Raw genomic sequence first — 71403 nt, 5'->3', positions numbered from 1 at the left:
CTAGCAACACAAGAACTAGCAAGCATACCTTAACAAATAATCTAAGGCCGGCAAGCAACAACAAGGGATTTTGGATAAATCTTCAATGATGAAGATGTGTGCTCAAATTTGAGTCTTTGTTCTTCAATAATGTTCAAAATCTAATGACAAAAACCCTAGACATAGGTATTTATACAAGAGGATAAAAATGATTAAGAAAAAAAGACAAAAAGAGTTCAAAAACGCAAGTAGTACAAAACGCCCGGGTCATGCGTTTTTCCTCCTTAGATCAGGCAAATTCTCTAGAATCGGGCGTTTTGCTTGTGAACTGCGCAACTTATGTAAAACGATCATAACTTCCTCATCCGGGCTCCAATTGAAGCGTGCAAGGTACTCACGCGGAGCTCTTTCGACGATGAAGACAATGGTGGTCTGAGAAGAGAATTTGGACTTTATCTTCATAGGAATATTCTGGTTTGAATTAGACCTCCAAATTCGGCTTAGTTCCTTGTCATGTCTCCACCTTCTTCTCGGACCCCAATGAACCCATGGCCATCGATGTCGTTGTATCCTATGATTGTGAATACTCGGATTCACATGAACTACAATTTATTTTATTAGGTTATTTTACAAATTTTGGTTCATTAAATCCTTGTACTAATTCATTTTTATTTTGGAGTTTCATTGAATGAATTTTATTCCAACAGACTTAAGAATTTAATTAACTTTTCTTATGTTAGTTAAGTTATTTAGTTATTTATTAATATTTATTTAAAAAATGAATTCAGTTGCAATATCGACTCAAGAATAATTGAAAAAATGAAAAAATTATAAGTTAATAATGAGCAATATCAATAATATTTTTTCATTTTTCAATAAATTATTACGATATAGCAAATGAATTAATTTCAAGATAAATAAGAGAAATAAATATATTTAACTAACAACAAGAAAAGTTAGTTCATTCTGAAATCTGTAAAATAAAGAACCAACCAAATTAAAATTAAAACTACATAAACCCCTTAGTGTATATTGAAATGCATTCGTATAAAGATCTAATGAATTGAATACCCCCTTGTTCCTCAGATAATTTGATGTACTTTTTTGACCATAGAATTTAAAATAGGAGTGAGAATGAAATATGAGAGAAAAAAGAGAGCAAAGTATAAAAGAAAACAAAAATTGACAACTTAAAAAATAATATACGATTCAACTACTTTAGTAAAGAAGGATTATTACTAAGAATCTAATGAAATAAAATATAGAAACAAAATATTGAACTCTCAAAGTTTTATCAGGTAAACACATGAAGCTGTATCGGAAATGAATCCAAAGAAGCATGCATATTTTGTATGCATATATAGTTCTCTCTAAAACCCTTTATTGTCTGTTTGTTTTCAAACCCTCCCGTGAAGCCAGTTCCAGCATTCTCTAGATGCCCTCGCTAAATTGAGAGCCAATTCCAATTGTCTATGGAAGGAGAGGGCTTTCTCGCGCACGCACTTATCCGATTCCTTTAGTTGGATCATCAGCTGAGTGATTCAGTTCCCGGCAGATCTGGTTTTTCAGTGGCTATTTTTTCAATTTGATTGGTTTTGAGTTAATTTGGCTGCGTTTAATGGAAGACGGTAATCAGCCGAGCCTCGATCGCTTCGCTCCTATTCAATCTACTGGTTCGTTCTTACCTTTTTATCGACTCTGCTCGTTTTTTTTACTTGCAATTTTTTTGGTTGCCCTCGAATTCATACCGTACACTCACTATGGAGCATTTAATCCTTAACAATGGCTGGTTTGGTATTGGAATGTTGGAATCCCTTTTGATTTGCATTTCTCAGATTTGGATTTTAGGGTTTACGTTTAGGGTATTGGAGCGATTTGTATATCATGCTCTACTGATTTATGTTTTGTTAGAATGGTTTAGGTGAAGTCTTGACTGAGCTGTCAGCCTCTCTAAAATGTGCTCTATTTTGAATCGAAGACAAATCACGATATGCCATACAATCTCTCAGTTGTCTTGGAACTGAATATATGGTTAATTGGGCAAGGATGTAGTTTACTGTTGTTGGCTCATTCCTTTACTTTCTGAATTTTTAAGACTCCTTAACGCTGCAGAATTTTACTCTTGAAATCGGACCTTGATCACAACCTCCGTTAATTATTGATGCACTCATCAAATTGATTTGGGTTGACAAATGCACACTTTTTAGTTTTCCATTCCTTTCTATTACCCCCGCCACCATCTTGTAGGATTTGTTTTCACTTTAACCATGTTATGATATATAATTGCGCATAAGGATTTTTTTTACTGCTGTAGTTTGTTACCTGAGTAAGCTCCATATTGTTGATATTAATTGTAAGTTTTTGTTTTTCTATGTAAATTATTGTTGGATCCAGGTGACCAAGCTGTTGAGAAACATAATTTGCCTGAACAGGTCTCTTCAGTAATATGATCCTTTACTGTGCTTGTAAATCCTTATGTGTTTTTAGCATATCTGATGTGCTCCATTTCTACTTCTCTTTCAACTTGTTACCAGCGTCCCTCGCCAAAAGGTGAAAGAATTGTTTCTACAAATCCTTCTCCAGATACTGCAATTTCAGGTGCCTCAAGAACCACAAAAGATCAGCCAGCAACTTCAGAACCAAGTGGAACTCTTACCGCAGTGCATCCATTCAATGCGTATACCCCTCAAGAACAAGGTTACTATTTTGGAGGTAGTTAATTGACAAAACTAAGGATGGATTTTTTTCCCTGTAGCACAACAGACTTGATTAATTGTATCCATGACAATTGGTCTCATTTTTGGTTGTTCATGCATAGAAATTTATGTCCTGATGTGGGAATACATTTTCTTTAGTGCTCCGATAGTGATAATGATGGCATATTTGCATGATTATTGCAGGATAATCATAGAAGCTTCTGCCGTGCAGGGAAAATATGAACCCATAGGAATTGAATTTTGAGTTACCTGACCAAGTCTGCATTTTTTTTTTCAAATGTGAACTTCTAGGTTGGCAACTCCTACTTCAAGTGTATCAAACATATTGACCTTAGGCTTTGATGATGGTCATGCCAACTGTGCTGATTTCTCTAGCACAGCTTCTGCACGCACATCTATACCTTATACAGAGAAAACTAGAAAAGTGTTTACGAATGTTGTTATTGTTGGAATTGGTCATCATTTCCTTTTAGGCGCTCTGTTTCTTCTCTCATCCCTTAGCAAAAAGAAAAATGTAAGGGAATTATACTGTCGCCTGGTGCTACCAATAAATGACGACTATGTCCTGTTCATGCATGTCTATGTTATACCTTGCATTATTTGTAATTTCCTCTAACATTGCTTTCCTGTAGGTTATGATAATGGCAGTGGTAACTGGGATGACCATTCTAACTATGTTAATGCCAACAACTTGCATGTCATACCTCCAGTGAGTGTAAATATTTTTGTCATACATATATTTTCTTATGATTGAAGACATAGACACTAATATATGTTTTAACAATGTGAAAGGGAATGTACAATGATAACTCTTCACTCTTCTTCCCACCAAGCTATGGCTTCGACTCCCAGATGGCATATGGACAGTTTTCCCCACTTGCTAGCCCAATGTCTTCAATAATGATTGATGGTCAGCTGTTTTCTCCACACCAAATGCCTGTGACTCCCCCTTACTATCCGCCAGCAGTTTCACCTGGCCCACATCATGTTACTTCGGGACTTCCAGCTTCACAGTTTGAATTGATGCCATCAGGAAATGGAAGCCAAGAAAACCTTATTGACAATGCATTTTTTGGGCCAGGGTCAGGTTATTATCTACCATTTGGTTCTTTTGGTGGTGGAGATCTTTCTGGGAATAGTGGTCATGGTCTTTACAATTTCCCTGGCGAGTTTGCTTCTAACGAACCAATGCCAAGCCGTTCGAGTTCCTTAGATACTAGCAGGTTCATGTCTCCATTAACTTCTGGAAATGTGTATCCTCAACCTATTGGCATACTTGGATCGTATGAGCAAAATGTTGCACAGGTTTGTCAAACGTAATGACAAAATGTACACTGCAGAAAAAGGATATATTCTTGTATAGCCAATTAACCATCCATTTAGTAGAGAAAACTTGTTTTCCTTTATTTCACATCATGTTTAAATCTGCTTGAGCAATCAAAGATCATATCTGCCTAGAAACTTTAGAAAGTTTTGTAAGTCTGTTAATAAGATGGATGGTGCGTCACTTTAAAGGAGAAAAACAGAGTCATAGTCAACTAGTCAAGCAGGTGATCAATTAAAGCTGATAGACACTTTATTTCTATTGTTTTGCCCATATGCTTTCAGTTCCTGTTTAGCTCATTCTCCCACCTGCAATCCACATAATACTAAAAACCCATTTATGTTCCACTGTGTTCCCTTCTGTTGAGTTCTGTATATGGAGGCATGTGTAATTAATTTTCTTCTTATATCTTGTTTCTTGAATATCTAATGCAGGTATCTCTTGTGTAAATTGTAAACATTGTAGTGATGATTGATCAATGGAAAATCTTCCATAAAACACTTTAAAATATCCACGTATTAAATTCTCACTTTTTTTCTGGATTGCTGATATTGTAATGGCAGGCATCATATCAGGGTTTCGGTTTAACAGTAAACTCCTCGGCTAGGCATTTTCCCCATAGTGGTTCTTACCAGAGCACTCTTGGGCCTAATTCCAACCGGACTCGATTTACGAGTGACAGAGGTGGAAGACGTGAAAGGGATAGAGATACTGTCAATATCTCTACAGACACACTTGGTATTTCTGGTGATCGGAACCGAGGACCTAGGGCTTTGAAGCCCACAAGCAAGATTTCCCCAGAAGAAGGATCTACTGATAGCAGTAAAGATGTTGAATCTACTTCTAGATTTCATGTCCAACATTTTAACTCCCCAGATTTCATAACCGATTATGAACATGCAAAATTCTTTGTCATCAAGTCATTCAGCGAAGACAATATCCATAAAAGTATTAAATACAATGTTTGGGCCAGCACACCACTTGGAAACAGAAAATTGGATGCTGCGTATAATGAAGCAAAAGAAATGGAGGGCATTTGTCCAATCTTTCTCTTTTTTTCTGTAAGATTCTTGAACTTTTACTCTGTTAATTTATGTCATGTAGGAGTCTGATCTGCTTGTTATTAGTTTCTAAGACTCTTGATTGATAAATTTGTATGGGAGATTTGATGTCTGCAATCTCCTGAAAAAGAAACTTGAACAATAAAAAGAACTATAAGCCACATATTTTAGTAAAATAATTGTATGGCACTGATAATAAACATACTTGCATTACCATGGCACCACCCTTTTTGGTTATGGGGACATTCATGGTATCAATAGACCCAAGTCGATGTTCATTCCGGCCCACACGTGTGGGGGCGTGTTGAAATCCCCCATTCTTGTCCCACATCGACTTGATGATGGTTCTGTCTCATATAACCCCCCCCCCCCCCCCCCCCCCCCCTCATGAAGCCTTTTAAGTGGTGAGTGACCCATTTCTATAAATAATGATACTGTAAGTACACTGGTTTTTTATTCCACATCACTTAACCACAATGTTCTGCAATTATATTGGTTGTTATTCCATATCACATAACCAATAATAATTGCATCAAATTCCATCACAAGTGAAACATGCATTTGGTGGATCTTTTATGGTGATTGCTATATCCGTTTCTTCATGTTTGCTATTGTAATAAGTGTGATTACTTGCAGGTCAATGCCAGTGGACAGTTTTGTGGGGTAGCTGAGATGGTTGGATCTGTTGACTTTGAGACCAGTGCTGATTACTGGCAGCAGGATCGGTGGAGTGGTCAGTTTCCTGTTAAATGGCATATTATCAAAGATGTACCCAACAGTCGCTTCCGTCACATACTTCTTGAGAATAATGACAACAAGCCTGTTACTCACAGTCGAGATTCACAAGAGGTTCTGCTATCTTCTGAAGTATTTTGTTCCATTTGAAAGTGTTTAACTGTTATCACTCAGCATTGCTATTTGAAAGTGTTCTAGCCAAAGTTATAATCTACTCCAATTTATTAGAAAACATTAGAGATCAGAGCTTACTTGTATCAAGTGAATTAGTGACTTTCACCTTGCAAAATTTCCCTTAACTTGCTAATCACATGACTGATTATATTCTACTTCTCTTGAAGGTTACATCTATAATATATAGCTAAAGGTCTTGGATTTCTTTGGCCATTGGTTTCTGGGCTCTTTGGTATCCTACACTGACTCCATATCAGAGGAGGAACTTTTTTCTGTCCAAAGTGTGCAGTTAATGGCTCTTTTTTATCGTCTTCCTTGTTCTTTTTTTGTTCTCCTTTTGGATTGTCTCCTCTTTTAATATCCAATTGTTTTCCACCAAAATTAAAAACCCGAGTGCCCAACCATGTAGGAAGTCAGTTCTGGGTCAAATGCTGTCAAGACTTTAGTTTTCTGTACCATACATGTATAGATCATCCACTCTTCTTGGAGGTTCATTACTGTGTGTGTGTGCTAACCTTTAATCATCTTGTTTTAATGGGTTGATGCATATGACTAACTTGATGGTATTTCTGTATTTTAGGTGAAGCTAGAACAAGGAATTGAAATGTTAATGATCTTCAAGAACCATGATGCTGACACCTCTCTTCTTGATGATTTTAACTTCTATGATGAGCGAGAGAAAGCCTTGCTGGACAGGAAGGCAAAACAGCGAGCTACTCCTACTGGAAATACGATGGCTACTCTTGCTACTGATTCGATAAATAAATTTTCAGATAACTTGGCTGATGCTCTCCAGTTAGATGGCGTTAAAAGCCTCTCAAACAAAGATGTGGAGTAACTCTAATGTTGGAACGCCAGCAGGCCGCAACTGCTTGTATTAGTTCAGAATTGGCATTGGAGTTGCTGACTGGGATCGTCGAGGTGACATTTAATTCATTCCATGCTTGCCGTAATCGGTTGCACTGCATAATCACTGCCCCTTTAGCATTGTCTCATTTTCTGTGTGTGTGAGAGTACCTGGCTGTTATTTATTTTTCTTAGGTAAGAAAGGAGGCTGAAATCCGTGATAGACCTCGTACTTCTTCGTCTCCCGCTCTTTAGGTTTTGTTCATTTGTTGCGTAATTGTTTCTTGTTAAGATTGTAGTTTTAGGCATGGGAGGATTAGAGGCCTCAAATGCCTGGTATTTTCTGCCCTTTTTTCCCTTCTCTTTTACCTTTTCTGGTTCAAGTGGGGCAGTTATTTAAGCTGCTATTAATTAAAGGAATGCAGCTAAAATTATTGCATCAATTGAATGAATAATTGCCCTTTGTTAAATAACCAAGATTTCAAATGACAGCTTCAAATTTATATTGTCAAATTGGTCGATGCTCTCATTTCTGTGTTGCTTTTCCTTGACATGTTTTTCGTAGTTATCTAAATTGTGTGTTTAAATGAATGAACTTGCTTCGAATTTTTTTTGTTTTGGAAATGGACTGATTATTTTGTTATAACTATATCAATTTTAAATTGTTCTGGTTTTTGAGATGATGGTCAGTTGTCGTCAAAGTAATGCTGAGATTGTTGCTTTAAATGTCTATATGACTAAAATGATGTCTTCAAATTAATACCGAGATCGGTGTGAAATCTCTGCAAGCCTCAAATGATTACTGTATTAAATAAAATGTAAATGTCTATATGACCAAAATGATGTCTTCAAATTAATACTGAGATCGGTATGAAATTTCTGTAGGCCTCAAGTGATTACTGTATTAAATAAAATGTACTTCCTCCTCTGTTCTATGTTACTCGAGTCTTTTTTTTTCACATTCGGTTTGAGAAAATGATACTCTCTTCCTTTCAAGATAGTTGAGTCATTTCTTTTGGGTACGACATTTAAAAAAATGATGCGTTAAAGGTTAAAGTGGAAAGAATAAGGTAAAAGAGAGGAAGAGAGTAAAATATAAGAGGATAATGCTTTTGCAAAAAGTGAAATGACTCAACTATTTGGTACAACCTAAAAAGGAATAAAACTTAATTACCTTGGGACGAAGGAAGTAATAAATAGTAAAAGTAGATGGTAAAGTGAGAGAGAATAATGAAAAAAAGTGTTCTTATACGTATGCTCTCTCTTATTTTATTCTATATTCACTTTAACTACTCTCTCCGTCCCATAAAAATTTTCCATTTTCTTCTGTCCTACTAAAATATGTGCACCTCTATTTTTAGAAAGTTATCCCAATTTATTACACTATACATCAACTTATTTGCAACTTATATCACCATTAAACACTATTAATAATGTGAGTTTCACTATCTACTAATACTATTTTAACTACATTTCTTCTAATCTCTCTTACTTTACCAATTTTGTCTTAATTCACGTGCCATATCAATTGGCTATATTTTTACGGGGTGGAGGGAGTATTTATTAGTAGGGAAATTGATCCCTAAAACCATAAACTTTGCCTAAAATTTGGTATTTCCCAATAACTTTATAATATCACAAACTTTGCACTTTGTTTGGTATTTCATACGACATGTCTATTACTATATTTGACTAATTTACGAGGCTCTTTTTATCCTACATATTATGAACTTAAAAGTGGTTTAAAATATTATAAAACGTATCAAGGTTGCCTACGTAAAATAAGATTTTGATAGATATACTATGTAAAATAAGATTTTGATGAATATATCTTATTTGTGTGAGTTTGGGAAATACCAAACAAAATGCAAAGTTTGTGATATTATAGACCGATTTCAAAGTTCGTGGGAAATACCAAATTTTAGGTAAAGTTCATGGTTTTAGATACCAATATCCCTTATTAGTACTCCATCGGTCCAAAGGAAGATGATTCCTTCATTGGACGGTACGAGATTTTATGCAGTTTTATTTTGTGTGTTAAGTGGAGAGAGTAAAGTAAGAGAGATGAAATAAAGTAGAGATTAAAGTGTTTCCAACTTTAGTAATGAGTAATCTTGGTTGGAATAAATAAAAAAGGAAAGTTAGTCATCTTCTATTGGACGGATAAAGTATATTTTTTCTAAAATAAGTGTAAAAAAAGTGACTCAAGTATTGTGGGACAGAAGAAAGGAGTACACCACTCTAGCTAATCAGAAAGCCTCAAGATGTGTAGACGGAGGGAGTATGATTTTTCTAAAATAAGAGTAAAAAGAAGTGACTCAAATAATGTGGGACAAAAGAAAGGAGTATACCACTCTAGCTAGTCACAAAGCTTTTGGATGCGTAGATGGAGGGAGTATAATTTTTTATAAAATAAATAAAAAGAAGTGACTCAAGTAACGCGTTGGATGACACTCTAGCTACTAATAAAGTCATATGGCATGTAGAACTTCAAATAAATATGACGTTTATGACATAAAACATTCATGGACTTAGACATTTTCAATGATGTCACACTTCACAGATATAAATGTACTTCAATGCTACATTGTTCCATCTACATAACATTGATCGCAGTTACACAACCACTCGTTAGGCGTTGCATCAAAAGTTACCATAGGCCTTCTTTGGAAGCTAGATTGAGATTAGTATAGTTAATTATTATAGTTTTAAATTATTATATTGTAGAGGGTTAAATTGACATTGCTAAGTATTTGTTTTGTTAAATCAGTAGCGGACGCAGAAAAAAGTTGTGGTAGGGGCTGCACTATATATACATACTTCCTTCGTCTGCGAAAAATTACATCTTATATCCTTTTCCCTTCGTGCGAAAATAATGATCTTTATTTTAATAAGTGAACTTTACGTTCCACTAACTTGTCTCAATCATAATTTATTACTACTATAAAAGTGTAATTCAAATTCCACTAACTTTTTTAATTCACTTTTTATCATACATTCTTAAAATCTGGATTGAGTCAAAATAAGACTATTAATTATGGATAAAGAATATATTTTTAGTAATATATATGAAAAAATATTACTATTAAACAAAATACTAATCCAATTGAATAACTCAAAATTGTTGTCCTAAGTAGTTATAGAAGACTAAAAGAGAGTAATTATTACATGAGACAACTCCAAATTTCAATATAAATACCTCAAACTCTAATTCTAAAATAAAAACTCTAAACCAACATCTTAAACTTAAAACAAATAAATGCCAATTATTTATACCGTATAATTTAAACTACACGTCCAGACATGTTTTTCATATTTCATTCTTAATATTCAAAATAAAGTAATTATAAAAAAATATAAAAAATAAATATTTGCATAGCTGAATTGTAAAGAAAAAGAATTAAAAAGAGTGAAAATTTGAATTTATAATATTAAACGCATAGAAACCTTCTATCAACTTATTAAATTATAATAAATTCAATTTTAAGATGTAATCGCCATTTTGTAAGGGTGTCCATTATGGATAGCGGCGGCTATAGCCGCGGGTTGGGGCGGGCGTGGGGCGAATCATAGTGTAGGCGACGTCCGCCCCGGGGCGGACGAGAATTTTGGGGCAGACCGGCATTCGGCAAAACCGGGGCGAGAACGCGCCGAGCGGCTTTTCGCCGCGCCTATAGGCGCGCCGGCCATAGTGCGCCGGCGATAGGCGCGCCGACGGTCCTCGAATTTTTCTTTTTCTTTTTCAAAATTCACTCTATAAATACCACTGCTCCACCTCCCATTTTTCACCATTTTCACACACTCTCCCTTCATTCACTATCTACACTTTCACTCTCTAAAAATGCATAGTGGAGACGATGAATCACTCGACTCGCAGGAATCGGGCTATGGCGGCAATCCTTCACAGGGATATGGCGGCTATCCTACTCATCCGTCGGGATATGACGGCTATCCTTCTCAGCCGTCAGGCTATGGCAGGTCTCCGTCCCAGCCGTGGAGTTGGAGTCAAACCCCCCGCCGTGGGCATCGAGTCCAAACCTTCATCCATCTCAGTCGTGGAGGTCTTCTCCAACGCCCCCACCTTTTCAACGGAATCTGAGTCGGTCGGCGTTTGGAGATTACAGACCCAACCTCGACGTGCTTAACCAGCCACGTCTGGAGTCCCCTTTCCCATCCAGTCACTTTCCTTACACCGAAGCAGATCAAGACGCACTGGATACCATGATGGGGCTGCTCAGTTCCGGTGTCCCGGATATGCCGGTTGCACGGGTGGAAACGCCCGTTCCGACCCGAAGTAGCGCAGGGGGCGGTGGCGGAAGGAGCGGCGGACGCGGTGGCAGTGGCGGTGGATCGGGAAGCGCTGGTGGCGGCTCGGGCAGTGGCGTCGGCAGCGGCGGTGGCGAGGGAAGGGGCGTCGGTAGTGGCTGTGGCTCGGAGAACAAACGGGGCAAGCTCTACACGAAAGCGGAGTCCATTGCCTTGGCGAGGGCTTGGGATGCCATCACATCGGACCCTATAGTGGGCACCGATCAGACCGAGGGGAGCTTCTGGAGGCGCGTCCTGATGGCGTACGACGAGTTCAAGCCGCGGGGCGCCCGAGAGCGCGACCCAGAACAGATCTGCAAAAAGTGGTCTCGGATTCTCCCGCCTACCAAGCGCGCGTGCATATACCAGAATAACCTTATGCACGCTGAGAGTGGCCGAAGCGAAGCAGACGTGAGGGCCCTGTCAATGGGCCAATACAACACGGAGGGCTGGCCGAAGTTCACAATGTGGGAATAGTATCAACTCCTCGCGGATTTTCCGAAATTCAAGGCCATCTGCGCGCAAGAGGTCAGTAGAGCTCCTATGCCGAAGCGTACAAGACACAACCTTGCCGGGGACTACAGCAGCGAAAGCGGCTCGCACTCGTGCGAGCAGAGCGACGAGCAAGTCGAAGAGCCCGCCCCTACACACACTAGGCGAGGACGGCCCCTGAGACAAAAAGCCTCTATCCGCAGCGCCAGAGGGGCTAGAAGTGCCTCTCGCCTATCGTCGGCGCCGTCTGGACCGCGTTTAACGCAGCCCGCCCCAATCCCACCGCCGATGGTTCCTGGTCCTGCCGAGGTCTTGAGGGAGAACCTCGATGCGTAGTTGATGCAACAACTGCAGGACGTCTGCGGCAAATACGGAGCAGAGACTGACCCGTTCATCAAGAATATATACTTGAAGCTCATAACTCGGCTTCAGCGGCGTCTAGGGTTGGCTGATGAGGCAACTGGGGCAACGGCAGCCGGCAGCAGCGAGGGAGGCGGAGAAGAAGAGGGAGACGGAGAAGAAGACGAGGAAGCCGACTCCGACACCGAGTAGACAGTGGCAGAGTTTTTATTTGTATTTTATTTTTATTTGTATTGTATTTTAAATATTCGTTGTACAATTTTACCCTTTTCAATACAACGAGTATTCGGTCCCAATTATCTCGGTTTCTAATTATTTACACTGCGGTGATTTTAATTATACTTGATTGAAATAAAAAACAATGTTAAAATGAAAATTGATTATAAAATTTGGGGGCTATTGGAAGTGTCCACCATAGTGGCGGAAACAAAATTTTGGGGCTGTGGATAAAAAATTTGGGGCTATGGACAAATTTTGGGGCGCGGCTATTGGAGTGTCCACATTATAGTGGACACTCTAAAGTCCATAAAAGTTGCACTATTTTATTCAATCAGAGTCGCAGAAAAATTTATAACTACTTATTTTTTGGGATTTGGGCCATCTTCTTCCCCAAAACAGCCATTTGTATCTCAATTAGCACCTGCAGATTTTAAATTCTCAGATCATGTTTAGCAGCTTCAGCCCATTGTAATCATTAATATCAAGCGATTTAGTGTTCAACATCATTGATTTAGGAAGGGCTGGGACTGTTATTTGAAAATTTCAGAAGATTATAGCAGTAGGAAAAAAAAGGAAAAAACAAGTTTTGGGAAGGGCTTAAGCCCCTCCATGGCTCTTACTATGTCCGCCACTGGGTTAAATAAGTGGTGTGGATAACTTAAAGGATATAATATATAATTGTACTTGCCAGTGACTTAATGGTCTAATAATATTAAAAATTTAAGTGTTCTTTCAAAATTTCAATCGAGGAATGAATCTCATTATTGGCTAAACTACTATTTTCTATTTGCCTATAATGTACACAGCACAAGTTCTTGTCTCAATCCTTTGAGGGGAGGTAAAACGCTGCACAAAATCAAAGTACATCACTAAACAAACAAAATGTGTAATGATCTTAGCTCTAAGGACTACTAGTATTACATCCGTGCGATGCACGACTCAGTATTTTGAAAATATGGATCTTATATTGAAACAATACAATATTGAATGTGTCATCACAACTAATATCATTATCATCACAAAACCGAAAGAAAGGCCCAACATATGAAAAATGTAGAAGTGTAGAAACGTGAATACTTATTTTTCCACATCTACTCCTGAGACACCTGAATAGAATATGGAGCTTATGTTGAAATAACACAACATTAAATGTATCATCACAACTAACATAATTATCATCACAACTGATGTGTAATTTTCGAGTTATAAAATCAAGTGCAAGATCACACAAGTTTAATAAAATAACTCTAATATTACAACGATACTGCAAGAATATATCATCGAATGTACTACTTCGAGTGCCGATCCATAAGGAAGGTAAAGATTATTTAACTCTAAAGCAAACAAAACACATAACAATAAATACTTTACTTTGGAGATTTGGATCAAAGATCATGCAACAACAATTAAAAATAAAATAAAATGAGCAAGACGAATTAAGAGATGAGATTGTTACTCCAATCATTCATAGATTAAAGGTGATTTATTCTAATATACAATTATATCTTATGAATTACGGGATTACAAAATCAACTCTCAATGCTAGCACTAAGATATAATAGCTGAACACATATTCTATAAACCAACTTTCATTTATCTAAGAACCCTACGAATGCGAGAGACTCAAAGATCAACTACTATAAGCACTGGCACATGACATCCATTATCATATTATCCTCTACACAATTCTAATTGATAATTCGTTATCACAAAGATCTATCTTATTCCAACTTAAAGAGACGTTTAAATAAGAATAAAGATCTTCTACAATTGATGCACCAAAAATAATAAATTCAAACAATACGATTGTGATAAGGACGATCATAAGATAGGGAAATAGAATAATTCAGACGAACAATTTATCCAATAACATGTTTGGATCAACACAAAATCTTTAGCTAAGCATTTTCACAGTAAGATCCATGACATATGGAGAGAAAACTCTTAAAACCATGGAGCTTTGATGAAGACAATGACTTAGGTCTTGGAATGCCATCAATATTATTTATCAGATTTAAGAGGATAACATTTAAAAGAATTTTCATTTTATCCATTGGGTAATAAATATTATTGGTTCCAAGTTTTAACCGTGACAAGCTCCCAACTAAATGAGATTTGACTAATTTGATAACCCTTTATTATATACTCTCTCTGTCCCACTTAAAATGAAACATTTGGAAATCGGAATAAGATTTTATGTATTATTGTTTGTGAGTTAATGAAGAGAGAGTAAAGTAAGATAAATGAAAAAGTAGAAACATAGTTGTTTATATTTTAGAAAGCGTTTCATTTTTAATGAGATAACCAGAAAAAGAAAATGTTTCATTTTAAATGGGACAATGGAGTATATCAAATCCATCATGCCTTAGTATTGTATATTAAAAGTTGATACCATTTTATGATAATGACATGTATCAATATTCTATAAAAGTGGGCAGGAAAATGGATTTTGTTGTATTTGGCTTTTATATTTATGTATAGATCGATAAATATTATTCTTATTATTATATTATTTAAAATTTACAAAAAAATTATAAACACTGACAAAATAAAATAAAAACAAATAAACAAAAGTCATAAATTGCAATAATTAAAATACAAATAATTTTAAGAAGGTTTGAAATTTTAGAAGTAGAGAATATGTTATTCTCATCATCCATGGTGAATAAATTAAAAAAATGAGAAATTGTAAAATAGAAGAAAGATTATCTATAGAGAAAAATAGAGATTTTTTTTTGCGAATAGAACTATAGCAAATGTGATCTCTATTGGTAGAGGATAAAAAAATATGAATTTTGGTATAATTTATCTATATATTTCATTTAATATTAAATAAAATATTTATTGACCAATGATATAGTAACAAATGGCATAATCACATTAGTCAATAAAATAAATTGAGAGAGACCACATGGTTTTATTTTATGCAATCGTCATAGGAATAATCTTTAAGAGAATTTTCATTGTAACCATTGGATATATATAAGTGTGATTTTATTGATTTGACAAATCTTTATGATATATACTCATATCAATCATGTGATAATATAGGTATACTATATGCTAATGAAATTTTATAATATAGTGACCAATCTTTCATGAAACTGGACGGGAAAATGGATTCTTTGGTATTCCGTTTATATATATTTATAGATTACGTACTCCACATACTAATAAACTATAGACACTTAACCAAACAGTTTCATAGTAGGTATACCAATGCTCTCCAACCGCTTATATATATTTATAGATTACGTACTCCACATACTAATAAATTGTAGACACTTAACCAAACAGTTTCATAGTAGGTTTACCAATGCTCTCCAATGTATCCATGTGTCCATCACGGATATCTAATAGTATCTCGTAGTCATGAGAATAACTACACTCTCTAAGAATGTGATGCAAACCATATGCTAACGTATAACATATAATCTGAAGGGGTTGGCAGCGGAAGCATGAATAAATCAGAGAACACGATCTATTTAGTAGATTATTCAGACAACTTCTATTCGCGCAATTATCATATGTATCATGCTCATAACTTGAATTAAAACATGCTTTATGATTAATTGAAATCTAAAACATGCTTTTCTATGGAATAGAATCATAACTTCTTGATTCTCCAAAGAATCGTAGATGGCTTGTTACTTCTCCACGTGAAGATGTTGAGTATTCGACCATAAATCTTCTGACTGGTTCCCGAACTGTATTATGATATGAGTGTGGGCTGATCTCACCAGGATACTAGGACTTATATATACAAGACAGAGTTCCATCACGGAGTAGAAGAGGGAAAAATCATCCCTCTAGAGAGAGAGAGGAGGGGGACGAAAATTTTATGAAAATAATTAGTGTATTTTTTGTCTCCTTTATTCTCCTATTTATATTAAGTTACATATTGGGCCCAGTCAGGGATCTATGGAAGGTTTTGGATATGGTCTCCCCCAATTAGCTTTTTACTAATTAAATTGAACCCACAATTTAATACAAGCTTATATCGGAATATTATTAGCAGCCACAATTTAATACAAGAAATAAATATTTATCAAGACCTTGTCTTTTAGTAGATAGCATAAAGACACATCTTGCTGTTAGATCCGTTTAGTGCTTCACAACACCAATGTCATCTTATTTCAAACTTAGAAATATGCGGATTGACATTGCAGCCTTTCACGATAAGTAGTCTAAGCCTATCTGAGTTGTGAAATTCTTCTTTTTCTTTATTCAGAACTGACCGTGTTACCTTAAAGTGGACGTCGCCCACAACCGGTCTACTAAAATAAAGACTTAGACTTTGTTAAGTTTCTTATACATTTAAATATGTTATTAAACAACCATTAACTGTAAAACATAACATCATTATGACAAAAATAATATGTTTTATTCCTTGGAAAATAAAATAAGAGTTTTTACAGTATTCAATTACCCGAAAAGTGATTTATAGTATACAAACTCTAACATAATCAATATCTCAATCTTAATGATCATTGGTTAAAATTAATTTAAAATCATACTTTATCATCATCTATCATCATCTCACACCATTAATGACAGTCATGGTTCAAGGGAACATTTCTAGGAATAAGAGCAAACAATCAAGTTAATTATTCCACTAAAGACACAAAATCCATAGAAAATTAAATTTTCATGGTATGTGATATGTTAAGTATGTATTAATACCTACTAATTTTTAAGACAATACAAGATTCAAACTCCCACTGATTCAAAGCAAACAACATCTAGGCACTCCAAGTTCTTGTTGTGCTTTCATACACGTTGAGACTTGCTGAAAGGTTTAGTTATCTTAGTAGGTACTCTTTCTAATTTCACACTACTCATTTTTGCTAATTTTGATCTAGCTCTTGGCTTTGGTAATCAAACCAACACTTATATTTGTTTGGAACTATTCCAACTTAATGAACTATAATTATGAACATCATATGTCCATGCTGAGATTCAAACTATGTTGGAAACTAATATCAATATACTAAGTAACTGATAATTTTTAATGCACACCATTGACTATGAATTATTCTTTAATTCCTATAAGGTACTTAAGAATAGATTCGATAGTCTTCAGTATTCTCTCTGGAATTTTTATTGAAATTTGTTTATCACGCTAAATGCACAAGTCATATATGGTTTATAACAAATAAAGATATACATAATAGATCCTTCAACATATAGTTTTTATATTTGATGATAGTGAAATGAGAGGAGTATGTAACAATATGTGTTAGCTCATCTTTTTAGAAGGGAAATAAAATAAGCTCATCTGTTGCATATTCAGTACTTGTTATCTTTTGAAGTGTTTTGTTGGGATCCAAACGTTTTATGCAATGAAGTTGTTTTTATGCATCTCTTTCGGTTTGAATTTGTTTCATTCTGCCTAGGTAGCTTAGATCTAGTTGTCACGGTAATTTCTAAGTGTTGAAAGCATGATTTCATTTGGAATTGCTCGATCTGAGATTGTTAGTTAAGTTTGTTGTTTGGATTTAGTTTCCGAAGTAATTAAGTGCAAAATCCGAGTTTACGTGAAATCTGTCACCTTGCATGTCGCCCAGTAAGTTTAATTCTTGATTTCACTCGATTAATCTTCGAATTTTAGAGTGTTAATTTGTGGATCTGAATTGTGAAGTTGTTAATCTGTAAGTGTCATCCATGGAATCTGAGTTTGTTTGATTTTGTGCATACTTGTTGAAGAAGACAACATCCACATCCAAGTTTGGGACAACTTTTACTTTTTAGTTACTTTTTGCTTTTGTCCTTTACTTTTCTTGCTGGTACCCTACAGACCTGACAGTGCAGCCACCAAACCACCACCTATTCTCTGATATTCCGTTTAGCCTTTTATAGTAACTATCTACTTTCCACATATCCCTGAAACACCGTGTCCCCCACTCTCACGTACACAGCTACATGTCAATCACTTTCACACCACCCAGTCAGTAGAGTACCACCTTTAATTCCTGTCTAGGTAGAATCTCAACCAAAGCGTGGTAGCTAACCAAACCCCTCCAGATTATCACCACAATTACCCAAGCGTGTCAATCTCTGTGGGATTCGACCCTTACCTCCACTATACTAACCAGTAGAAGTGGGTTGAGGAATATTATTGATACCAAGTTCAAGTTGGCTAGGATTTCTATCCTGATCAGGTGGATACATACTTGCTTAACACGACACCGAGAACCTGCACCTTCGGGGACAGAGGGAGTGTATAGTATTGGGATTGCGCAACGAAAATATGCGTTAATTAAATAGAACCCAAAGTAAATATATTTAGGTGATTAAGTGATTACAACCGATTTTGTGCAAAACACATATATAAACACATCAAATTCACATAAAATACATAAATTTAATGTGTTTGTGATTGTTTTGTTGGGATCCTCCAAGACTCGTACCTTCTCCACGTGTAGAGTCTTGACTCAACCTTAGATATTCTAACTTATTCCCTTGCTCATGATTAGCCATTTGAATGAGCAAATCTCAGATAATCACTATATATCTAGATAATACACATGTAGACAAGAGCCCTAGTAATTTGAGGATGGAAGAATTAGATCTAGATCTGCACAAGAAGGGCTAGAAAAATTCTTCTCTCTTATGACAGTAAGAGGCGTTGATTTTGAGGTAAGGATTTATTGAGCCATGTATGTATGGACTAGGTTGGGGATCCATGGATGAATTGGATCGGGCCAACCTATTGGACAATTACTAATTAAATTTATCAACTCATAATTTAATATATATCCAATTGAATATTATTTTATACCACTATAGAAAATAATATTGACTTCCCATTCTATCCTAAAATTACGAATAATCTGATTCTATTTAAATTTGTATTATTTATGTGTTTAAGATGTCAATAATCATTAAATTAATTCTTTTATCTGCTATAGATTATCAGTTAAATTTAGTATATTTTCCAAAGAGTTGTCTAGTTTGGAACTTCATTTGTTATTCATTGTGTGGGAAAATCTTAGGCCACCTTGATAGATCTAGATGAAGCTACGAAGACAAGAACCCTAATTGTGTTACGAAAAACACGAAGATTTAGATCTAGATTTGCATGAGGAGAGCTAGAAAATATTCTTCTTTCTTCTACACTAGGGGGTGCCGATTTTAGGGTTAGAGAAGGAGGCTATGAATCTTTTCTTCTCTTCATCTCTATTTATAAAACATTCTTTAGACTAGGTTAGGGATCCATGGATGAATTGGATTGGGCTAACCCATTGAATATTTACTACTTAAATCAATTAGTCATGACTTAATATATATTCAATGAAGGAACGTTATATTGCTAACTTTTTAAGTTGCTAATTCTGCTAACTCATCAATACAATGTATTAACAATGTCAACACGATGACATTAAAATGTCAACACATAATGTCAACATAATATATTATAGTTTGCCGGATTTTGGTTGGATGGCCGAGGAGGGTGTAAACGATGATGATGACTAATCTGAGTTCAAAGAAAAAGATTGACAAAAGGATCCAAATTTGCTCCTGGTACCATATTGATTTGATGTCTAGAGACTAATATTGTATTTCATTGATTGTGTTAGAATCAATGTTACATACTCCTCGGTACGAGTTTTTATATAATGTTGTTTTGTGAGTTTATGAAGAGAGTAAAATAAGATATATGAAAAAATAGAGATAAAAATGTTTTAATTTTAGGAAACGTTTCATTTTTAATAGGACAACTTAAAAAAAACGTTTCATTTACTTGTCTTGCCATTATATAGGCGTGGAGTATGTGTTACAATGGAAAGATTGCAAAGAATAATTTCCCTAACATTAGGCCACCAGCAACGCGTCTAGAGGGTGGCTCGTATCTCGTCCCGCCGAGACGGCGGCGAGACGCGTTGCAGTGCCCCGTCTCGTCCTGGTCTCGCTGAGACGCCCGTCCCACCGAGACACTTCGCGGGCTGTCTTGCCACGCGCTTGCGCGATGTGGCGCGCTCCGGCGCCATGCGTGACGCCCACTCGCCGGCCCGCGAGTGGGCTTCGTCACGCTGATGCAATAAATCATTTTTTTTAAAATTCAAATTTAATTAAAAATAAATAAAAAATCGAAAACGGTAATATTACCGTTTTTCAACCATTTTCCTTTTTTTATTTTTTATTTATTTTTCTTACTCTATAAATACTCATATTTCATCCTCATTTCACACACAAATACACATCAAATCCTCCAAATCATCTTCATTTCCTCTCCAATTTTCATCTAACCTCTCATCACAAAATGTTCGGCGACGGAAACTCTAGCGGTGGCGGATCCGACGGGTTTGACATCAACGCGTTTGGTGACTGGAGGGGCATGTACAACGTTGGGTGGTTCCGGTTCGTCTATGCCAGGTACCCAGGGCTCGTCGACGCCGGGGGGGTACTAACCACCCCATTTTGATGTGGATGCATATGCTCGTCCCTCCGCCTCGAGGTATTCGCAGGGATTATCCCAAATTCGGGAGGATTATCCGGATGAACCCCATTCGGAAGGAGGATGAGGCGGTGGAAGCTCCAGGGCATTCGACGCCGTGGAGAAAGAGGCGGAGGCGGCCGAGGAGGATGAGGATGCAGGCCGACATCCGTACACCTGCAAGGACACGATGGCGGTGTACAACACCTGGATCAGCGTCTCGTACGATCCCGTCGTCGGGAATCAACAATCCCGGAAGTGCTTCTGGGAAAAAGGTCACCGAGGCCTACAACGAGATCAAGCCAAGAGGGTCCCATCACCGCACATTGAAGATGCTCCGCGCTCACTTTGACCTAGTCGATAGGGAGGTCAAAAAATTATGCGGCATCTACAAGAACGAAGCGGCTCATTACCAAAGGGAGCCACGGGAGCCGACATTCTGAGATCGGCTTTGCGAGTCTACTTCGACGACACCGGCAAAGAATTCAGACATGTCGATGTCTGGGAGGCCGTCAAAGACGAGGAAAGGTGGGCCGGCGGTGTGCGGTCCAGCTTGGGCTCGGGCTCGAACACCCTATATTGTACATGTACTTGACCGCCACGATGACGGACACTTCCCGCATGACGCCTTCACAATACCAAGCCCATCTTGCCGGAATTGAGTATATGGCAAGACAAATTGGTATTCCGCCTCTAGGTACCTTGAGTGCACCGCCACCGCCTTCGTGAGATGATTCGCCGGCAGAGTAGTTTTTTTAATTTCTATAAAATTGTATTTCAAATTATGTTTTTTTATTTATTTTGCCACAAATTTAATTATGTATTTTTTTAGGATTTTAAGTTGTATTTTTAATTTATTTAATGGAGTGTGTTTTTTATTAATTGAATTTGTTGGAAAAAAATAAAAAATGAAATTGAATGAATAGTAAGTTAAGAGATGAGATGTAGGGTTGCAGGTTCTGTCTTTTAGTTAAGAGATGGAGTGAAAAGTACAATGAGATCCATGAATAGTTAATGGATGAAACGGTTAAGAGAAGGATAAGAGACGGCGTTACGGATGGCTTTAGCCGATATCTCAACAAGGTAAATGTATCCTCCTCCTCCTCCTCCTCCTATCTTGTCATTGATGATATTTGCTTCCTTGTTTAGAGCATCTCCAATGGCGGACGTCCGGTCGGACATCCGCGACGGGCGACCGGGACGTCCGCCATTGTGGCGTGGAAGGTAGGATACGGACGTCCCGTAAGGACGTCGGATGTCCTCGGACGTGCGGGCGGACGTCCGCCATTGTGGTGTGGGTCGGACGTCCGGTATTAATTTTTTTTAAAAAAAACTCTATATATACGGCTCGTTGCACTTCATTTCATTCACACCACTTGTGTTAACAAGTTTCTCTCTTCTTTTACTACAAATTTCATTTCTACTTAATGGAGAACGACAGAACCTCCCCCGGCACGAGCGAGTCCCTGACTCCGACGTTTCCCGCCGAACTGGAGGGAAACTCTAGCGGAAATGCGACAATGCTTCCGGCAATGTCGGGGATGGGTGGAATGGGTAGGATGAGTGGTATGGGTGGGATGGGTGGTATGATGTCCCCTTACTTTGGTATTTACAATTGGATGGGTAGGATGGGTGGTATGATGCCCAGGGCAGCGGTGATGGGGGGCATGACCCCAAATATGATGGGGATGGGGATGGGGGGGCATGACCCCAAATATGATGGGGATGGGTGGGATGATGCCGGGGATGATGCCGGGGATGATGCAGACCATGCCTGGTGGAGGGGGTGGCAGGGGCCCTGAACCACTAGCGGACGATGTCTATCGCCCGGTTATCGATATGCTGTCTACTGATACCCCCTCCAGTTTTGTTCCGGAGACTCAGTTCACCGGCGTGGAAACTTTCTCTTTTGAGGAGTTGGGGCTATCTCCAATCAGGGAGACTCCCGATGATGAGGGGACAGCGGCAATGGGCAGGGGCAAGGGCAAGAGAAAAGCCACGGGCTCTTCCTCGCGAACGGTGGCTGAAGAGGAGGATGATGAGGAGACGGGAAAGCGGACGGCCTGGAGCGTGTGGGAAAACGTCGCGCTTTCGAAGGCTTGGGTTTCAATAGTCGAGGATCCCTATGTGGGTGCTAACCAGCATATTGACAGACTGTGGCATCGCGTCGCTGAAGCCTACCTCACACACAAACCGACTGGGGCGAAGAGTCGCGTTCCCGAACAATGCCAGAAACAGTGGGAGCGGTTGAGGCCTAAGCTTAGTCGATTTGCCGGCCTCTACCAAAACAATCTCCGCCAGGCAACCAGCGGTATGTCCGAGGAGGATGTGAAGAACCGTGCCATGGCGCAGTACCCCGACAGATCTTTGAAGTTCAAAGATTTCGACCAGTGGGAGTCCTATCTCGTGGTGAAGGATTCCCAAAAGTTTTGTGTGGATGTCGATGGCTGGCAGAAGCGGACGAAGATCAACGCTTCCGGTGAATACAGCAGCAGTGCTGGTTCGCACGAGCTCCCAGAAGCCGAGGAAGTGTCCCGGCTACCTCAATCAGACTCTCGCCGGCGTCGTCGCCCGATTGGGCAAAAGGCTGCTCAGAGGAAGGCTAGGGGAAGCAGCAGCGGGCCGTTCGAGGTCCAATCGGAGGCCCTGCTCCCCCAGAAGAGTACGACCGTCTCGCCCGCGCGCAGATAACGACTAGCTTGGTCCGGACCATGCATAGGTGGCATAGCACGACAGATCCTGTGTACAAAAGGATGTTGAAGGATGTCATCAATGGATGTCGGCGCGATTTGGGCATGCCACCCATTGGAGATTATGGCGCTGAGATTAGCGGCGGGGACGACGGGGGCGGCACGGGCAACGGCGAGGGCGGCACGGACGACGAGGAGTGAGCCGAGTCAAAAATTTTATTATGTAATTTTTTTTCTTTTTTTATGTAATTTTTTTTCTTTTTTTATGTAATTTTTTTTAATGAAGCATTTGCAATTTTCCCGTATTCCGTGTCAAAATTATAATTCTGTTACGTATATTTGTGAATTTGTGATTTTTTTATTGCGGGAAGTCCTAGTGAGAAGGGCGATGGGAAGGGCGGATTGTGAAGGGGATGTCCTAGTGACGTGACAGTGGGATGTGAAGTCCTAGTGACGTGACATGTGGTGTTTTTGGGAAGTCCTAGTGGATGTCCGAGTGGGACATCCGCCCACTGGAGATGCTCTTAACAAACAGGATCGAAGGCGTTGCGCTGAGTCACCGCTGCGGGGCCACACGTGACTGGCGCGTGTGTGCAAGTGCAACTAACAGATCATTCATGTATTATGATGTGCGGCTACGATGAGTCCAATCGCCACGCGGCAGCGGTAAGCGCGTAGTTACACTGGATTACCACTCAAGCTAGTAATTCAGTGGTAAATTAAATGAATAAAGAAAAATTAGAAATAAGGGGAGAGAAAAAGGAGACGAAGACTCTCTTCAATCTTCATACTTCCCTCTCTCTCAATACTCTGCCCGTACTGCTTTCTCTCTCTACAATTCCCCGTCTCCGACGTCGTTGCTTCGCTCCATTGGTTGTACGGTTGAGAGGCGTGAGCTCGACGAGGGGCAGAGCTGTAATTGCACAGAGCTCCGTTCGGGTTTACCTGTAGCGTGTGATAGAGTAGAGGCTCTCCGCACTCGATCGGCGTGAGTTTTAGGGTTTATTAAGTTTCTTTTTTATTTCATCGATTCCGCCCTCGGATCATCGTTTAATTTTGCGAATTTTAGGGTTTATTAAGTTTCGCAAATAATTTTTCTTTTCGCGGGAGGTTTTGTTTCCATTAAAGTTTTGATTTTTAATCAGCTCAATAGACAAAAAAGGTAAATTGGGTTAAATAATGAATCTAGGTCTGATCGTTTTAATTCATATGAGTGCGATTAAATTTTTGGCGATTAAATTGTATCGAGTGTATGTTCAAATATGTAAATTGATTGTTTTTGTGTTAAAGGTTTTGGTGTGGGAGCTTTGGGATTGCAATACTAATGCGGTAGGTAGAAGAAGAAGAGTGTTGAGGTTCCGTGTTGCAGACTGAATTGGTAAACACTACAGAGAAAATGTTGGAAGGTCCCAAGTTTAATGGAATTGTAGGGCTAAACAATAATCATGAAAATTATGTGATGCATTTTTATCACAAGCTCAATGAGGGGTCAAATATGTCGACCGAAAGTTTTGGGAGCTTGCAGATGAGTAATGGTGGAGGGTCTGTTGCGATGTCGGTTGACAACAGCAGTGTTGGGTCAAATGATTCGCACACTCGTATCTTGGGCCACAATGGCCTCAGGCATGTCAAAGACTACTCTGTTGCTGCCAGTGTCAATCATGGAAGGGTTTCTCATGGGCTGAGTGATGACGCCCTCGCTCAAGCTCTGATGGATCCTCGGTATCCTACTGAAGGACTTGGGAATTATGATGAGTGGACGATTGACCTGAGTAAGCTGAACATGGGGCCTGCTTTTGCTCAGGGGGCTTTTGGGAAGCTCTACAGAGGCAGTTATAATGGTGAGGATGTTGCAATTAAGCTTTTGGAGAAGCCAGAGAATGACACCGAGAGGGCACATGTGATGGAGCAGCAGTTTCAACAAGAAGTAATGATGCTGGCTACGCTTAAACACCCAAATATTGTTCGCTTTATTGGTGCATGTCGAAAGCCCATGGTGTGGTGTATTGTGACAGAATACGCCAAGGGAGGGTCGGTGCGCCAGTTCTTGACAAAACGTCGGAATCGTGCAGTGCCCTTGAAATTAGCTGTGAAGCAGGCCTTAGATGTGGCTAGGGGGATGGCGTATGTTCATGGATTAAATTTGATCCACCGGGACTTGAAATCTGACAATCTTCTAATTGCCGCTGACAAGTCTATTAAGATTGCAGATTTTGGTGTAGCTCGTATTGAAGTACAGACAGAAGGAATGACACCAGAAACAGGCACATATCGATGGATGGCCCCGTAAGTTTTATTGTTCTCTTTCTTCTTTTAACTTGCTTTTTTAGCTGCAATATTTTTCTTTTGCACTTGAGGATGACAGCATCCTTTTTTTCTTCCCTACCTATTTAACATCCTGGGCAGGCAGTAACGCGACCTTCTCCCCTGGGAACTGTCGACTAATTTTCTCAGCCCGATCATCTAATTGCTCCTTTTAACTTATCCTTTTTGGAAACGATCTTAGCAAGTAAAATTTATGTCTTTGGGTAGCAATCATATTTTTATTTTATGGAAATAGTCTCTTATTTCTTTTTGCACCCTAATGGGTAATAACCATAAGACATTCTGATAATGTAGTCCAAGAGTTTCATTTATTTAACCACGTCTTGCCTAGCCACAAAAAGTTTCTTTATTGGCATCTATACCCTAATTCATTTATTTTATCCAGTGTTGGAATGGTCAATTTCTCTCACCACTAAAAATTGCATTAGAATCTGTCTTTATTCTCACTTCACTGTCCTATTGCTGGTTTCTGAGTCGTGTGTTTTTCGCAATTGTAAGCTAGGGATATATGATTGCTTTTATTTAACCATGACGTAAATTGGTATTTATTCCACTGTCGAGAGATATTATATTTATTATTCGTTATTACTCTTTTTATACCAAAAAGAATTGTTGAGTTGTCTTTTTTGTTATGCAAGGATCTTTTAGGTATAATTTAGACAATATACTGGAATAGGAATCATCATGTCCTCTAGGAGTTGACCAATGCCAATTAAAAGGCTGGGAAATGCTTTGATATAATCATATTCACCCCCCCCCCCCCCCCCCGCCCCAGCTCCTTATTTCTATCAATAATTTCCTTTCTGTATTTCTATCAATAATTTCCTTTCTGTATTTTGTCAAAAAAAAAACGTTAGGACAACTTCATTAAGTTTTTTGGGAAATAACTGCTCTCGAGCCATATATAAGTTGCATTATTAACTGAGATATTTTTCAAGCATATTTATAGTCCATTGGAGGAGTTCTCCATCATATTTGTGGTGGCCCCAGACAAAATTGTTTGAGAAAAATCACGGGTTAGTAATGGTCCGGCCACCAGGACAAATGTATGCATTTTAGGTCTTAAGTTGCATCATATTCTTGATTACTATAGAAATAATTGAGACTATAGAGTGGCATCAAGAAGTGATTAGTAAGTCAGTCACAGAAGTCGAAATTGAAGTTCTGGTGTCCGAGAGTAGTACTATCTTGTTGTTGCCAAGAGTTTTGAGTCCTCACCATTAAATTAGTGTTGTGAAGTATAAGGCTATTAATGCCCTTGAGAAAAATGCTTAGAATATAATATTATGCCTGAACTTTTGGAAGATCAGTATATAAATAGGAAGTTTGTGGCCATGCACTTGCAGTTGCACTTGTTGAGTTGAGATGGAGAAGGCTAAGTAGTTTCCTTATGATTTCTGAACATGTTTCTTTTATCCTTTTGAATCTTATCGTGATAGTATGCGTTGTGGTATGAAATTGCAGAGAAATGATCCAACATCGGGCTTATACCCAGAAAGTTGATGTATATAGCTTTGGGATTGTCCTGTGGGAGCTAATCACAGGGATGCTCCCGTTTCAGAATATGACTGCCGTTCAGGCAGCATTTGCTGTGGTGAACAAAGGTGTTCGGCCAACTATCCCGAACGAGTGTCTGCCTGCTCTGAGTCAGATCATGATGCTCTGCTGGGATGGGAATCCTGATGTTAGGCCGTCCTTCAAGGAGGTGGTTAGAATGCTTGAGATTGCTGAGACTGAGATAATGACTACTGTGAGAAAAGCTCGTTTCAGGTGCTGTATGAGTCAACCGATGACTACAGATTGATTCTGAGAAGAAAAAAAGAAATCTACTCCATAAGAATTGGAAAAAGGGGGACTGATTTTGTGCCAGGCTTATGTATGTATGTATGTATGTATGATCAGTCTAAATTTCTTTCCTAGAAAGTTTATGATAGCAACTGCTTGCTTTGATTTTTAACTTTGTGGATTTTAAGATACTGTTTCTAGTGGTAATATAGTCTCATGTCATACATATGTATTTATTCATTCGGATACAAAGAATCCAACTCGACTCTGATGTTGTTGATCAACGGCGAAAAAAACACAAAATTTGTCGATTGACGGTCTTGCGCCACAATGGGCGCCGATTGGGGCGACTGTCATAATAGGGCGCTGATCGGACCTTATTCATTTGGATACAAAGAATTCAACTCAACTCTGATGTTGCTGATCAATGGCGAAAAAATACAAAATTCACCTATCGCCGGTCTTGTGCCACAATGGGCGCCGATTGGGTCGACTGTTACAATGGGGCGCCGATCAGACCTTATTCATTTGATACAAAGAATTCAAATGGCTCTGATGTTGTTGATCAATGGCGAAAAATTTGCCGATCAATGGTCCGATCGACGCCCCATTGTGGATGCTCTAATATAGTACTGATCAGCTTGTGGATGCTACAATATAGAATACATAAATAGAACTATAGAAGGTGAGGATATAATAAAAAATTAGAAAAACTTTTGGTGTGCACTATTTACTTGGTGAATACGAAATTATACACAAGTGGGGTGTTTGGGAAAATCGAATTAATGAGCCAACAATTAAAACTTGATTAATTAAAGGGGTCTGTTTTTGTGTGTTGTTGAAGGTATTAATTGATGATGACGACTAATCAGGTAAGCCCTCTCACCGGTGTAATCGGTGCAATATTATTAGACGTGATGTATTTCAATCTGTTACATTTCCTCTTAAGCAAATGTGACTGATTGATCAACATTTGTTTCATTTTCTATCATACATGTCCTTGTATTAATTTATGGCCAATTAATATGGATGAAATAGTTTCGGCATTAAATTTCTTTAGCCTCCTCAAATTAAAGATGGGGTATATATTTTGTCATTATTATAAGCTTTTTTTATTATTATTTGCGATTGGAGGAACGATAAAGATTAAACCTTGATTCTGGATGTGATCGTATTCTGGTGTTTTTGAAGGGACCATATTTATCTCCTTTGACTTTTTCTCAAGTGTTGATATAAGGAAAAATACTACTTAATCCGTCTCATAATAGATGACATAGTTGGATAATAGCACAGAATTTTAGGAGATGTTTTGTGTATTTGGTGGAGAAATAAAATAATATATTTATATTAATGTGAGAAAGAATTTTTTTAAAAAAAAGAAATTGTGACATCTATTATGGAACATATGGAGTACATTGTCTTTGAAAAATAAATTTTTTTAGAATGGCATAATTTTAGTGTTTTTTAGTAAAGTAAGAGAGAGAAAATAGAAAAACTGAATGAAATATTGCTAGTGAAAAATTGATTCCACTTTATTAAAAAGAAAAAATAAATTCTAAAATAGAAAGTTTTAATTTTTAAGGGATGAATAACTCCTACTATTTTTAAAAGATGGAGATAGTACATGCAAAGGAGAAGGATGATATTACATTTGTGCCTTTAATTATGGTTCTCTAACTTAAGGCAGTGTTTTGATATGTATGTTACAGTAACGTAATAAAATGTGAGTGGAATGAGCTAGTAGAATTATAAGTCTACCTATCATTTATAGTAAAAGTAAATCGTGACTCCTAATAGTGAACATAATAAAATAGTAAACCGAGACTCCTAAAAGCAGACGAGACAATAATATGTTTTTCTGTCTTTTACTTTATATACAGATTCATGATAAAAATAAATTATTAACTAAGCTATCAAACACATCAACAAGCTACGTAAGTACAAACTATAATACAATGTTCTTATCCTATCTAGTCGATATATAGTCTATTAAACATGCCCTTAGAATATACCATGGCCTCCAACTATTTTTACAAAAAAAATACAAAGATAAAAGGTCGGGTATGATTGATTATAAAAAGTGTCACATGGCTTAAAATATTAATTACTTCTTTTTTTCCGAAGGGTTGATTACTTCTTACTCGGGTCGGTGCTATTAAGACACCACCATACAATACGATTTAATAAATGAATGGATTTATTCAATAAGGTAATAATATTTTCTCCGAACCTTAAATATACAACCGTAAAGAAACTTTGGGTGAAACTATTTTTTATATAAAACAAAAAAAAATTACATGAAAACATTATATTTGCAAGAAAAATCGAAAATATAATTGTAATAGCTTGTCACAAAAAGTTTATAAAGCTTTTCTTGTTTTGGAAATGTTAGAGGAAGTTCTGACATATGAGTATAGTTGTGGTTATGGGTTTAATTTAAGTTTTTATGAGAAGCAGATTAAGTTTTGCAATTTGCAAGAAAGGACTAGCAATCCATTTCCAAAATAACTCTGTCAATTAATTACTTGTATATGGATCTCAAAATTGCTAATTCAAACAAAAAATAATTAATGAAGAATCTACATATATCAAAAATCATCTGTCTCTCTCTTAAATAATTAAAATATACACCTGATCCTTGATTTGAAGTAGTACTGTATGTATATTCTATTGTGGTATTCGTTTCATTGTTTTCTAGTGGTTAGTTTAGTCCGCTCATTAAGTTGAATAATAAAAGGAAAAAATCAAATCAAATTTAATGATTTAATTAAATTGCTGTGCAACTCAGCCAGCCAACCATGTCATGTGCAATTAAACATACCAAACATTTTATCCATTAATTTAAATACTGATTCTTGACCATTTTACTCCAATTATATTGGATATATTTATTTGATAAGAGTGGTTTTGTACAGTGAAATTCCCTCTCAAACTGTCCAACTCAACATCTAATCAATACTATTAAACTATTAGTACCTATTTAAGTGATCAATTTATTTAGGAATTTTAGTGTTTTTATTAATACGTAATTACATTAACTTTCTGATTAACTGATTGGTCTAAATGTGATGATTTACAATTTACACAAAAATGTTACCATATGTGTAATATTTTGGGTAGGGGTGGGAATTTGGGTATCCTTGGGTACCCGACCCCAAAAACCCGGGTTCTAAAACCCAAAAATTGTCTAAAACGCACACTCAATACCCAATCCGATATGTTTTTTGGGTACCCAAATACCCGCCCTGGGTATCCAAACCTGATGATTGGGTACCCAAAAACCCAACTTTTTACATATATTAATAATTAATAAAAAAAATAAAAAAATTATTAAATATTTTTAAGCTAAAATTCTCTTTATTCATTGAAAATATTTTATTTTATGTTTGTTTTGTATGCTAATTATGCCTTTTCATGAACTTAAAAATGTCAACTGTATTACCGAGGGAGGCTAGTGACTAACCAAGAGATACGACAGAGAGTGTGCAGGCGGCAACGTAATAGATACAGAGACTTAAAGAAAGAAAGAGAGGGAAGGAGAGTAGAGTCACTTTAATGGAGAGTCGGATGATTGTCTTATTTATAAATGTTAAAGAAAAATAACATAATTAATTATAATTAAGTAAATAATTTATTCCATACCCAACAACTATAAATCGCTAAACCTAATTAATAATTATCCTAAACAGTAAATCGGGTATTCAGGTAATACCCAATACCCGATTGGGTTACCCAATACCCGACTAATCTTAAATTTCATTACTCATCCCATACCCAATCCCATTTAACCATTTTATTGAATATCGGATATCTAATACTCGGTGAGTATCGAGTCGGGAACGGGTAAACCCAATACCCATGACCCATATTCCCACCTCTAATTTTGGGGTATATGTATTCTCCTTCTATTATTGCACATATGTGTAATATTTTTGGAGTACTATTTTACAGCGCACATGCGATTTATTACAGGGAAATAATAAACATGAGGCTGAGATACATTGTAGAGCATAATATATTGTATTTTAGAAAATAAATTTGCAAGCTCGTGTCAGATATACATATTTGCATTAAATATCTCTTGAAAAAAGAGGCTAATACAGATGAAACATAACATGGACAACTTTCCCAAATAGCAATTGTGTCTCATTTTCGCTCTGGCCGATTTGTTTGCACCATTTCGATGTTTACTATGACTTTTAGATTTCTAACTGTGTCCACATCTGAAATTGCCATATTTGGAATATTTCACGTATCAATTTTATTTTTTTTTTCTTCTTGTGGTTTTAACTTTTATCAACCCAAACATTGTTAATTAATCAATTTTATTACTTTTAATGTCAGCGAGAAATATTGATGATGAAATTAATAGAGGCACATCCACGTGAGGTGGGATCTTCACTTTCAAACATGGAGGGCTGAATTGATGATGCACACAGTGTTATGTTTGTTTCAACATTAAATAATTTAAAACTCTCAACAATTGTAAGCTTTACATAATTTATTAGACATTTGAAGAAGCTTTGATTCTTGGCACACAATCACACTTAATACAAGATAACTTAATTAAGGAGTAGCTAGGTTTTTTGTTACAGGCTAAGATGATTCAGGCTTTGTGTGGGTAGAGACGAACCGGCAATCCCCTGGCAGGAATGGGCATCGGATTTACGACAATCTTCTCATCGGGAATAATTTTCTCCCACCTAAATCTTTTCACGAGGTTATGCATGAACACCAGGATCTCCAGGCGAGCGTACTCTTTCCCAGGGCACATCCGAGGCCCTCCACCAAATGGGACGAATGTGTATGGCGCGGGCCCTGTGCCCTCGAATCGAGATGGGTCAAATTTCTTAGGCTCGGGGAAGCAGTCCGGGTTTATGTGCGTAGAGTTTGCACTCCAATATATCTGTAACAGTAACACAAATAATTAGTTAGCAAATAATATTACAAAAAAATTGTTATTAATCATTTTTACTAACTATACATATGTAATTACCTTCCAACCCTTGGGAATAGTGAAACCGTTATACATGAAATCAGACATGGCTTCTCTGAAAGCTCCCTGAAGAGGTGGCGCAAGTCTTAAAACCTCACATGCTACATTCCATGAGTATTTCATTTTTTGGATATCTTCCCAGTTCAACAATTCTCCTTCCTTCTTTGAATTCGCAATTTCCATTTGTTCTGAATCATAACATAAATAAATATCCTCAAATATATCAATCTCGCCGTCCAATTATTTTTAGATTTTAAAGATTTTTTTAGTTTCATGTAAACACCAATTAAATCAAACTTGGTTGGCTCTAGCTATATGGAGTAACTCTTTTTAGTTGTATTTTAACATCATACGAGTTTCACGTGTTATGATTTGTACACACGTCTATCTTTTTAAAATCACTTATACTCCTTCTATTCACGAAAAACTGGATAACATTTAAAAAAAAAAAAAAAGTAACAAAAGATGCAAGTAGGTACTTTTGAGACGACGAAACATATATTGTGTTGACAAATTATTAACAAATTTAAACACGTATGATCATTGACCACCATATGTTGATTCACATATAAGATTGATAAGTTAAGGTAAAATAGATACCCTTATAGAGTGGTTGGTAAATGTGAGGGAGCTCAGCCAGATACTTGACAACAAAGGCGCATGCAGAGCTAGCAGTGTCATGTCCACCAATGAGCAACCCTAGGATCTTGTCTGCAATATCCAACTCGTGCATGAATTTGCCACTTTCATCACTAGTAAGGAGCATATGCGACAAGATATCCTGCGTGGGCGAGGCCTTCCCCTCCGAGAGATCAACCTTCCTCCGCTTTATGATCTCCACCAGCTCCTTCCGTATAAAATTGGACGCCTTGATCGCCTTGTTAAACGGCGTCCCGGGCAGATCCACGGGCACCGAGATCAGCCCGGCTGCCAGCTCGCCGAACGGCGCCGCGAATCTGTCCACGTGGCTGGGGTCCTCCACGCTGACAAAGAGCCGGCACGCCACCCAGAAGGTGTAGTGCTTGGCGAGGGGAAACACCACCACCTGGTCTCTCCCCTCCCACCCGGAGGCGAAGTGGCGCCGCGCGATGTGGTCCATGACCCCCACGTAGCGCTGCAGGGCCTCCGGCTTGAGGAACGACGGGAGCATCCTCCTCATCTTGACGGCCTCCTCCTGGGAGGACGACGACTCGGACGAGGAGGGGAAGACCTTGTCAACGGAGGCGGGCCACCACGCGCGGACCAGCTTGTTCTCGTTGGAGAAGAGGAACTTGTTGCCGGCGGCGCCGCAGAAGACGGCGGCCCGTTCGCCGAGGAGGTGGGTGCGGAAGACGGAGGAGGAGTAGCGGGCGATGCGGTCGAAGATGAACTTCTCCGGGTGGCCCTTCCAGCCCGTCGAGAGGAACTCGAGGCTCTCGCCGACCACGGGCCAGCCTGTCCGGCCCGGGGGGAGGCCGGCCGGGGGCTTGAAGAAGAGGAAGTGGAGGGAGAGGGAGACGGCCACCACGAAGGCGGAGAGGAGGGAGACGTAGGAGAGTTCCATCTTTGCACAAAATGGAAATACTGTTTGTGTGAGCTTTGGTATAGGAGTTGGAGCTCATTTATAGGCACACATGAAGAGAAATGCCAAGATCCACTCTTCCAATTTTTTTTTTACTTTATTTTCTATTTTATTTAACTCGTACTCCCTCTGTCCCTGAAAGTTTGTCCCATTTTTCTATTTTCGTCCGTCCCACAAAGTTTGTCACATTTAACTTTTTACCATTTTTTACAGTGGACCTCATATTCCACTAACTCATTCCTACTCACATTTTATTATAAAACTAATACTCCATTCGTCCCATAGTAGATGTCACACTTTCCTTTTTAATTTGTTCCACAGAAGATATCACATTTTCTCTTTTGGAAAAAGTTCATTCTCAAATCAATTATAAAATTATATTTTCTCCCACCACTTAACAAACAAAATAACATCTCCTAAAATCTCGTGTCATCTCCCAAGTGTGACATCTACTATGTGATGGATGAAGTATATAAAAATAGGACCCACGTTCTAATAATTTTTTAATTTATTTTTCATTACATTTCTTAAAACCCATGTCTGGTCAAAGTGGGACAATATTTGGGGGAATGATGAAATAATTACATATCAGTTGCAATTCAATACTTCCTCCATCCTAAAAAAGATAGACAAATTTGTACTTTTTCTGTTCCATGGTAGTGGACAAGTGTCTTTTGGCACGCGATTTAAGAAAATTGTGTTAGGTGAGTTAAAATGAAGAATAAAGTAGAAAATAAAAAAAGATAGAGAGATGAAGAGAGGATAAAGAAAAAGAAAATAAAGTAATTGATAATAAATATGTTTGACTTATAATAAAAAAGAAATGACGTTGATACTAGGAAACGTACTAAAATGACAAAATGACTTTATTACTAATTTATAGTTCTATTTGCTATTACTTCTCTCTCCCAAACATGCTAATTTATAGTTCTATTTACTTTTACTTCTCTCTCTCAAAGATGCTATAGTCTAGCTAGTAGCTAGACTACATTATTTGTATGTGGTAATTGTTAGGCCATCCACAACGCTGTTCCTATACCGTTCCTAAACCGTTCCTTAAACCACTATTTGAGGGCCCCACTGTACTTTTTTACTCCATTCCTTAACTAAGGAACGGAACCTGCAACCCTCGTTCCTTAACCGTTCCTTAACCGTTCCTTAAATTACTATTCATTCAATTTCATTTTTTTTTAATTTCAACTCAATTCAATTAAAAAAACAAACACATTTTATTAAAAAACACACAACATTAAAACAAAGTTACAACTAAACTTAAAAAAATAAAAAGCACACAATTAAAATCATAAAAAAATAAAAGTACACAATTTTAATAATTTCATCCGCCAAAGTTTGCCCAAATGTGCTCAATTAGATCATGTTGGAGTTGGGTGTGGGCGCTAGAGTCGCGTGTCCTTGCACGAATAGATAACCGTTCTTGTATAGACGGATGCGCTCCACTTCGAGGCGGACTACTTGCGGTTGAGCTTCCGGGGGATTCGGGGTCGAACCAATTTCCCGCCTCGGGTCCTTCGTCTTGGACAATCATGTTGTGCAAGATTATGCACGTATACATGATGTCGACCATGTTCTCCATGAACCACGTACGAGCCGGGGCTTTGATGATGTTGAAGCGCGCTTGGAGAACCCCGAACGCCCTCTCCACATCCTTGCGAGCAGCCTCCTGCTTCTGCGCAAAAAGAGCCTGCTTTGGGTTCGCAGACCCACTGCACGTCTTCACGAAGGTAGGCCACTTCGGGTAGATGCTATCGGCGAGATAGTACCCCATTTTATAAAGCCGATTGTTGGCGACGAAGTTGATGGCCGGCGCTTTACCATCCAAAACTTCGGTCAAGAGGTCGGACTGGTTGAGCACGTTTACGTCGTTGTTCGACCCGGGGACCCCGAAGTACGCGTGCCAGATCCAAAGGCGGTAGTCGGCAACGGCCTCGAGTATAACGGTTGGGTGGGTACCTTTGTGGCCGCTCGTGTAGGACCCCTTCCACGCCACCGGGCAATTCTTCCATTGCCAGTGCATGCAATCGACGCTGCCGAGCATCCCTGGGAATCCGTGCACTGTTTCGTGAAGGTCGAGAAGGAACTGACAATCGGCCGTGCTTGGCCTCCGGAGAAATTCGTCGGTGAAGGCTGCCCGGACGCCTTTGCAGAATTTGAGCAAGCACATTCGCCCAGTGCTATCTCCGATGTGGAGGTATTCGTCGAACATGTCGGCCGTTTGTCCAGTCGCAAGCTGGCGGATTGCTGCAGTACATTTCTGCAGCGTCGTGTGGCTGGGACGTCCGACCGCGTCGAACCCTTCCTGGAAGAACTCTTCCCGGGCTGCCAAAGTATTCGCGATGTGGAGAAATAACGGTTTCCCCATGCGGAAACGGCGACGGAAGTACGTATCTCCCCAAACCGGGTTATCGCAGAAGTAGTCGCGTACTAACCTTGCGGCGGCTTCCTCCCGGTTACGATGGATGTACGTACGGGAGCGACGTTGGGGCGGAGCGGCTTCTTCCGCCTCTCGTCGTCGATCTTCTTCAAGTGATTGTTCCAATATTTGACGCATTTGTTCATAAGGATCCATTAGTTTGATTAAATTTGGGAGAAGGAAAATAGAGTTGATTTGAGATGAAAATTGGGGTGGGAATAGAGAGAAATAGATGTGTGTTTGTGATTGAAATGAGTATGAAATAGGAGTATTTATAGAGTAAATAAATAAATAAAAAAAAAAACAAACGGCTATAAAATTAACGGTCTCATTACCGTTAAAAAAAAAAATTTATTTTTTTTTTATTAAATTCGAATTTTTTTTTAAAAAAAATGAATTATTGCGTCATCGGGACGAAGCCCACTCGCGGGGCAGCGAGTGGGCTTCACGCGTCGAATGGGAGTCCGCCACGTCGCCTCGGCGCGTGGCGGAACGTTTCGTTCCGCGTTCCGGAGGAACGAAACGCGGCACGGCATGGGAACGGTGGCGGCACGGAATGGCGACGGAACGCACGCTGCAACGCGTGCCGCCGCGAAACCGTTCCTCCGGAACGGCATAGGAACGGCGACGGCACCGCGTTGCGGGTGCTCTTATATCCGGTTATGTAATTTTTAGTGAGTTTGTGTATGTATTGTCTCTACTAGGACATTCAATCGATAAAGACATTCTTTATAAGTAGAGATAGAGATGAGATGTCTAGAAATTGAACCTCATTATTCATTTTTTTAAAAAAATAAATCAATGTTATGAATTTTATGTAAACAATTGTAACTCAACTTGAATAAAATCGAACTACCGAACTTTTTTTAGAGAAAACTAAACTACAGATTTTTACCTCGCCTTGGTGTTTATTACACTACGTGTCCACATGCATTTCTACACTAATATCAATACACGTATGACATAGTATGAATTATAGAATGTCAATTGGGGTTGCTCTAAAATTTTTAATTCTAATAATTAAATTGAATGGCCGACCACTAAATTAAAGTTCCCTCATTGGTTGTCTTGAAAAATGGGTGGGTAATCAAGAAATATTATATAGCTAGTAGTATATATTTATGTAAGCTGTGAGCACCACATTTTTCAGCACTTGAATTTAGAAGTGGTCACGAAACTCCCAGGACATGGTGTGAACAAACAATCTCACTGCTTTTGAGATTCATCATTGTAAAAACTGAAAACCTTAAATTCATAATTTCACTATATATTTGGAAGTCAAGTCATTTTACTTCAATGTGGAAATGTTAATTTGGTTTTTTTCAAATACACGTTAGCAAATGAAAAAATACAAGCAGGTTAGTAAGTAACAAGTCCACAATATAACTATAAAATATAAAATAGAATTATCGTTAATATGGGTGTATATTTGTAACTCCATGTTCATTTCTGGGTGTATCTATTGAGGCAGAACAATCATAAAATGCATTGCATTTCAGTCTTCCCATTATTCACAGTTATCAAAACGTATTGGTATGTCTTATATGTGAATTATAATTTCTAGTAGTATTTATAATTTATTCGTATTATGTTTATAAAATTTAGTATTTTAATAGTTTATTACAATATGTCTAGAGTGTCCACAATAAGGCGGACATCCCCAATAGTACCACCCCCTTTTTTGTCCACAGCCCCAGTTTTTTTGTTCGTGCCCAAAAAAAAGGTTTCCGCCATTTAGGCGGACACTTCCAATAGCCCCGAAATTTTATAACCAATTTTCATTTTAATTTTTTCCTTTAGTTTCAATCAATTATAGTTAAAATCATCGGAATTTAAATAATTAGAAAACGAGGTAATTGAGACCGAATATTCGTTGTATTGGAAACGGTAAAATTATACAACGAACATTTATAACAAAATACAAATAAAAACGCCGCCACCGTCTAATCGGTGGCGGAGTCGGAATCCTCCTCTTCTTCTCCGTCTCCCTCGCTGCCACCGCCCGCCCCTGGCCCAGGACCCTCACCAGCCAAGCCTAGACGGCGCTGGATCCGACTTATGAGTTTCAAGTATATATCCTTGATGAACGGGTCGGTTGCGGCCTCGTATTTGCTGCAGGCGTCCTGCAGTTGTTGCATCAACTGCACATCTAGGTTCTCCCTCAAGACCTCGCGGGAACCAGGGACCCTGTGCAGCGGTGCTGGAGCGGGCTGTGGGGTGCACGATCCAGACGCGGCCGACGATCGGCGGGAGGAAATTCCAGCATCTCTAGCGCGTCGCATAGAGGCCTGTTGTCCCGGAGGGCTTGCGCGCCTAGAGTGTGTAACGGAGGGCTCTTCCGCTTGCTCGTCGTTCAGGTCAAATGATTGCGAGCCGCTGCCGCTGCTGTAGTCCCCGGCTATGTTGTGTCTAGTACGCTTCGGCCCAGGAGCTCCAGCCTGCTCTTGCGCACAGATGGCCTTGAATTTCGGACAGTGCTCGAGAACTTGATACTCCTCCCACATTGTGAACTTCGGCCAACCCTCCGTGTTGTATTTGCCCATAGACAGTGCCTTCACGTCAGCTTCGCTCCGGCCACTCTCAGCATTGAGCAGGTTGTTCTGGTATATGCCCGCGAACTGCTTGGTGGCCGGCAGAATCCTAGACCACTTTTTGCGGAGCTGTTCTCCGTCACGCGGTCTGGCGTCTTGAGGTTTGAACTCGTTGTATGCCAACATGACACGCTTCCAAAAGCTCCCCTCGGTGTGATCGGTGCCCACTATGGGGTCCAATGTGACGACATCCCACGCCCTCGCCACAATAATGGACTCCGCTTTGGTGTAGTGCGTGCCCCATTTGTGTCCGGCTTCCGGCGCCACTGCATCGCTGCCACCGCCGCTTCCGACGCCGCTGCCCGAGCCGCCGCATCTTCTGCCGCCGCCACTGCTTCCACCCTCCCCTTCGGTCCCGCCGAGTTTCGTCGGAACGGGGGTATCCGGTATGCCGGAACTGAGCAGACCCATCATCGTATCCAGGGCGTCCTGATCTGCATCGGTGAAAGGAGATTGGCTGGATTGGGAAGGGGTCTCCGGACGGGGATGGTTAAGCGCGTCGAGGTTGGGTCTGTAATCTCCAAACGCCGAGCGACTCAGCTTCCGATGAAAAGGTTGGGGCGTGGGAGAAGACCTCTACAGCTGAGATAGAGGTGGAGTTGGACTCGATCCCCACGGAGGGGGAGATTGACTTCAACTCCACGGCTGGGACGGAGAGCCGCCATATCCCGACAGCTGAGAATGATATCCGCCATATCCCGAGGGCTGGGAAGGATTGCATCCATATCCCGACGGCTGAGAAGGATAGCCGCCATATCCCGAGAGCTGGGAAGGATTGCCGCCATATCTCGATTCGTCCAAGCTGGGTGAGTCGTCGTGTCCACTGTGTATTTTTAGAGAGTGAAAGTGTAGATAGTGAATGAATGGAGAGTGTATGAAAATGGTGTAAAATGGGGGGGGGGGGGGTGGAGGAGGGGTATTTATAGGTATAATTTTTGAAAAAAAAATAAAAATTTGGAAGGGGGCGGCCGGCGCGCCGATCGCCTGTGCACTATAGGTCGGCGCGCCTATTGGCGAGCGAAAGAGCACCAGCGCGTCCTCGCACAAAAAACGCCGGAGGACCTTCCGTCCCGGAAATTTCATCCACCTCGGGGCGGACGTCCTCCACACTATAGCAAGGCGCGGCGGCGGCGGGAAGGGGGCGGCCGGCGCGCCGCCCCTATAGTGGACACTCTTATAGTTTATATTTATTTATTCTTAAATAAACATATACTACTCCCTCTGTTCCCTATTAATTATCTACCTTTGCCATTTTCGTTCGTCCCCTATTAATTTGTTCACTTTCACTTTTTAACATAAAGGGTAAATAGGTCTCACATTCTACTAACTCATTCAACTTACAATTTATTATAAAACTAATAAACAAAAGTGAGACTCATATTCTACTAACTTTTTCAATCCACTTTCTTTTACATTTTTTAAAATCCGTGTTGGAACTAAAGTGAATTATTAATGGGGGACAGAAGGAGTAATATTTACTTTGAATATTTAAATTATTAATCTTGTATGGATAAAGGCAAGCAACATAATATTTCTTCAAGGGTTTATAGTAGAGTAGCAAAAGATTGTTCCAAAATTAATAACAAAAGTGAGAATGGAAAGACCGAAATGCCCTTAGTGGCATTTTGGAAAAAAAAGAAGGGTGAGAATGGCATGGAAGATAGTAAACTGTGAAAAAGGACTTCAAATGAATTTATATGTAAAGGCGGTAGGTGCATTTTTTTAAACTTGGATGCCTCCAGGGTTCGATCAGCTATACGTAGGGACTAATTTTGTTGTTCAGTCATTCTAATAACACTCAAATTTCACCTCGAATTAAATATGCAATGTGATCACTTATTTCGATTGTGACAATCCAAAACTTGTATTAATTATTCATATTCAGTCTCGGTTCGTATATTATACTCCCTCATTCCCCAAAGAATACGCATTTTGGGTTAGGCACGAGTTTTAATGCAAAATTGACAAAGTAAGAGAGGTAGAGAGAAAAAGTAATTAAAGTATTATTAGTAGAAAATGAATCTCACCTCATTAGATAGAAAGAGTTTCCAAAATAAAAAAAGTGCATATTTGTGGAATGAACTAAAAAGAAAATAATGTATATTCTTGTGGGACGGAGGGATAGTAAGATGTAGTTCGCATATAAAAGAAATTCATGATGTGATTGGATGTAGGGGTGGTGAAACGGGTAGCGGGTAACAGGTAATTCTTATCCTGACCCGATAGTATCGGGTCCCCGCTACCCGATGATTACGGGAAACGGGGTGGGGTCGGGTAGTGTATTTTAGAGTTTTGCGGGGGGTATCGGGTATACCCGATAAACCCGAGAATACCCGACTTTTTCACAGTTAAGGTTTTCAGATTTTTAATTTTGATTAATTAGTTTCAAATATTTAATACTCTCTCTGTCCCCCAAATATTGTCACAGTTTAACCGAGCATGGATTTTCAGAAATGTAATGAAAAGTGGGTTGAAATTTGAAAAGGTTGGTAGGATGTGGGTCCTACTTTTAAAGTATTAGTTTTATAATAAAATATGAGTGAGAATAAGTTAGTGGAATGTGAGGTCCATTACCAAAAATGATATAAAGTGAAGTGTGACAAATTTTATGGAACGGACAGAAATCGAAAAATGTGACACAAATTTAGGGACTAAAAAAATATGAGTGAGAATAAGTTAGTGGAATGTGAGGTCCATTACCAAAAATGATGTAAAGTGAAATGTGACAAATTTTATGGAACATACAAAAATTGAAAAATGTGACAAAATTTCAGGGACGAAGGGAGTATCCAATAAACTTTATTCTCTAAACTATAATCTCCGATGACCTCTCTTCCAGTTTCACTTCTAATTTATTCCGTTTACTCGCCGCACAATTCACCCGCCACCTCCATTGCTCCACGCATATATTAATGTAACAGCACATACATATATAATATATTAAGATGTATTAATGTAACAATACTTGATCTTGATGATGAATAACAATACACACACATATATTATATATAGGTACACACACGTATATATTAGTACACACGTAGATATATTATATACGTATCATAGTGACACACATATATTAAAAAAATGAAGTTTCAGGTATAGTTTCGGGTCGGGTACCCGCAGTGTCGGGTACATGCCCGACTCGGGTATCGGGATTACCCGATAAAATGCAGGGCAGGTATCGGGACTGATATTCTGGCTGAAATCGGGTGCGAGTACCCGTTTCGCCACCCCTAATTGGATGTGCATGCAACGTAATTTCTTCACGAAGACAAATACAAGAATAATATCTTGCCTGTAAATGGATTTATAATTTTAAATAATACTTATAATTATTTCTAATAATTACTTAATCAAACCCTAACATCCAATCAAATTTCAGATTGTTAAGACAACGTTTCAAGTGGTGCCGAAAATTGAACAATTTAGATTTGAGAAAATATTACATTTATTAGGTTCATTTCTGACAATATAAAAGATAGGATGCTCTAAATTTAAAAATTTGTTCAAATTTTGATCTAGAAAGCAATATTACCTCGTTTTAAAAATATAAGGTTCTAGTTTTAGGAAATGTATAATTGATGGACCATGAACATGTGCAAATGACATGTCACAATTCATAACAAACTAATCAGCACACTAGATTGCATTAAATAGTAGCTGATCAGTTTAACGTGCTAAATACCTAACATTTGCGGCACACAATTTTGAAAACTATGAACTCTTTGAATTGGCTAGCCCATGCATGTATATATATACGTGATAATGATATATTTATTGACACCACAAAAACATACAGAACATATTATTGGAATATTTACTGAAACTAAATGAATAACGTTAATGTTATATTTGGCAGAGTTTTACTCCATTAGTTCCACTTTATTTGAGTTACTTATTTTTTATATTTTTTTGGCAAAATTTAGTAATAAATAATTAAAATAGAGAGAGAGTGAAGTAAGAGAGAAAATATGAACGAGAAGAATCTCGTCTACATTATTCTCTCTAACTTTACTCTATCTACATTTTAACTATTTATTACTCCTATCATTTTTCTCAAAATGAGTAAAAGAAAAAAAGAAAAACGCAAGTAATGCGTGACAGAAGGAGTACTGGTAAAACTCATTATTACCAAATACAATGACTTTTCAGAGATATTTACAATTTCTGCTATTTTTTTTATTAATAATGATCAAATTAGACAAGCTTAATCTTTGGATACGATTTGAGCTATATAATAAGTCTAAGATCATATTTGGTACGATGGAATGTGATTCTTATTTTCATTCTATAGACTTACTTAGTATGGTAGATAATGAATGATTAATTATTCATGAATGAACATTAAAATTAAGGATACATACAATGACAATGTTGATGTCAAAAGACACTTGATTAGAGTCAAAATCTCACCAACATCGTTGTCGTCAAGGTAAATTCACCTTGAAATTTTCCATAAATCCAATTTATGATATTCCGCAAAACAGAGTTGTTTGTTGAACCATGTTAAATATAAAGTGTTCATGTATGGTCAGGAGGAGTTGGGTTTTTTTTGGGTCAGGACGAGTTGGGTTATAAGTAGATTTGTGAAGTGAAGCGATATTACGCCACGGTTACCACAACATAGATAGGAGGGGAGACCTGTCTACATCGAGAGATTGGGGAAGCTCAACGTGGAAGGGTTCATGAAGGGCACCACATTCGAACGTGACATTATCTATACCAATATAAAGTGAGAGTTGTGTGAAAATTTAGTGTTAGGCGGGAAACTTTTCTATTGGCTGATCAAAAGGCAAAAACTATTCAACAAATAATGGTCCAATAAAGTGTAGAAAAACTAGTTTGGTAGAGAAGTTTTGAAACACTTTTAAATAGGTGCACCACCATTAGTTGAATCTGATTTATGTGGACATGAGTTATTCTGCTTGGAATCCGGCGAATGCTATGGCGAAGAACAGTGTATCACATACTCTTTTGGTCCTGCATCACACTCTCCTGCAACTCTAAGAATAGTGCCTTTGCGGAACATTTACGACATGAATCATCCTACCACAATTTGGACATAGAAACCTAAGTTAATCCATATTCATCATGAACATGCATGTCCTTTAAGTTAATGAGGATGAAGTCGGTGATTAGATTTGAGAAGACTAATGACCCAATATGGAAAGAAAGAAGTTCTCAAGATTGAAATTGAGTTGGGCTTGAATTGCTTTAGCATTTGGGTCTTTATTATATGACAAAATTAAATACTTGCAAAGCCCAACAACAAATAAATGATGCCCCAAAGCTATAGCCCCAAATAAATAGTCTTCTTTTTAAGATCACAACTAATAGTAGTAACTATTTATAAAATATAAATTTTATTAAAAATAGATTATAATGTAATACTCTCTCCGTCCCCAAAGAATATGCACTTTGAGTTCGGCATGCGTTTTAATGTAAAATTGGTAAAGTAAAAGAGAGGTAGAGAAAAAAGTAAATAAAGTATTGTTAGTGGAGAATGAGTCTCACCTCATTAGAAAGAAAATAGTTTCAAAATTAGAAAGTACATATTCTTGTGGGACATACTAAAAAGGATAGCATATTCTTGTGGGACGGGGGGAGTACTATTTAACCTCTATTATGGTAATGTCATAATGTCAAAAAATCATTTCTCTTTGATGTTTAGAGGGTAAAGTAAAGAGAATAAAGTAGAAGAGTAGAGAAAGAATACATAAGAGAGAGAGAATAAGTAAGAGAGAGTAATTGTATTATATTTTTGCCAGAAAAAGAAATGTCTCACTTTAGGTGGGATGCCCCAAAAAGAAATACGAGTTGCTTATGGTGGAAGGGGAGAGTATTCAATAAAAAATACTGCCTATGTCTCACGGTACTTGAGTCGTACTGTATTTCTTTTTGGATCATCCAAATGTAATTGAGTCATTTAAAAAAAACTTTATTCTCTCTCATAGTTTACAATTTTTTCATTTATCTTACTTTATTATTTCTCCTAGTTAATTATCTCTCCAATTAATCTCTAAATATTTACTTGCTTTTTAATATTCATGCTAAAAAATGCTCTAACTAAAATAGAACAAAGAAAATACTTAACATATGGATAATTTATTTATTACTAACTATTATTAGCAATAAAGTAGAACAAAGGAAATACTTTACATATTGATAATTTATTTATTGGTACTAACTATTACTCCCTCCATCCCATAAAAATAAGCCATTTAGCATTGACACGAGTTTTAATGTGTAATTGATAAAATAAAAGAGAAGGAGAAAAAGTAGTTGAAATTGTGTAATGGGTGGTGGGGCCATAAATGTTTAAGTAAAAAAAGGTTACCTAAAATGGATATAGACTAATTTCTACGGGACGGACGAAAAAGGAAATATGACCTATTTCTATGGAACGGACAGAGTATTAGCAATATTTTAATATTGATAATAGATAAATTAATCATGAGTATTGATAATAGATATATTAATCATGAGTAACACCATTTAAGATGTGACTTGTTCACTCATTTTCATTCACTATTGACAAAACTTGACTAGAGCATTTTAGACTCATAATAAAAATTCATTTAAAATTTTCTATTTTTAATAAGTAAATTCATATTTTGCAAACATTTTTCTTTCAGTTTCTTTCGCAAAATTAAATAGTTTTTAAAATCAATGTTCAATCAAAATGTTCATGTAAATAATGGACAGAGTGAATAATACTCCCTCCGTCCCAGCATAAGTGAGACGTATTCCTTTTTAGTACGTCTCAATCTAATTGAGACGTTTCCTTTTTTGGCAATAATCAACTCACTCTTCTCTCTTTATCTTTCTTATTTTATCCTCTTTCTCTTTTTTACTTTACTCTCTCTTACTGTACTATTAATAATTTAATTTACTAAACACCACTACCTAAATTCTTGTACCAAAATAAAAACGTCTCGCTTAGACCGGAATGGAGGGAGTATTAGTACACCTGTCTAAAAAAATATAAAAATTTATGAAGTGACGCTAATTTTAATATACAATTAATAAAATAAGAAAGTTAAAATGATGAGAAAATAGTGTTAGTGGACTGTGTGTTAAATATTATTAGTAGTGGATAATGAAGTTCAAAAAAATATTATATTGTTAATTATATAATAATATAAATTGTTAATGAAGTACTTAAAATTAAATTATGTGTAGGATAATATATTGTTCAAAAGCTTCCTAAATTAAATTGCGTAAGTATTAAGGATGGGGGAATATTGCTTGTATATTGGGATTAAATATGTAGTGTGTTTGGTTTATGAGATTCAATCCCACAACTTAATTCTAGATGGATAACTATGGATAGTTAGTCATAGTTAACCCCTCCATGACTAAAATAATTTCACAACTCAATCCTAGATTATATCTTAATATTATTTTATCTAAAAAATCGAACACCACCTAAAATAATACCCCCTCTGCTCCCAAAGAATATGGAAGTTGGGTTCGACACGAGTTTTAATGCAAAATTGATAAAGTAAGAGAGATGTAAAGAGCAAAAGTAAATACAATATTGTTAGAGGAGAATGTGTCACTCATTAAAGAGAAAATAGTTTTCAAATTTAGAAAGTATATATTATTATAGGACAGACTATAAAGGAAAGAGTGTGTCATGGGATGGAGAGAGAGAGGGGACGGAGGAGTATTTCAATATGAGAAAGTTGTTAGTAGGACTATAAATTATAAATGTATAATGGTCAAAAAGTCAAATAGATTAATAGTAATCCAAAAGAAGCGTAAAAGCGTGTAGTACAGATGGAAAGCGCGTAATCGACCCGGTCAAATTTGGATCCATTCGCTTTAAAAACCCAAGTCTTCCCCTCAAATTACAATTTTATCCTTTTTTCCTTTTCAAAATTTATGTTGTTCAAAAAACCAATTCATCCACCACATCACATTCGAATATTCGAAAATGCAATGCCTTTATATTAACTCGAAAATAAATGCACTGGTTTAGTAACATAATTATCCCTTTCTCATGAAATAATTGAGGTATTATTTTAACACATAATTTCAAAAGGTGGTGTTTAATTAATTGAATGAAAATATAATAGAATAAGAGGAAAGAGATAAAATGTAAGACAAATCAAATTTTTTTTATTTTTGTAAATAGAAGAAATGACTTGTTTGGTTGGGACGTCTTGGAAAGGAATACAAATCGATTAATTCACTTGAGTAAAATAAATTATAATCTTTTAATAATTTTCATTTGTTAAATAATTAAGCATAACAAATTATTCAAGTAATTTTTACCGTCGCAAAACATGGAGTAATAAATAGAACTAAGCAATATATCACTGAGGACACAAGTTAGCTTGATAAACTTTTTTTTAGAGTTTTAGTGTAACATTCATTTCAATATACAATGCTTTTAGTTTTATTCTATTGTTAGTTGGTAGTTTGTTACGCCAAACTATCAAAGTAAACACATGTATTTACCTCAAATGCAAAAATAGTTGAATTACAGTTAAGCATGTCTTTAATTGCAAACTACAAAATTTTATCAAACTAGAATTTCGGCGAGGATCACCCACCTATAACAAATTCTACAGCATTTTCTATTCCACCCTTCACAAACATAATATATGATGATGAGATTCATTACTCGTATTTTTTAGTGTGAAGTAGAAGATGTTTATGAGTATGAAATAAGTGATCTTTACCGCTAAAATTGACTCAAATACTAAGATTTACATAGAAAGGCGGCTATCATTATGTGACTATGATGAGGATTAGTGCATGACTCAAATATACATCATTGTTTAGGAAAAATATGAATGTAGTTGTTCCATGATTGGAAAGTAAAAACTGTGCAGAAAGATTACCAAGAATAGCAAAAACAAATTTGATTGTTCATTGAGTTGTATTCATTAATGAATTATTTCATTATAGCTGAGTTATTTCTTTTTTAGTAAAAAAATAGTAATACATTTATTTTTTTTATTTTACTATTTTTATTTTATTTATTATTCTATCTTCATTTTTATTATCTTTTTTCTTTCTACTTTATTTTCCTTTTTTATTTAATTTACCTCAAAATAATTTTTCTTTTTTATCAAAATAATTTTTCTTTTTTATTTAATTTACCTTAAAATAATTTTTCTAAAATCTTGGGCTGAAAAATGCCTATAGAATAGGGAGAGTACTACAAATCACTACGTACTATAAAAAAGCAATTACTACTGTACAAGAAAGTGTGTCGGAAATTTACAATGGTTTCAAGTTTCAACTTCCAATGGGCCAATGGCAGAGGGCTATTTCAGTCATCTAACTGGGGTGCCATATCATCATCTATTTGGAATTTTCTGCCATTCCAATCATATTTGACATATCAATTCAAACAATTTATTTTTTTTATTTTTTGACCGACTTTTACTAGATCCTTAAACTATTATTCCCTCTTGACATTATAAGCAAAACAAGTTACGTCCTATATCTCTGTCTCACTCACTCTTGCACTGTGTATTAGATTTCATTTCATCACATTCCGGCGACCCAGAACAGATTCCGGGGAACTTTCTCATTTGCTTGTGCTAGAAATTGAGTGAAACCACACTGCATAAAAATCGAATCTTGGCTATTAGTGTTTCTTGTCTTAAACCATTGAAATCCAAATGCAAATTTGGTGAAAGCGTGATTAGGAAAATGGGTTCTTGTCTCAGTGTTGAAAGAGAAGAGCATCGGCAGAGAGAGAGCAATTCTTCTTGTGGAAAACCCGGTACGATTTTCACACACTTGCATTCTTTCTGATATTTGTTGTTTGTTATGTTATGGCCTTTGATTTGATTTGAGATTCTTTCCTATCATCGCCTCTGTTTGTGTGTATTGAATGAAGTTTTGTGTATAATTAGAGTGAAATTTTGCTTTGATTGGAATTAAAGATTGCATTTTGGTATTGGTAACATTGCATTGATCTTAACCTGCTTCTTGCAAGGATAGCTTTGTGTATTCAATGCCATAAAAACAACAATATCCGCAAATGGTTTGCTATAGAAAAAGCAGTTTTCTTGACTTGTTTGATGCTTTATTTATGGCAAGTGAATTGAGTAAATGGATATTCTTGTTATGTTATGGCCTTTGATTTGAGATTCTTTCTTATCATCGCCTCTGTTTGTGTGTATTGAATGAAGCTTGCATTCTCTTTTTGGCAACAGTTTTGTATATTAATTAGACTGAAGTTTTGCTTTGGTTTGAATTAAAGATTGCATTTTTATTGGTAACATTGCATTGATCTTAACCTGCTTCTTGCAAGGATAGCTTTGTATATTTATTCAATGCTAGTACAAGAAAATGGACATAGAAACAACAATATCTGCAAATGGTTTGCTATAGAAAAAGCAGTTTTCTTGATTTGTTTGATGTTTAATTTATGGAAAGTGAATTTAGTAAATGCATATTCTTGCTATGTAATCATGTAGCCCAACTGCTGATTCATATACAAGTATGGTTTTATGATGTCCGTGTGGACTTGTTCTGTAATTGTTTATAGGTAGCAATGGTGGCTCCAAATCGCCAGTAAAATCGGGCTCTGTGAGTGCAAGCACTTTTGTGATCATCCCTAAAAATGTGAAGGATCTGCGTCTAAGCCCTGGCAATGGCGATCTTGATATCTTCACGTATGAGGAGATGAAGCTGGCCACAAAGCATTTCAGGCCAGATCAGGTTCTTGGTGAGGGTGGATTTGGTATTGTCTACAAAGGAGTTATAGACGAGAGTGTGAGGCCTGGATACAAGACGACTCAGATTGCCGTTAAAGTGCTTGATCCTGAAAGTCTACAGGGCGACCGAGAATGGCTGGTGAGTTTTTTCTCGGGCAAGATTAACTTTATAGCCAGCCATAGATAGAATTTCATCCTGGAGATAACTTTCACACCTTCACTAAATTGTCATAAAAAAAATTTGTTTTTTCATCTTCTTTATCTGTTGTCACGTATTTTGTTCAGATACACACACATGCTTTGTTATGATAACATTGTGCCTCATCTTTCCAAGTGAAAGACGTGTTGCTTAAATTGTTCTAGTTTGTCGAGTTTGAGTTGCATATTTGCAAGACAGTTTTGCTGCCTCGAATTTCAAAAATCTGTTAAAAAATCTAGTAATAGCTGAATGTTGAGGTTGTCGTTTGCAGGCAGAAGTAAACTATTTAGGCCAACTCCGGCATCCTAATCTGGTGAAACTTATTGGCTACAGCTGTGAGGATGAGCATAGGCTTTTGGTCTATGAATATATGGCATCTGGGAGCCTCGAGAAACACCTTTTCTTTAGTAAGTGGTATTATTCGAAAATTGTTTCAGCTGAGAGTGACTTGCATTCTTATGCTCATTTACTCACGTACCAATCACCTGGTTTAGCGTAGTTCCATGATTGAGTATACTTACAGTGTTTCTGTTGTTTTTGCTTGTAGGGGTTCGAGCCACGTTAACATGGCATAGAAGACTAAAAATTGCTTTGGATACTGCAAGAGGCCTTGCTTTTCTTCATGGTGTTGAAAAACCTATCATTTACAGGGATTTCAAGACTTCAAACATTTTGTTAGATGAGGTTAGTATTTAGATGGAATTTTAGTGGCGAATCCCATAATTTTTGCTATGTCCTTTGGTTATGCAAAACTTTGTCATCACCTTCAATAGTTCAATGGCTGAAATTTTATAACAAACACAGGATTTCAATGCAAAGCTTTCTGATTTCGGGCTGGCAAGGGTTGGGCCAACGGGAGATCAAACTCATGTCTCAACACGGGTTATGGGCACATACGGTTACGCTGCTCCTGAGTATGTCATGACCGGTGAGTCTGATGGTACCATTCGCGCATAAATTGCTCTTTAATATAGTAGTAAATCTTTAGACGAGTTATGGCTCAAATAATTCTATTCATCTTTAATTATCATCTCTAAATGTGTTATTTATGATAGTGACTTAGGATACTGTTAGGTTAACAACTATAAATTGATTACTTATTTAAGATAACTGATTACTAGATTACTATGTTTTCTATTGAATTCTATAATTACACGTCGACGGAAGAAATATGTATGTCAACTAAATTAGCTGACATACAAATCTTCGTGTTGACATCCATAACGTAGGTTGCTGACAAGTTGTCGGATATCAATTTAAGCAGTTATCAATTGATCATTTCCCTAGTGACTTAATGATCATCCTACATTGTTCAGGACATTTGACAGCAAGAAGTGATATCTATGGGTTTGGAGTTGTTCTGCTCGAGATGCTTATAGGAAGGCGCGCAATGGATAAGAGCAGGCCAAGCCGAGAGCATAATCTTGTGGAGTGGGCTCGCCCGCTCCTCAACCACAGTAAGAAGCTTTCAAGAATACTGGATCCTCGAATCGGGGGGCAATACTCCACCAAGATTCTCATGAAAGTGGCGAATCTAGCATACCAATGTCTCAGCCAGAACCCGAAAGGAAGGCCCCTCATGAGTCAAGTCATTGAGATCCTGGAACCGCTCGTCACTCAAGAACTGAGCCCGACAGAAAGTGGTGGTACCATAACCCTTTACGAAGTACAAAAGGACACGCCTCAGAACCCCAACGGAGGGTAAGAAACGGCCAAGAAAGTCGAGAGCGGAAGAGAAGACCGCTGTGAAAAACGAACAACGTCTATTGTCTCTTCTCTAAGATTTTGAGTGTTGAAACCTGTGGTTTTTTCACAAGTTATGAAACATTGCAACTCTTGTAATAATGGAAAAGTAAGCAAGGCAAGTGTTTATATATCCAAAATAAAAATGAAAGGATGAATTTGGCACACTATGGAAAGCATTTATTATGTTTTACTATTGATTTGTAATTGTTAAATTTGAGTGAGTGATTGTGTGAACAAGAGAGGAGAATCTACGGAAGGAAATCTTATTGAATTGCAGAAAAAAACGAGCTACAACGGTCGAAATGATCCGACGGCCTAGATTAATCGACTGATCTTTGATCTAATCTAACGACCACTGAAACTCTCGCTGAAGTGCAGCTGATCCATCAATCTCCACAGTAAGGCCATCCACAACGCTGTCTCTATACCGTCTCTTAAACCGTCTCTTAACTACTATTTGAGCACTATTTGAGGGCCCCACTGTCCTTTTTTCCTCCATCTCTTAACTAAGAGACGGAGGCTGCAACGCTCCGTCTCTTAACCGTCTCTATACCGTCTCTTAATTACTATTCATTCAATTTAATTTATAATTTTTTTTAAAACCCAATTCAATTTAAACAAACACACTTTATTAAAATTAAAACAATATTACAACTTAACATTAAAAAAGCGAAGACATAATTAAAATTCTAAAAAAATAAAAATGACATAATTTAATATTCTCCGCCAAAGTTTTCCCAAATGTGCTCAATTAGATCCTCTTGGAGTTGGGTGTGGGCGCTAGAGTCGCGTGTCCTTGCCCGAATAGCCAACCGTTCTTGTATAGATGGATGCGCTCCACTTCGCGGCGGACTACTTGCAGTTGAGCTTCCGGGGGATTCGGGGTCGAACCAATTTCCGGCATCGGGTCCTTCGTCTCGGACAATCATGTTGTGCAAGATTATGCACGTATACATGATGTCGACCATGCTCTCCATGAACCACGAACGAGCCGGGGCTTTGATGATGTTGAAGCGCGCTTGGAGAACCCCGAACGCCCTCTCCACATCCTTGCGCGCAGCCTCCTGCTTCTGCGCAAAAAGAGCCTGCTTTGGGTTCGCTGGCCTGCCGCACGTCTTCACGAAGGTCGGCCACTTCGGGTAGATGCCGTCGGCGAGATAGTACCCCATTTTATACCGTCGGTTGTTGGCGACGAAGTTGATGGCCGGCGCTTTACCATCCAAAACTTCGGTAAAGAGGTCGGACTGTTGGAGCACGTTTACGTCGTTGTTCGAGCCAGGGACCCCGAAGTACGCGTGCCAGATCCAAAGTCGGTAGTCGGCAACGGCCTCGAGTACAACGGTTGGGTGGGTGCCTTTGTGGCCGCTCGTGTAGGAACCCCTCCAAGCCACCGGGCAATTCTTCCATTGCCAGTGCATGCAATCGACACTGCCAAGCATCCCGGGGAATCCGTGCACTTGTTCGTGCAGGTTGAGGAGGAACTGACAATCCTCCGTGGTTGGCCTCCGGAGAAATTCGTCACTGAAGGCTGCCCGGACGCCTCTGCAGAAGTTGAGCAAGCACAAGCGCCCAGTACTGTCTCCGATGTGCAGGTATTCGTCGAATATGTCGGCCGTTTGTCCAGTCGCAAGCTGCCGGATGGCTGCAGTACATTTCTGCAGCGTCGTGTGGCTGGGACGACCGACCGCGTCGAACCCTTCTCGGAAGAACTCCTCCCTGGCCGCCAAAGTATTCGCTATGTGGAGAAATAGCGGTTTCCGCATGCGGAAACGGCGACGGAAATAGGTATCTCCCCAAATCGGGTTATCGCAGAAGTAGTCGCGTACTAACCGTGCGGCGGCTTCCTCCCGGTTCCGATTGATGTACTTCCGGGAGCGTCGTGGGGGTGGTGCGGCTTCCTCCGCCTCTCGTCGTCGATCTTCTTCGAGTGATTGTTCCATTAATTGACGCATTTGCTCAAAAGGATCCATTTGTTTGAGTTGATTGAAGATGGAAATTGGAGTGATAGAGAGGATTTGAGAGGAATAGATGTGTGTTTGTGTTTGAAATGAGTATGGAATAGAATTATTTATAGAGTAAAAAAATTAAAAATTTAAAAAATGAAAATAAATATTTAACGGTAATATTACCGTTTGAAAAAAAAAAAATTTTTTTTTATTAAAAATCGATTTTTTTAAAAAAAAAATGAATTATTGCGTCATCAGTGACGACGCCCACTCGCGGGCCAGCGAGTGGGCGTCACGCACGCATGGGGACGTGCCACGTGTCTCGGGCGCGTGGCGAGACAGCTCGTCTCGTGTCTCTCCGAGACGAGCTACGCGACGAGCCGGTCGCGAGCTGGAGACGAGACGGCCGCTGCAATGCGTCTCGCGGGGGTCTCGTCTCTCCGAGACGAGACGCGAGCCCGGCGCGAGACGCGTTGTGGATGGTCTAATGCTCTATATATTTTACAATTTTTATATAATGATATTGTTTTAATTTACTTTAATTAATTCATAACCTTTCAAAATATCTTAGTCATGATACTAGTAATTACTCCATCCGTCTCAGAAATTTTGTTACATTTCGTCTGTCACACAAAATTTGTTAAATTTCATTTTTTAGCATTTTTTGTAGTAGATCTCACATTCCACTAACTTATTCTCACTCACATTTTATTATAAGATTAATACTTTAAAAGTATGGCCTACCATCAAGCAAAATTTTCAACCCAATTCTCATTACATTTCTTAAAACTCGTGTCCGGTCAAACTGTGACAATATTTAAGGGACTATATAAAAATGATCTTAGCTTATCACAAGCTATATAGTTTTCCCGTTACTGAAATTGAATTTTAGTCCATGCAAAAACGCGGCAGATATATCGGTATGAATCAGAGAACACAATGGTTAGTCACAAAAGAAAACAAGAATATTACTAAAATTAATCATTTGGCAAACTCTGCCACACACATTTCTCCTCTCTTTTCTCCTCCCCTTCCCACCCACTGTCGCCGGCAGGACCCCCCTGCCGTCGGCCTCGCGCCACCCCAAAGTGAGCGCCCCACCCCTCCCCACGCTCCTACGCCATTACAATGGCTAGGACACCCCTCACTCCTCCACACGCAATCTTCCTTTTCCTCTTCCTCCTCCGTCACTCCTCCGCCCAGCCGGAGCTCCAAGCCCTCCTCAAATTCAAGGCCTCCATCACCAACAGCGCCGCCGCCCTGTCCAACTGGAACCCCCCCATCCCGCCATGCACCGGCAGCAAGGCCAACTGGATCGGCCTGCTCTGCGAGAACGGCGCCGTCGCCGCCCTCTACCTCCAGAGATTGGGCTTGGAGGGCGCGATCGACGTCGCCGCCCTCGCGCAGCTGCCTAATTTGAAGATCCTCAGCTTCTTCGGCAACAGATTCGCCGGCCCTCTCCCTAATCTGGCTCTGCTCCGCAATGTCAGAGCCGTTACCCTGTCCAATAACAAGATGTCCGGCGCTATTCCGGCCAATGCGTTTCTAGGCATGACGGCGCTGGTGAAGTTAGACTTGGACGACAACGTGTTCTCGGGTAAGATCCCGGCCTCCCTGGCCGGTCTCCCCACCCTACTGGAGCTCATGCTGCAGAACAATATGTTCCAAGGCGGCTTACCTCCGTTCCAAGAAGGTAAACTGATGAACTTCAGCGTCGCCAACAATGACCTCTCCGGCGAGATTCCTCCCAGCCTCAGCCATCTGGAAGCTTCTGCCTTTTTAGGTTGGTTAGTCACTTTTTTTTCAAATTTGTTTTACTTTTTAACTATTGGAAAATATACCACAGGAAACAAGGATTTATGCGGAGACCCTTTGCAACGATGCCCGAACTTCCGGCTCTCCATTGGAACAATTGTCATGATGTTACTCGTCGTCGCCGCGGTGCTGGTCGTTCTGGTAGTGGTTATAGTCATCCTCTGTCGCCGGAGAGCCACTCCGCGGCAGAACCACGACGAGATAGCGAATGCCGCTGTCCTCGTCTCCCACTCCGCCGCCGATCCGGTATCTGATCCGGAGCGCGGGGAGCACCCGGCCACGGCCACGGCCGATCAGCCGAATGTGAGAATGACCTTTTTAAGAGAGGACCGTGATGTATTTGATATGATGGATTTGCTTAAAGCGTCCGCTGAGATCCTGGGCAGCGGGCTATTTGGGTCAACCTACAAGGCCGCTCTAAGTGAGCGGCAGATAGTGGTGGTAAAGCGGTACCGCCACATGGGCAACGTCAGCAGGCAGGACTTCAACGAGCATATGCGCCGGCTCGGCCGCCTCAGCCACGCTAACGTTGTGCCACTTGTCGCCTTCTACTACCGGCGGGATGAGAAGCTCCTCGTCTACGACTACATCAACAAGACCAGCCTCGCCGCGGTCCTCCACGGCAACCGCTCCCGCGCCGGCCGAAAAGTCCTGCACTGGCCGGCGCGGCTGGGCATCATAAAAGGGATAGCCAGAGGGCTCCTCTACCTCCACAACGACCTCCCGAGCCTCACGGCCGCCCACGGCCACCTGAAATCGTCGAACGTAATCCTCGATTCCGAGCAAACGCCGTTGCTAACGGACTACGGGCTTGTCCCGATCGTGAACCAGGAGCATGCTGAGCAACACATGATTTCCTACAAGTCGCCCGAGTACAAGCACACGGGCCGGATAACGAAAAAAACAGACGTCTGGAGCCTCGGGATCCTCATCCTTGAGATCCTCACAGGGCGCTTCCCCGCGGACTTCCTGAAGCCGAAGAAGGACGCGCCGGACGCGGACGCGGCCACGTGGGTGGAGTCGGTGGCCAAAGACGAGCCCGATGTGTTCGACGCGGACATGGCCGCGGAGAGCGAATGTGAAGCGGAGATGATGAAGCTACTGAGGATAGGGTTTGTGTGTTGCAAGGCGGAGGTGGAGGAGAGGCCGGACATAAAAGAGGCGGTGCAACAGATTGAGGAAGTTAAGGATAGACAAACGGTTTCAATTTAGACGTGAGAAACTAGCTTGAATCGTCAAGGTTATCTTTAGATTTAGTGTGTTAAGATATGCTTGTTTTGCATCTTGATGATTTAGGGTTTTCTTTTTTCTTTTTTTACTATCATTTGAGTTGATCTTAGGCTGAGAAAGGTTTGGTAGAAGCAGCACACTGTTAGAAAACCAGCTCATTGTAATTACTCTTATGTTGATGTCAAGTGGGATTCTTGCAGTTGAGATTGTTAATTACATCACGACCGCCCTTCTAGGGTATAATAAATGCGGCGATCGCGACTTAACAGGGCTTAAATGCAATCAAAGAAAAGGGCTAGGGTTTTATAAAAAGGGGTATGACCAAGGAAATAAATGAACAAAAATCAAAGAGAGAAGGTCAGGGTGACGCTTTGACAGACAGACCAAAGAAAAAACAATTATCATCATTGATATTCAAGATAACAAGGGTTCAGCGTACTCCAAAACATAACATGTCTTTAGATTCTAAACGGAACTCAAAATAGTGTCAAGATCAAACAATAAGTAAAACAAGTTTCAGCGGAAGCATCCAAGAGAAGAGTGAAGTTATGTATGAAGGCACAACGACACTCACAGATCAAAGATAAACAATTCATTCTTCAATTAACTTGCTCAACACCACCATACTCTCGTCGCCGCTCAACCTGCACATAGGGAAAACACATGCATGGCTGAGTACTATAAGGATACTCAGTGGACTTATGCCGAAAACATTTTCAATAAAAGTATTATTTATCATGCCATACATAAGTAACCATCAGGGTTTTATCTTTAGAAAGGCCCGAGGCACTCAAAATCATTTCTCATTGTAAAAGTCGACTGATCAGTCATTTTCCCATAGACGTTAGCCATATCTGCCAATACATGACTTGAAATGTGGCCACAAACCAAGTCACTAGACCAGCCAGCCCGTACGCTAGCACACAGTCTACCATAGATGTACACTAGTCCAAGTAGGGTTTGCGGCCCTACGAGAACCCGAATTCGATTTAAATAATAATGGCATAAAGCCATATCAGATAGGCACGTTAAAATAAAACAAGGCATGATAAGCACAGTTTCATTCCCATCGATAAAACATTTAGGACATCGTCCTTATTTAAAAGAAAGCCCACCTCACTTGTTTAGATAACACAATACACAACTCAAAGCAACCCTCGTTCCTTGTGCTCAAGTATGCACGACAACCCTTGTCAACACCACAATACAATCAGCCTTTCATCACAAAAATTATCATGCATGCCCTAACGTTCCTTCCATCGTCTCTTTAATTTACCCATCCCAAACGGTCATCAACACAAGGAAACACACCATAGCTTACATCAACGAACAACACATCACTTCATCATAGAATGGGTTCCTTAACACATATGCATCATGTATATCATTCAAAACTTAACAACATATATTATTTTTATATGATAGAAATCTGGCAGAATAGCGCAGTCTAATTTTACCACAATACAGTAGACACATCAAAGATCATCCAGTTAAAATTTCACATCAAAATCACATCTTTAGGTCGGTCAAATCAAAAACGAAACTCACTGGACGAGAATACAAATTCTGGCAGAACTGCGCAGTCTACTTCAAAAATTCATTAAAATTTCATCTTTCTTCCAAAACGGCTGAAATTTACACACAACACAGAAGAAACCTTGAAGTTTACTCAGTTAAAATTTCGCACCAAAATAAGATCGTTTGGTCAGTAAAACACACATCGGAATCTACTGTCCGAACACCACAGTTGCCATGCTTCCAAATTTCGAATTAAGGTTTATCAAATATTCATCCAAACACATATATTCATGCTTCCAACACATAATCATGCTTCAAAAAGATCTCACCATCATGTTCTCATATATTCACATAGCATTCACCACAAATCATCCATAAGTTCATTCATAAACAACCATAAACGCATATACATATCTTTTTCTCATGCAACCATCAATCCCACCCGATTAAATCTTAGATCTACGATCTCTACACTCATTATATGCATGAAGGAATCAAAATCAAGGTTTCAATGGAGAGGATGAGGAAAAGAAATTCAATTATACCTTTCTTGATCGAAACGATCGGTAGAACAAAGTAAAATCTTGATTCTTCAACAATTCTTGAGGCTTCAACTTAAATTCTTCTCAAAAAGATGAAGAATTCTTGGAGAAAGATAGAAGAAAAATTGAGAGAGAGTGGGAGAGTGGAGAGTGGCGTGTAGTTAGTGGCTAGGGTTAGGGTTTTCCTCCCTTATTTATAGAGATAATTTCCAAGATTTGATTCTCCATAATTAATTAAATGAATAATGTGGAGTTAGAGAAAGAGAGGGAGAATGGCGTGAATTATGGGAGAAGAATAAGGAGGAATTCAAAATCAAGGCTATTTAATTAGCCTATGATTTAATTTGGTATTTCACGGAGTAGAATAAAATAATTCCGGAGCAGAATAAAATAATAATTTCCACCATTAAAATAGGGAAGTAGGCGATTTTTATTCCTCTCCCACAAGGAATTAAATTCAAATTCTAATTTAAATAGGATATGGCAAGATCTCCTTAGATATGGTAAGATTGCTAGGATATTTGTATTTATTCATTGAAGGGAATAAATAAGGGATCAAATAATATAATAAAAATAATTTCCTTCTCCCATAATAAGAGATTTTTGAAATCTCCCTTGGAACAAGCATAGGGGTCGAATTCTCATGGGGAAAAATAAGGAATAATCAGGTTTTGGATTTAATTTGGATAAATATCCCAAACAATTAATTAAATCCAAGGAAAAATAGGATTTTTCTCCAATAATAACAGGGATCGAAAATGCCAAATGAATATTGATGCTCCTATTTAATCTCACTCATCCCTTAAGAAATAATTCGCCACAATATATTTCACCTCGCATAGATTATTCACACAGCCACGTCACAATTTCAACCATTTTCACTTCCACCACATATTCTCAACACTTTGACCTTTCAATGGCCACGTCATATGTTCCACGTCTTTGACTATTCAACAGCCACGTCATATGCTCAACGGATTTGACTAATCAAATCAAATCTAAATTCCAAAACGAAATTAGGTCACACAGAAAACATGCAATTAATTCACTCATCATTTAATTCACATACTTCACGGCATTAAAAGTATTAAATGCAAAAATTTTATGCTTCGCAAATTAGTGGGGCGTTACATAAGTTTTCACCATCTTAACTAGGGATCTTAACTAGGGGTGGGTAGGTACGGTATACCTTACCGAAACCACCATACCGTATACCTTACCGTAAATTCGGTATGCGAAAAAATCATATCTTTATCTTATCAAAATTTTCGATATACCGAACTTCGGTATACCTTATTTTAAGTATGGAGAATTTTTATACCGATATCGTACCTCATTTTCGGTATGCCGTACCAAAGTTCGGTATACCATACTTTTGCGGTATACCTTACTTTCAATATCAATGAAAATTGAATATTTGAGTTTTTAGAATAGTATTTATATTTCATAGTAATTTAAATAATATACGGGGTATTAAATACTAGTATATTTTATTCATATTATATTATATTTCACAATAAATTTTATTATTTAAAAATATATAAAATACTTTATAAGTATATTATTATATTCATATTTTACGGTATATACCTTAAAATATGACATCTTTTGTGGTACAAACTAAAAAGGAAAGTGTGACATCTATTATGGGACGGAGAGAGTACTACATAAGAATTTTTCAATTGGCCGTTAAATTTAGAGGGATAAATTAATTTAAATTTTTTGAAACGATTAGTTTCAGAGATTAGCTGCATGGTGTGATCACTTTTAATCCAATGGTAATTTGATTTAGGGTTTCCCGTTTTTGGTTGCTTTTATTTCTTCATGGCATGAAGAGAGGCAAAATAATTTGGGACTAACCTAAAATCTAAGCAGTTTGTTGAATGTAGAAATCTAGGGCCTATTTTTTGTGATTATTCAAGATATAAGTTTCTCTTATAAGAGAGAGGCAACTGCAATGAATTGATTATATTTCACATGCTTTAATGTCGGATAATTCATGCTTAATCCTTTTTGTCTCAAGGTTCCGATATACTTCCTCTGTCCCACTCTACGTGGAGCATTTCTTTTTCGGCATAAGATATTATGTAGTGTTGTTTTGTGAGTAAATAATAAAGTATGAGAAGAAAAAAATGGAAAGAATGGCGTATATGTTTGTCATTTAGAGTAAGACATACCAAAAATGAAAATATGTCACTTAGAATGAGACGGATGAAGTAATTTTCTCATTTGCATGCTATGTTTGCCATTTGTCACTTAGAATGGGACGGATGAAGTAATTTTCTCATTTTGCATGCTCTGTTTGCCGCTAGTGATTGAACTCATATTAACACGACTTTTATTAATTCTCAATCGGCTTCAAATTTTACTAAATGAATTTTTTAGTATCTTGTATTTTTAATGCATAATAATTTGATATTATGCATTGGGTGAGATACTAGTTTTAATTAAATTATAGGTGAATTTGAGTTGACGATTAGCATTTCGAATATGTGATGTGATAAAATAGGAGAAAAGATAACAAACATGTAAGGAGTAGAGAATTACGGTCTATCTACCACTAGTCTACATTTTGAAAAAGGAGAAGAGAGGCAGCCCATATTATCAGGGAAAAGGGAATGAACAAGTAATTAATTAAAAAATCGAAGCAAAATGGATTTCATTAGAGAGTTTGGTTCGTCAATGAATCTGAAACAAGATTCATTGAGTGAAACCAACTCGATCTTGTAAACATTTTAGGGTGTGAAATGGCAGGACAGAGGGAGAAGGTTGCAGTAGCCATAGACAAAGACAAAGGGAGCCAAGCTGCATTGAAATGGGCCGTCGATAATCTGTTGGGCAAAGGCAAAAGTGTTAACCTTGTTCACGTCAAACTCAAGGCCAATGAATCCACCAAAGACGTCTTCCTTCCTTTCCGTTGCTTCTGCACCCGCAAAAACGTACCTACCCCTCACCTTCTTCTTCTTCTTCTCCGTATTACTACTATTATAATATCAATCGACTGCTCTCTCGTGCCAGATTCAAGTGAATGAAGTGATAATACAAGACTCGGACGTGGCAAAGGCCGTGAGCGATTACATCAAGAGCAACTCAATCGAGACACTGGTGATGGGTTCCTCGCCCAAGAACGGCTTCGTCAGGTCACACAAGATTATCATTACTATTACTATTATTATTATTATTATTGTATTATAGAGTAGCTAGTAGTATTTAAGATAACTCATCTAGGGATGGAATTCTATGAATAAAACTGTCATTTTAGTAGTATATAAATATAAATAAAGAAGGGCTACTTACAACACTCTTTGGCACAGAAGATTCAAGACTGTTGATATTCCGGGCAACGTGATGAAAATGGCGCCAGAGTACTGCACCGTTTACGTGATCTCCAAAGGGAAGGTGGCATCCTGTAGATCTCCATCGAATCCCAATCAAAGAGAGCGTGAGCGTGAGCATTCACTTCACAACTCACTTAATGGAGGACGAGGTATGTTTTCACAACCTTCGTTTCTTCACGTGTTAGTGTTACTGAATCGGTAGGTTGTTGTTCATAGCATATGTAGCCAAGCCATCAATGGAGGAAACAGATTCAATCAGGTAGGGCAAGTCACCTACTAATTATTGTACATTCATACTAGTATTATACAGCATTGGATTGAAGAATATTAGATAAACAGGTCGGCCTTCAATAGAGACAAAGCTAAGCGGTCGTATGGAGAGCTTTCGATGGGTGAGAGTGACATATCATTTGTGGGGTCAGCCAGGCCAAGCAGCGACCGCATATTCGATCAGGATCCGTTCATTCCCGCTCGTCTCTCCAATTGCTCCGACCCAGATAGCCGCTTGAGTTTTGGATCTCCATTCTCCAATCCTAGATCATCTGATGCTACTACTAACAGTTTTGGAGTATACTCATCCACCTCCCAGGAAAGTGGAAACTTTTCGTGGTCGGGCTCACAAACCCGGGTAACAACACAACACAACACAAAACAATACAAACAAATATGTTTATATTACAATAAAATCATTTTCTTCATAACAGGACGATGTAGAAGCAGAGATGAGAAGGCTGAAGCAAGAGCTCAAACAGACCATGGACATGTACAGCACAGCATGCAAAGAAGCACTCACAGCCAAACAGAAAGTATGTTTGTTATGCTACCAATTAATTGAACTAAATTAATATTTTCATTAAAAATCCAAATAAGCTAGGCACTAGAGCTTCATCGCTGGAAAATAGAAGAAGAACAACGACTTGAGGAGGCACGCCAAGCTGAGGAAGCCGCATTAGCAATCGCAGAGAAGGAGAAACAGAAATGCAGGGTTGCTGTCGAGAAAGCAGAAGCGGCTCAGAGAATAGCTGAACTCGAAGCACAAAAAAGAATCAATGCTGAAATGAAGGCACTCAAAGAATCAGAGGAGAAGAACAGAGTGCTGCATAAGTTTGCACAAAATGATGTCCGATATCGCAAGTACAGCATTGAGGATATTGAATCATCCACCCACTACTTTGCAGAATCTCGTAAAATTGGGGAAGGCGGATACGGGCCAGTCTACAAGAGCTGCCTAGATCATACAGAGGTTGCAATAAAGGTTCTTCGCCCGGATGCAGCCCAGGGAAGGTCACAGTTTCAACAAGAGGTGGAAGTTCTGAGTTGCATTCGACATCCTAACATGGTTCTCCTCCTAGGCGCATGCCCAGAGTACGGATGCCTTGTCTACGAGTACATGGCTAATGGAAGCTTAGACGATCGCCTGTTTAGGCGAGGAAACACTCCGGTGATCCCTTGGCAACTCAGGTTCCGTATAGCTGCTGAAATAGCTACTGGACTCCTTTTCCTCCACCAGGCAAAGCCAGAACCACTCGTACACCGAGACCTCAAACCAGGCAACATTTTGCTTGACCGCAACTTTGTGAGCAAGATCAGTGATGTTGGGCTGGCCAGACTTGTTCCTCCTTCAGTAGCAGATTCGGTCACACAATACCGAATGACCTCAGCAGCAGGAACATTCTGCTACATAGACCCCGAGTATCAACAGACCGGGATGCTTGGCATAAAATCAGACATATACTCACTTGGTGTTATGCTGCTTCAAATTATAACTGCCAAACCCCCAATGGGATTGACTCACCACGTTGAAAAGTCTATCGAGAGGGGGACCTTCGCTCAGATGCTCGACCCACAAGTTCATGACTGGCCGGTCGAAGAGGCCACCGTTTTTGCCAAGTTAGCACTCAAGTGCACCGAGTTGAGGAGGAAGGACAGACCTGATCTCGGAACTGTGGTGCTACCCGAACTCAACAGATTCAGAATGCTTGCTGAGCAATCCATGCCCACCACCTATCACTAATTGCAATTGCAACATTGATTTGATCAGCTAATTGGCCATTCACTAGCACATTTTTGTTGAATTTTTTTTTTTGCTAAAATCTAACTCTTCAAGGAATGAAGATGAGTCTTGTATTTCTCCAGCCTTGCAACTATATGTTAGTTGTCAGTCACAAACCCATCTTCTTGTTATGGAATGTATAAATGTGTGATAGAGAACTTGATTGTCGGTATAGAATCATTCTTGTGACATAACCAAGTTTTGGTATTACTCAACTTATACATGAGATTATATTTCTTAAACTTTTGTGTATCAAATATAATATGTTATGGTAAATAAAGCAAATGATTCAGATAAACATAACATACGACAGAGTAGTAATTCAAATTTGGACATGACTCAGTGATGTTTGCAACAAAATCACATAAAATAGTAACTAGAGTAAAAGAAAATCTCAACTAAGATGCTTCTACAAATTCTATATGTAGACAAACATTTCTGTCCATTCTACAGATAATTTCACCAACTCAGTACATATAGTGCAATGCACATGTAGTTTATGTGAAATAAACTCAAAGATAAAAAAAGTTATCGTGCCAAGATTTGGATCAACTAAGGATGACATCTGTCTATTTGCTGGAAGCTTAAGGAAAGAAGACAATTCTATTTTGAATTTTGTGTTGTAAAAGTCATAGCTAGTTTCTTGAAATGAGGAACCAAAATCTCATATTTGGTTTTGCTACTGAAGTCGGTTAAGATGAGCTAACCGACTTGTAAGCCTATAAATATGTCTTTCATTTGGATATGTAGTAGGCATGAGAAATAGAAAAAGCTATCAATTTAGAAATTAAGTTCTCCACCTCTTTGAGTGAATTCTCTCTCCACTTATCTTAAAATTCATATTTGCAATCAAACTTTTATTTGATCCAACAGTTTATAGTCACCTAATGGTATGCCTGCTGAAAATAGACAACCTAAATTCTCTGCACAACTCTAAGAAATTTATCTTGATCCATATAAGTAGTTCCAAAATACCTTTCCCATGACAGGTCAGAAGGCGGATCCGGATTACGTGACATTTTTAATCCTAGTTGTCACTACTTCTCTTCACATGGCGTATGATGTGTAAAACAATAGGGTTTGAAATTAAAACATTTGAGAAACAAAATAGTATATCAGTCGATTCAAAGTATGCTTTTTTAGTCAAATTCTTAGATTTATCGAAAAAGCTATGGAAGGAAACAATGTCGTAAGGTTTTAAATTTCTGTTGTGCAGATGCAGACTTTAAAATTGTCCACGTAGGTCATATTTTAGAGACAGAATTCACTAGTCTAGGCATACCAAGGTGGCATTGTGACATGGTATGTCCAATCAATATTTATTTGACAAATGGAAATAGATTAACACCCAAATTAATCTTGCATAATACCACATTCTCTTTGTTTGGAAATATACCAAAATATGGTAACATTATTAGGACTTCCTATATGAAATATTATGGAGTATTAATGTATGTATCTATATATACACATGTATTTTTTGGGATGTATTCAGATTCATAAGTTAAATAGTGTTCAAAATCAAAACACTTGTAGTCCATTGGATCTTGTGATCTAATGGTTAGATTAATTCTATGTGTCATCTAATAATGTAGATTATTAGTCTAATGATGTAGCTTGGCTAATAATGTACTATTTTAGTAAAATAATGTAGCATTTTAGTATAATAATGTAGCTCAACTAATAATGTAGATTATCTCAACCATCCAATCTAAGGATCTAAGGGCTGAGATTTGCTTTGATTTTTGACATAATTTCACTTATTGACCATAGTGCGCCCCTGTATTTTCATATATATAAATATATATAGAGTCCTATTATAGAGTCCTATAATATGCAAATCCATTCCTTATTGCTGAACTGCAAAACCAAACTAAATTAGGCTTTTTTATCTAGTTTTTTATAGATGAGATGTGCAGATGTATAAATTATTTCCGCCTTCATCACAAACTTATTTTACTACAATCCAAGGCAAATAAGTCATAAAATATTATAATGATTTAACTTCATTACAGAATATATTACTTCATTCCAGTAGGTTTTTACTTCATTCCAATAGGATTATTACTTCATTCCAGTACATATATGCTGTTTCGCGGACGTAGACGTCAAGACCATCCCTTCGACGCTTTGATAGTCCCGAAATTCCAGCTATGACAATAAAATGAAGTGATAGCCTAATTGAATGGGGGTAATAAGCCCATGGAATGATGTAATAAACTATTTGAATGAAGTATGTGTAGAAGCATTTGAAGTCCTACTAGAATGAAGTAAAAACTTTGTCCAATGAAGTAATAACTTTATTGAATGAAGTAATAAACCTACTGGAATTGTATTTTTTCAAGTGAATAAAGGAAAAAACCAATTGAATGAATTCGAATGAAGCATATGTTGAATTATTTCAAAACCTAGTGGACTTAAGTAAAAATATAGTGTAGTTTCAAGGTATTACGTACCAGAATGAAGAAATAGACCTACTGGAATGAAGAAAAATGAGCTTGTTATGAAGACCAAAATAATTTTACACATCAGTGAATCTCATAAAAAAAATAGATCTAATGGCCCTATTTTAGTCTCTGGTTCGGTCTTTAACATTAGTTCGACATTGACTCTAATTGACTCTAATATATATACCTTATATATAGAGTCTCATTATTCACAAATCCACTCTTAAAGACAGAACTAGAGACCAAATTTAAGCCCTTAGATCTAATTTTTAATGGCTGAGATTAGATCATGCTTTATTAATTTCACTCCTTCATTAGGTAGACAATTTACTTCAATCAAGGGGTATTTTGGTCAAAATCCATTTGGGGTGAAAATCCATTTAGGGTAAAAATTTCGCATACCTCTTTCGCCTTCAAAATTTCGCGCACCTCTTTCGCCTTCAAAATTTCACACACCGTGTTTCTCTTTCGCCTTCATTCAATTCACTGTGTTTCTCTTTTGCCTTCATTCAATTCACGCGTTTTCTTCATTCTCATTTCTCCCTCTTTCTTCGCCGTTTCTCTTTCGCTTCATTCAATTCACGCCGTTTCTCTTCATTGTCATTTCTCCCTCTATCTTCTTCTTCAAATCGACAGATTCCACAGTTTCTCTTCTGCAAATCGACGAGATAATCGTCGACCGGGACTAAAATCGACAACATTTACAGGAAGTCGATTAATCGTCGACTAATCAAACATTCGAAATGGTTGACACAAGGAAGTCGTCGACCAACAGTGGACGCCAGTTACGTTCTGGCAGAACATCCGGTGAAGGTAATACACCTTGAACCTTTCCAGAGTTCTTATTCTTAATTTACTTCATCTAATTCTTAAATTTGTTTCTGATTTTAGTGAAAGCAGAACTCAAATATTATCGAAAGAAGACAGCAGTTATTGGAAGAAAAATTGATGAGGAAGAAGGTATAAAAACTACTCCCTCCGTCCCATGCTACTCGCACTTTTCATTTTAGGCCGTAAATTTGGGATTGATTTTTTTGTGTAATTAAAAAAGAATTTTAGGTGTAATGAGACATCACTTAATAAAAGAGCTCTTAACTTAAACTAACATATTAATTAAATGCATTAATTCTAACTTAAATTATAAATAGTGTAAGGACTTTGTGACGAGCCGAAAAGCAAACGTGCGAGTAGCACGGGACGGAGGGAGTATTTGTTATGAAGTATTAATTTGATAAAATGAAGTTAAAGCCATAATGTATAATCCTATGAAGCAGTAAATTGGTAAAATGAGGTAATAAAACATAATAATGAAGTAATAGACACTATATATGAACAATCTATTTACCATGTTGTATGGATTTAGGGTTTTTGGTTAAACTTAAATGTTGTGTTGTTTGCACATTTAAATGAACTACATATTCTATTAGATGAAGTAGTAAATTGGAAAGATGAAGTAATAAATTATGATAATGAAGTAATATAAATGACATGTTTATACAGTAGGGTTTATTACTAAAATGAAGTAATAAATTAAGATAATGAAGTATCAAACTCTAAATAATAATATTATGTTTTTTTTTGTGTTGAATGGGTTTAGAGTTTTAGGATTGAACTTAATTGCATTATTGTTTGCATATTCAAATGAACTGCATATTCTATTTTATTATATAATAATCTTATATGATGGAGGTAACACAACTGACATGTTTTCCTATTATCTTTAACTTAGTTGTTGTGAAGTATTGAATTGATATAATGAAGTTATCTATGTGCTAAATGAAGTAATATACACTAACTCGATGTATGTAAAGGCTTAGAAATAATTATGTGCCAGAAGGTAAAAAGTGAAGTCTAATCTTTTTTTTTTAAATATTGTACATATAATGAAGTAAATTGAGCATATAGTGTACTGTATTGATTTTTAAGAAGTATAGATTTAATATCTGTTTTGAAGTATTGAATTGATATTTAATGAAGTTAATCGTGTATTTAAAGAAGTAACATAGCATTCCAATTGAACTATCTATAATTGTGGATGATATGTTGTATATTAATTCTGTGTTTCTTATGTATAGGTAAAACTTCCCAAAAGAAGAATTGCAAGTATTTCTTCTGAAATCCCTCACACAGAAGGTAAAAAATGAATTTAAAGCATAGATGCATGAAATATTGTATTCATATGATTAAGTTAACTACATATTAACTGAATATACTATTTGATTATGTGATATACTATTGTTGTGTTGTTTGCATATTCAAATGAACTACATATTATGTTTGATTAAGTAGTAAATTTGTAAGATGAAGTAATAAAACGTTATAATGAATTAACACACTCTAAATATGAACTATCTATTTATTGTATTGTATGGGTTTAGGGTTTTTGGATTAAACATGATAATGAAGTAACAGACTCTAATTATGAACTACCTATTTACTGTGTTGTATGGGTTTAGTGTTTTAGGATTAAACTTAACTGCTGCGCTGTTTGCACATTTAAATGAACTACATATTCTTTTTAATGAAGTAGTAAATTGTTAAGATGAAGTAATAAGTTATGATATTGAAGTAATATAAATTTGTAAAATGAAGTAAACATGATAATGAAGTAACAGACTCTAATTATGAACTACCTATTTACTGTGTTGTGTGGCTTTAGGGTATTAGGATTGAACTTGACTTCTGTGTTGTTTGCACATACAAATGAACTACATATTCTTTTCAATGAAGTAGTAAATTGATAAGATGAAGTAATAAATTATGATGATGAAGTAATATAAATGCTCTGTTTAAACAGTAGGGTTTATGACTGAAATGAAGTAATAAAACATAATACTGAAGTAACAGACTCTAAAAATGAAGTAATAACACTTAATAATGAAGTAACATAGTATTCCAAGTGAACTATCTATAATTGTGGATGATATGTTGTATATTAATTCTGTGTTTGTTATGTATAGGTAAAACTTCCTCTCCAACTAGGAAGAATGCAAGTAGTTCTAAAATGTAATATCTATAATTGTAGCTCATATAAATGCATATAATTGTGCACACAGCTAAAATGTGAAGTTAACTAGTATGTAAATATATAGTAATGAAGTTTCATGCCCTACTGTGAAAACCTATGAAGTAGTAAATTGATAAAATGAAGTAATAAAACATGATAATGAAGTAACAGACTCTAATTATTAACTACCTATTTACTGTGTTGTATGGGTTTAGTGTTTTAGGATTAAACTTAACTGTTGCGCTGTTTGCACATTTAAATGAACTACATATTCTTTTTAATGAAGTAGTAAATTGTTAAGATAAAGTAATAGAAATAACCTGTTTGCATATAACCTAGTTACTGTGCTTAGACCTTGATCGTTGTCTAATTTTTAATGTGTTGTATGTTTTATATAGCCAAAGGTTCATCTCTATTGATATTTGATGCAGTTAAATTCCCCAAATATTCTGTTATTTTTGTTCTAAAATATTGATGATGATAACACAATGTAGTTAACTAGTATTAATTGTATTTTTTGTTGATGATGATGATGATGATGATGTTGATGCAGCCGACAAGAAATTGGAGGCTATGCAGAAAACCATTACCCCAATTAATGAACTGCAAGGTTAAATTTCAAAACTGCCATTATGGTTTGATTTAATACAACATGTCATTTCATTCATTGACTAAAATAGTCCTCTTTTTTTCAGATATGATAAATCTGAAGCAAAAATCTGGTGGTGATTTTTGTAATGATGAAAGAACGACAAAATATAAGCATGATAAGCAGCAACATACAACGAACAAAGGTTCGTTTTAAAATAAATTTTAGTTGCAATGACCTAAATAAGTTAACTGATGAACTAAATAAACTTATGAAGTACTAAATTGATAAAATGAAGTAATAAAACATAATAATGAAGTAACATATTCTAATTGTGAACTACCTATTTACTGTGTTGTATGAGTTTAGGGTTTTAGGATTGAACTTGACTGTTGTGTTGTTTGCACATACAAAAGAACTACATATTCGGTCTCTAGTTCGGTCTTTAAAATTGGTTCGACATTGATCACTTCCCTATATATATATATATATATATATATATATAGACTCTAATTGCTTCTGAACAAATTTAGTGAAATTACTTTAATCAACTTAATTTTGTTAATCTTCATATTAATCATAATGTAAAATATTTTAATTAAATTTAGTTACTTTAATTAACTTAATCCAAATTATATTTACTTTAATTAACTTAAATTTGTTAATTTTTATGATATTAATCATGGTGTAAAATATTTTCGCTCATATATTAATATTGCCATTGCACATTATTAACTACATAAATGGTTATACGTTACTATATTAAAATATAAAGGTAGCTAAATATAAAAATATGATGTAAAAAATAATTTTATTATATTATATTAAATCTAAATCTACATTTAATGAGATTGGCTTAAATCTTTATAATTATGTTGTACCACTAAGTTTTCCTTATTTACATTCAAAACTCTATAATTAAGGCTTTAGTTTTAGTTTTTGATCTACAAACAAAACACTATTACTCCTATTTGACAATTCTATTATTTGAATATTAATTTTGATACGCTTAAAATTCATAAAAAGATGGTTATTTAAATTAATTACTCCATCATCCATAATAAGAGGTCATATTTTGTGTGAGCATATATTTTAAGAAATGTAAAATTCAATTGGTTGGAAAAGTTAGTGAAATATATGGTCCCCTTTTTTATATTGATTTTATAATAGAATGTGAGTGAGGTGAATTAGTGGAATGGGGGACCCCTACTTATCATTTATGGTAAAAGTGAAATGTGACTCTTAGCGTGAGACAGA

The 71403-nt window shown here is 37.7% G+C and overlaps 7 protein-coding genes across 11 annotated transcripts; 5 read left to right on the top strand and 2 right to left on the bottom strand.

The window, feature by feature from the left end:
• The first annotated feature begins 1259 nt into the window (after positions 1-1259).
• On the top strand, positions 1260-7365 carry LOC121752357 (YTH domain-containing protein ECT4-like). Of its 4 annotated transcripts, none has more exons than XM_042147377.1 (8): positions 1260-1652; positions 2374-2411; positions 2514-2676; positions 3329-3405; positions 3489-4001; positions 4584-5081; positions 5718-5930; positions 6571-7365. In XM_042147377.1, the coding sequence occupies exons 1-8, from the start codon at positions 1598-1600 to the stop codon at positions 6826-6828; spliced, it is 1815 nt and encodes a 604-aa protein (XP_042003311.1). In that variant the 5' UTR covers positions 1260-1597; the 3' UTR covers positions 6829-7365. The 4 variants fall into 4 exon arrangements, with proteins under 4 accessions (XP_042003311.1, XP_042003310.1, XP_042003313.1 ...); XM_042147376.1 differs by having other exon boundaries at positions 1261-1652; positions 2514-2691; XM_042147379.1 differs by lacking the exon at positions 2374-2411 and having other exon boundaries at positions 1262-1652.
• A 16723-nt stretch (positions 7366-24088) lies between these two features.
• On the top strand, positions 24089-27677 carry LOC121753124 (serine/threonine-protein kinase STY13-like). Its single transcript, XM_042148307.1, has 3 exons — positions 24089-24327; positions 24630-25625; positions 27129-27677. The coding sequence occupies exons 2-3, from the start codon at positions 24736-24738 to the stop codon at positions 27466-27468; spliced, it is 1230 nt and encodes a 409-aa protein (XP_042004241.1). The 5' UTR covers positions 24089-24327; positions 24630-24735; the 3' UTR covers positions 27469-27677.
• A 4255-nt stretch (positions 27678-31932) lies between these two features.
• LOC121750743 (beta-amyrin 28-monooxygenase-like) lies at positions 31933-34030 on the bottom strand. The gene is made up of 3 exons (XM_042145345.1): positions 33046-34030; positions 32446-32633; positions 31933-32355 (listed from the first exon to the last, which is right to left on the bottom strand). Exons 1-3 carry the CDS (start codon positions 33986-33988, stop codon positions 32056-32058), a joined length of 1431 nt encoding a protein of 476 aa, XP_042001279.1. The 5' UTR covers positions 33989-34030; the 3' UTR covers positions 31933-32055.
• A 14425-nt stretch (positions 34031-48455) lies between these two features.
• Positions 48456-51834, top strand: LOC121753185 (probable serine/threonine-protein kinase PBL17). The gene is made up of 6 exons (XM_042148386.1): positions 48456-48776; positions 49548-49855; positions 50187-50322; positions 50463-50599; positions 50720-50843; positions 51232-51834. Exons 1-6 carry the CDS (start codon positions 48704-48706, stop codon positions 51618-51620), a joined length of 1167 nt encoding a protein of 388 aa, XP_042004320.1. The 5' UTR covers positions 48456-48703; the 3' UTR covers positions 51621-51834.
• Positions 51835-52578: 744 nt separating this feature from the next.
• LOC121752053 (protein ALP1-like) lies at positions 52579-53538 on the bottom strand (the record flags this gene model as incomplete). The annotated part of the gene is made up of 1 exon (XM_042146936.1): positions 52579-53538. A coding segment is annotated over one exon (960 nt), but the record flags the coding sequence as incomplete, so codon positions are not given.
• A 1197-nt stretch (positions 53539-54735) lies between these two features.
• LOC121752789 (pollen receptor-like kinase 4) lies at positions 54736-56851 on the top strand. Its single transcript, XM_042147882.1, has 2 exons — positions 54736-55390; positions 55454-56851. The coding sequence occupies exons 1-2, from the start codon at positions 54736-54738 to the stop codon at positions 56632-56634; spliced, it is 1836 nt and encodes a 611-aa protein (XP_042003816.1). The 3' UTR covers positions 56635-56851.
• Positions 56852-61399: 4548 nt separating this feature from the next.
• LOC121750497 (U-box domain-containing protein 52-like) lies at positions 61400-64345 on the top strand. 2 transcript variants are annotated; one of them, XM_042145035.1, is made up of 7 exons: positions 61400-61651; positions 61731-61852; positions 62030-62199; positions 62267-62309; positions 62390-62678; positions 62755-62856; positions 62925-64345. In XM_042145035.1, the coding sequence occupies exons 1-7, from the start codon at positions 61460-61462 to the stop codon at positions 64062-64064; spliced, it is 2058 nt and encodes a 685-aa protein (XP_042000969.1). In that variant the 5' UTR covers positions 61400-61459; the 3' UTR covers positions 64065-64345. The 2 variants fall into 2 exon arrangements, with proteins under 2 accessions (XP_042000969.1, XP_042000968.1); XM_042145034.1 differs by having other exon boundaries at positions 62027-62199.
• The last annotated feature ends 7058 nt before the right edge of the window (positions 64346-71403 follow it).

This window comes from Salvia splendens, chromosome 10 (assembly GCF_004379255.2).
Source record: "Salvia splendens isolate huo1 chromosome 10, SspV2, whole genome shotgun sequence".
Taxonomy (NCBI): Eukaryota; Viridiplantae; Streptophyta; class Magnoliopsida; order Lamiales; family Lamiaceae; genus Salvia; species Salvia splendens.
Note: the sequence above shows the minus strand (reverse complement) of the source record. Positions and strands in the feature narration are given on the sequence as shown.

Coding starts and splice junctions, on each gene's coding strand:
- LOC121752357 (XM_042147376.1), top strand. CDS start 1,598: ATGGAAGACGGTAATCAGCCGAGCCTCGATCGCTTCGCTCCTATTCAA. Junction 1,653..2,373: donor CGCTCCTATTCAATCTACTG/GTTCGTTCTTAC, acceptor TGTTGGATCCAG/GTGACCAAGCTGTTGAGAAA. Junction 2,412..2,513: donor AACATAATTTGCCTGAACAG/GTCTCTTCAGTA, acceptor ACTTGTTACCAG/CGTCCCTCGCCAAAAGGTGA.
- LOC121753124 (XM_042148307.1), top strand. CDS start 24,736: ATGTTGGAAGGTCCCAAGTTTAATGGAATTGTAGGGCTAAACAATAAT. Junction 25,626..27,128: donor ACATATCGATGGATGGCCCC/GTAAGTTTTATT, acceptor ATGAAATTGCAG/AGAAATGATCCAACATCGGG.
- LOC121750743 (XM_042145345.1), bottom strand. CDS start 33,988: ATGGAACTCTCCTACGTCTCCCTCCTCTCCGCCTTCGTGGTGGCCGTC. Junction 32,634..33,045: donor TTACCAACCACTCTATAAGG/GTATCTATTTTA, acceptor GTTATGATTCAG/AACAAATGGAAATTGCGAAT. Junction 32,356..32,445: donor CTATTCCCAAGGGTTGGAAG/GTAATTACATAT, acceptor TTACTGTTACAG/ATATATTGGAGTGCAAACTC.
- LOC121753185 (XM_042148386.1), top strand. CDS start 48,704: ATGGGTTCTTGTCTCAGTGTTGAAAGAGAAGAGCATCGGCAGAGAGAG. Junction 48,777..49,547: donor TTCTTCTTGTGGAAAACCCG/GTACGATTTTCA, acceptor AATTGTTTATAG/GTAGCAATGGTGGCTCCAAA. Junction 50,844..51,231: donor TCCTGAGTATGTCATGACCG/GTGAGTCTGATG, acceptor TACATTGTTCAG/GACATTTGACAGCAAGAAGT.
- LOC121752789 (XM_042147882.1), top strand. CDS start 54,736: ATGGCTAGGACACCCCTCACTCCTCCACACGCAATCTTCCTTTTCCTC. Junction 55,391..55,453: donor GGAAGCTTCTGCCTTTTTAG/GTTGGTTAGTCA, acceptor AATATACCACAG/GAAACAAGGATTTATGCGGA.
- LOC121750497 (XM_042145034.1), top strand. CDS start 61,460: ATGGCAGGACAGAGGGAGAAGGTTGCAGTAGCCATAGACAAAGACAAA. Junction 61,853..62,026: donor CCCAAGAACGGCTTCGTCAG/GTCACACAAGAT, acceptor TCTTTGGCACAG/AAGATTCAAGACTGTTGATA. Junction 62,310..62,389: donor GAGGAAACAGATTCAATCAG/GTAGGGCAAGTC, acceptor TTAGATAAACAG/GTCGGCCTTCAATAGAGACA.